Source organism: Suricata suricatta, chromosome 8 (assembly GCF_006229205.1).
Source record: "Suricata suricatta isolate VVHF042 chromosome 8, meerkat_22Aug2017_6uvM2_HiC, whole genome shotgun sequence".
In the NCBI taxonomy this organism is placed as follows: domain Eukaryota; kingdom Metazoa; phylum Chordata; class Mammalia; order Carnivora; family Herpestidae; genus Suricata; species Suricata suricatta.
The window spans coordinates 95519391-95577054 of NC_043707.1; the positions used below are offsets into that span (position 1 = coordinate 95519391).

The 57664-nt window shown below is 43.8% G+C and overlaps 1 long non-coding RNA gene across 1 annotated transcript; it reads right to left on the reverse strand.

Annotated features, from left to right (window-relative positions):
* Nucleotides 1–5983: 5983 nt before the first annotated feature.
* LOC115299829 lies at nt 5984–41089 on the reverse strand. The gene is made up of 6 exons (XR_003912357.1): nt 40962–41089; nt 27917–28026; nt 11828–11951; nt 11224–11370; nt 10103–10235; nt 5984–6174 (listed from the first exon to the last, which is right to left on the reverse strand). It is a non-coding gene; the product is annotated as an uncharacterized LOC115299829 (long non-coding RNA).
* Between the last annotated feature and the right edge of the window lie 16575 nt (nt 41090–57664).

The window sequence follows — 57664 nt, forward strand, 5'->3', positions numbered from 1 at the left end:
TTCTTCATGGCTTGGCGCACATAGCACCTCCTCTATGAAGCATTCCTTGCTAAGTCTATCTTCAGGTGGAACAAACATTCCTACTACGCATTCATAACATGTTATCAAAACTTCCATGATAGCACTTATCAAAGTATTATTATTGTGAACCTCTGTATCTCTTGGCTAGAGCTCTATCCAGCTCATCTGTGGACCCCAGACTCCTACTAGTATAGTGCCTGGTACTAGGCAACATTTATAAAACAAATGTGTGATGAGTGAACAAGCAATTGAACTTAAACCCTCCTCCAAAATAATTCCAGGTCTTAATTTCTTCTAGTGAAATCTACCTCATCCGTTTCCAGGTATGCAACTCCAGATGGATTAAAGACCCCCAGAAAATTGAAGCCCAGCCAATTTTCAATGAGTGTTCTAACGTCCAATTTTCAATGAGTGTTCTTAAAATAATTAAGCTGTTAGCACATTCTTACAACCATACGATGTTCCTTCTCCCCTCTGCTAATGCTAGTGGGCATCTTCATATATAAAATGGGTCAGCTTGAAACATTAGTCATGGGGGTGGAAATGGGCAAGAATACTATGTAATCATTAACCAGGCACAAAAAAAGTTCCAGATATGGCTTTATTAAAACAACTCCTTCATTGATGATGGCAGAGAGGACTTTCCGTTTGTAATGTTAATGTATCTCAGGAATCTAGAAGTTAGTACTCAGTATTGGCTGCAGAGAGATAAGAACCATGCTAAAGTACCTATTCCCCATGCCTTTTTATTGTTAGAGGAGATATGCATTGGTGGAACTAAGGAAAAAAGACAATGCCTTTTACTCTGGAATAAAATACAATGGAATTTTGCAGTGGAATGTGGTGCAAGATGGGAAAATGTTAGAATATGGGATAGCCCCAGGATGTGAAATTATTCCCTTCTAACTCTGGAATCTTGTCCCAGTTATTTGCCTATGGACTGATGACCTCCCAAAGGAGGGCATTCCCCCGGGCCTGGGTCTCATGGAGGCCCTGTGCTGAGCGTGGGGGTTCAGTGAGAGCAACACACACTCCCTGTTCTCCAGGAACTCACAGTCTGGTGGGGAGAAGCGTAGACATGAAGCACAAGGAGGTGCCAGATCTGGAGAGAAGGCCCCATTTTCGGGAGAGACTTCAGGGGAGATGTGACATCTGAGCTGAGCCAGTGGAACTCCTCAGAAAGGGAAGGTTGGAGGAAACGAGCGCAGGGGCACAGGAAAACATGGTGTGTTCGGGAAGCTGTAAGCTGCTTGGAGAGGCTGGAAATGAAGGTATGAGAAGAAAAATGAAGGGAGATTTGAAGCAGGAAAGTTTAGGTGTCAGGTTGTGAAGTAGTACCCATTCCATGCTGAGTTTCGCTGTTAATCCTCTAGATGACAGAGAAATGTAGAAGGAAGCAAAGCAGGGGAATGGACTTTCAGCTTGAGAAAGATTCTTGCTGGTACCAGTTTGGATGATGTACTGGGAGGGGAGAAGCTAGGTAAGGAGAGTAATACCAAGGACAGGCTTTAGTTTAATTTAGAATGCTTGTGGTCTTTAACACTGTGCTGGGGTTGGGGGAGAAATGGAGGGAGATGGCTGAGGCAGAGCTCCATTATCCACATTTCTTCCAACACAACTTCCCACCAAGCTAGGCCTGAGGAGGGATATCAGGAAGTTCATGCTTCACCTCTGCTACTTGTCCTGAACTTAAGTTTTCCTCTCCACTGGGTGGACTTGACATCTAAGAGAAAATCCTCTTATAAAATGGTCCAGAGTCCACCTGCTTAGTGTCCAGATGCTCAAATAAACAGATGCAAAAGAAAAAGGCTTGTGACCTCACCACTGCAGGACCCAAGCCTGATGTTATTTTGTCCCCCAGCATTAACTAAGCTCAGTGGGACTAAATGACCCAAACTATACAAATATTTTGACACAAATGAAGAGACCCGTGTTTTTACTAATGCTGGGAGGAATTGCAAGTTAAAACCTTACATTCATACAACACTCATTTTATTCATCAAGCAGCACTGAACTCCTATTTTATGCCAGGCACTAGGAATGCGATGGAGTTTTTATTCTATAAGAGACACAGGAAACAGAAAACACACCACTAAATGTATGATTCTACACCTTGAAAAGCACAGTTAAGAATCACTGGGCACTATGAAGGAGAAAAACCATCCAAACTGGCCAGGGGCTGGGGGGAAAGCCTTTCTACAGAAAAAACTGAATTGAGATTTCCTAGATGACTGGAGTTCGTTAGGTGAAGAACAGAAGAGAAGGGGCAGCAGGTGGAGGGCCAGCATGAGGGGAAGCTTGGGAAAGACTTCTGCTCACCCTGGGGGTCAAGAGATGGCCGGCTTTCCTGGAGTGGAGTGAGCAAAGGAACCATGATGGGCAATGCGATTTGTACCAGTTCACATTCCTATCATTTCCAAAGTGCTTTTATACCTTCTATCTCATTTCACTTTTACCACTGCCCTGGCTATGTCATTGCCAGGAGCTGTGTCTCACAGACACAGTGACTGAGGCTCCCAGTGAGTCTTAAGATTGTTTGTCAAGGTCTCTCATCCACTGGCTGGTAGGACCACAGTTAGGCTTCAAAACCATAGTCTACTCCTACATTGTTCCAGGAACCAGGTGCTGTGGTGGTCCTGGGGTCCTGCTTCCACATCAAGGACCCCGAGGAATTGAATTAGTCATCAGAAGGTTCTTTGATGTGCACACCATCTGAGCAAAGGTAATCAGATAGTCCCCTGGGAAATTTCATCCATGCCACAGCAATGAGTAGTGAACTCTCCTTGCCCTGCTGCAAACCCCTCCTCTTTGGAGGGGCCGGAACAGTTAGTGCTGAGAAGCCCTCACAGTTTCTTGCCATGCAAACTTCTTCCATGTACACCCACTGAAGAACAGTGCCTGATGGTTGCCTCATTATTGGATTACCAGATCATTAACTTATTGCCTTCTTAGGTTATTGCTTCTCCCTGGCTACCTGGACAGAATGAATGTATTTCCCAGATCTTCTCAAAACCATCAGTCCATCAGCAGAAGCTGATGCCTAATCTCTCCCAAAAAGTTGATTCATCCAGGTTCATGCTCAGAGGGAGGAATTTTCCCTGACATTATTGCAAGTTCTGGAAAAAGGTGGGCAGGAACCTGGGGTGTTATGTAACACACTAACAGTTAGGATGTTTACAGGGGCCAGTAACAGAAGACACAATTTAAACAAGAGGTCCAGACATGAACCAAGTCCAGGGCTCAATGAACTTGTTCATTGACATCTTCATGGACCTAGAGGCTTTCTGACTTCTCATGTCACCATTCTTGGTGTGTCAAGGAAGTTCCTTGTGTGGCCTCAAAATAGTTCTGGCAGTTACTGGCATCGTAGGTAAACACAATGAACACTAGCAATGCAAGGATGTTTACTTTAATCTTTCTCTTGGGACACCTGGGTGGCTCAGTTGGTTAAGCATCCAACTTCGGTTCAGGTCATGATCTCACAGTTCATGATTTTGAGATTTGCATCAGGTTCTGTGCTGACAGCTCAAAGCCTGGAATTGGCTTCAGATTCTGTGTCTCCCTCTCTCTCTCCCCCTCCCCCGCTATACTCTTTCTCTCTGTCTCAAAAATGAATAAACGTTAAAAAAATTTTAATCTTTCTCTTTTTTATTAGCAAGAGAAGCCCTTCCTAGAAACTCCCCACCTCCACCCCAGTAGTATTCCCCTCCCATCCCATTGGTCAGGAGCAGATCACATACATGTATCCTGCAAGGGAATGTGACTACCATAATTGGCCTACAGTCATGATTCGCCCCTTGGGATCATCTCTTTCTAAGCAAAGGAGAGAGTGAACACAGAAAGTTATTTTTAAAATAAATAAAAATTCAAGGCTCTGATAGCAAGAAAGAAGTGAGAGGGAGGATGGCTTTTGGGTTGGTGGATGGTCATTAATGCTCTACACAAAATATTTCCAGCTCTCCTCTTGGATACAATATAGGGTAATACTTCCCCATGTCCTATCTCTGTGAAGGTGGGTGAGAGGCCATGTGACTTGTGTCAGGCAATGAAATGTGAGCAGGGCTGATGTCTGTTACATCCAGGTAGAAGCCTTTAGAGCAAAGGAGAGATTCAACATGCTTCCATTTCCCAGCTTTGCCAACTATGGAAGCGCAGAGATGGAATGTTCTTTAACTTGGGTCTTTAAATAATGACAATGTAGATCAGAGTCCCTCCCCCTGCCCAGCATATCTACAATAGACATTTAACATGAGCAAGAACGAAACCTTTGTTGTTTTAGGACACAGAGATTTGAGAGTTGCTTGTTTCTGTAGCATTATTTAGCCTTTCCCAACTCCAATAGGAACCAGCAGTACCTTCCACAAGTATAATAAAAACACCTGTATAATATTCATAATAGATACCATTTACCACATTGCTACTATGTAGCAGATACTGTGCTGGGTCTCACAAGGTAAATGATAGGGCTGGATTTTATAGATGAGTTCATGTTCATGGAATAAGTGACTGGTGAAAGCAGGCTGAGTCCAGGTCTTTCTGGCCCTAAAGACCTTGCACTGTACATGTATGTCCTTACTCCTGAGTAGTAATGCCACATGAATTTATGTCTCAGTCAATCCTCACCACCTTCGTGCCACAGACACTCTTATTCCACACTTCACAGGGCTGGGAAGACTCCAGAGCCTCCCCCTTTCCACTCTTCCTCACTATCCCACAGACTACATGAAGAATCAAAGAATTACAAGTTAGAGGGGGCCATGAATTTTGGAGTCAAGGGTCTAGAGTTTAAATCTGGGCTCTGCAGTTGTACCTGGAGGAGCAGGGAGCAAGTACTTTAATATTGTCAAGGCTCAATCCCTTCCTTTGTGAAAATGAGGCCACCCATGGCTACCTCAGAAGGTTGTCAGGAGGATCATTTAATAAAAAGCCCCTGTATGGAGCAGACAAGCCAGAATTAGTCATTTTTCACTGTAGACTTGTTAATTTAAGAAGAAATAGCCAGGAGCCCCCCAACCCGTGCCCCAAGCGAGGGTGCACACGCACGTGCGCACACACACACACACGCACCACCCTAGCTGAAATGCAAACATTTCCCACTGAGATTCAACAAGGTCTCGGAGGGCTTTCTTCTTGGTCATATAAGGCAGGTCCTCTCTACGGGCTGGAGGAGAGTTTTGTTTCCCCAGCTGCACTCACAGGGGAATGCTCTACAGGCATGATACTGGGAACCTGTTTGGCTTGGCTCAGATGCCTGTCAGCACATTCAGGAAGTGAAGTCAGAGAAAGGCAGGATTTCAAACAGAGCCAGCTGCACACAAATGCCCAGGCAGTGAAATGCCTTATCTAGGCAGGGTGCCTATCAGCCTGGGTTGCCCTGGGTGCTGTCAAAGAAGCCGATGAGAATGGCTCTGGGCCAGAAAAGGAAGGAGCAATCTCTGGCACCCAGGGAAGGGCTGTGACTTCCATAGCAAAGCAGCCAGAAAGCCTACACAAGGTCCATCTCAGCCAGCCCCGTGTTCTGGGCAAGGGAATGACTAAGCCCAGGCTCCCAGAACCTGCTGGCTGGAGGGGCTTATGTTTATCTCCCTGGAGACTTGAACTCAAGTTTGGGGAGGGGAAGGGGGTGCTGGGGAGGGGAGCGAGAGCAATGGATGGTGCGTGACAGCACGTGGAACCTTGAGAAGGAACATGCTACCATTCTCCGGCTGTGTCCAAGAAACAGTACAGTGCCTAAGACCTGAACCGTAATCCCACCTGTACATTTCCAGCTGTGCATAGGAAGAGAGTTAATTTCCCTAAGCCTCGATTTCATTACCTATGAAATGGAGATGGTAATATCCACCCCCACAGGGTTGCTATAAGGATTAAACAAGCTGATATATGTAAAAGGGCTTAGCTCAGTGTTGGCGAATCACAAACGTATCAGTTAGAATTTTATGGTTGCAAGTAACAACAAATTCAGTTTAAATAAAAAGCAATTTTATTGGAATAAATAGTTGAAAAGCCATCAGTAGAAGTAGCTCTAGACCAGGCTATATACAGGGCTCAAATGGTATCATCAGGCTTTCATTTCCCTCTTTCACTCAGCTGGCCATGGGACAGGTTAGCTTCATGTTCAGGCTCCATGTGACAGTGTCCGGCAGACCCCACTCTCTGTCCATAGGAGTAAGTAAGATGGAGATAGCAGTTACTTGTCTCCTCCCAGGATGGTGTTTCATTGGCCTGATTGGGTCTCATATCCCTCCCTGAAGCAATCAGCATGGCTGAGGGATGCCAAGGGACATACTGAGTGGCTTTAGGTGTAGGTCAACCGTCAATACTAGGGTTTTGGAGTCCCATCAAACCACATAGCCAGAGAAGAAAGAGAAGGAAGAAGAGATCATCAAAGCAATGTCAGGACCTGCAAAGGAGTAGATGCTGGAGGTCGAACAGGGCCCAGATGGACTCTGGTTCATCTATTTTGTGATTATTCTTATTACTATCAACACATTTTACAGGCCAGGGTAGAGAGACAGCTAGTCCCCTTCGAAAGCTGGGTCAAAATTCAATATTCATTCTTGAATCTCTTATAACAAATTGCAGACTCCAGGTATAAATCATCAAAGCATATTTCTCTGGATGGAAAATGTTCAGTAGGACTACATTCAATAATAAATATGTAAAAATACTCTGTAAAAATAGTTACCTATTAATATTAGTTGCTGTTGTGATGTATATAACAAAAAATTAACTCATCTAGGCCAATTAGAATAGAGTCAAAGATATTCCAGGCAAGACTATGAAATGTCAGGAAGCCCACCCATCTATTCAGGTCTGTGCTTTTCTCTACTCTCCTACTCACTGAACTATGTCAGCATGAGTACCTACAACAGTATTTCCACAACTCAATTGTTGAAGTAGAAAAAGTAAGAACAAAAATGAAATAGACTGTCTTCATTACTGAATTCTGAGGAGAATCCAATGTAAAATGAAAAAATAGAAAAAATAGACTCCTCACAACAAATCAAAGAGCTTTACCTGAAAGACCTCTGAAAATTTCTAGAACTGGTTGTAAGCATCAGAAGTGAATGATGATGTATCCAGTGTTGCACATGTGCATTACCAAGAAAGGCTGATGAGTCTGCTATGTGGCTTAAGACATTTCTAGGAGGTAATATGCTGACCAATTCTTGATGTAAATGGTCAAAATCTGTCTTCTTTAAGATACTAACACGGGATTGAATGACCGTCACTCTCTCAGAAGGTAATGTTCCTGTGTTCACACTCACCCAAGGTTTAACAAATGCCTCCTCAGTGCCAGGCGCCCACTAAGCACTGGAAATGAGAAGCTATGTAAGGCATCAATCCTACTATCAAAAGCTAATGGTGTTCAATATATTAATTGCTGTGACAGAGGTAAAAACAATGTACCTTGGAAACAAGCACCCCACCTAAGGGTGTTGAGCAATGCCTTCACTGAGAAGCCGCCTTGGAATTGTATCCTAAAAGAGATGAGTGGGAGGTTGACAGAAAAATGTGGGGAGAGTGTCCCAGAGAGAGGGGGATGGATGTCCAGGACTAAGGTAAGCAGGACTCAGGGCCCATCAGCCAAGCATCAACTATTCATGGACAAAACGAACCGTGTTCCTGCCTACCTACTGTCAGATAGGGAAAAGAGACGTGTGACAGATCATTAAAAAGATCATCGCAATTGCTTATGAACCCCTGCACTTTGCAAAGTGCTGAAAGATGTGCAAGCAACATTACTACAGATACCCATGAAGGCACTTCCGGAGCGTTTAGTGGAAGGGCATGGAGGTGCTTGACTCAGTCTGGTCATTAGGGAAGGCCTCCCCAAGGAAGTGACCTTTAGACTGCGACCTGAAGGAATTAGTCAGGCATATGGGAGTGGGTGGGGACAGCATTCCTCTCTTGGGCAAAAGCATGTGTTAGAAGTAGCTGGAAGACCAGTGTGGTAAGAACTTCAGGTTCCCTCCAGGGGACTCAGGGCAGGGGATGGGAAGAGAAGATGGGGCAGTTGGGTTCTGATGGTGTGAGTTCTAATGCCGCATGTCCAAATACAGGACCTTGACCCTCAGGTCTCAACCAACCAGAGAGGTGAGATGACCATGAGCAAAGAGAACACAGGTTCTTCTGAAAGTCACACATTTCATGCTTCAGGCAGAAGATCTAGTTCCTGGCTGTAAGAGACTGACCATGACCTTAGCTGTTTATGAAGCTCTTAAAATGTGCCCAGGGGCACCTGGGTGGCTCAGTCAGTTAAGTGTCTGACTTTGTACAGGTCATAATTTGACGGTTCCTGGGTTTGAACCCCACATCAGGCTCTGTGCTGTCAGCGTGGAGCCTGGAGCCTGTTTCAGATTCTGTCTCTCTCTCTCTCTCTCTCTCTCTCTCTCTCTCTCTCTCTCTGTGTGTGTGTGTGTGTGTGTGTGTGTGTGTGTCTCTCTCTGCCCTCCCCCAATCATGCTCTGTCTCTCTCTCAAAAATAAACATTTTTTTAAAAAGTTGCATGTTTTTTCAAAAAGAAAAAAGAAAAAGAAAAAAAAAGGTGTGCCCAGACTGTTGGTAAATGCCTCTGTGTTACTTCCAACCTCACAAGCTAGCTCTCTCTGGCTTGCTCCCAGATCAGGGATCAGGGAGCTGGGCTCAGAGTGGTCCCAGAAAACAGCAATATCCTCATGACTGTAAGAATCAGGAGCAGGGTTTTGCTCTAAAGTTGAGCACTTGATCATTCTGCCTCGAAAGAAATCAAAATCTTTAGATATCTTTAACATTTCAAGGGTTCCGCAATATCACCTTCCCTCCCTGAGCGGTACTTCAGCAGACAGTAGGTTTACCAGAAATGCGAATTCCTTTTCCTTTAATGTGAAAGGTGAATGGGGAACTCCAGGGACCTTTTAATTTCTCTTCCATCCATAGCAGGGCTTTATGCCCCTGCTGTTTTGAATTCCATTTCAAATGAAAAAATAACGAAAAACCATTCTCCGCCAAGCCATTTGGATTTAAAACAGACTGGCAGAAACCTGGAAAGAGTCAAGATTCTCCTTAATATATCAAATAGAGCAGCCAGCGCCAATCTGAGAGGCTCTGCTCCATTTTGTAGAGAACAGGCAGTATTTTGAAAATGGATGAGTACAGTTCACTGTTGTGACTTGTTTCAAGGTCTGGAGGCCAGGCCTGGTTTTGATCTGGCAGGCTGGGGTCTCCAAACGTGGCTTATTCCCGTGCAAATGCTCAGAGAGGTGGCTGGCTCACCAGGCACAGACCTGGGGCAGTGTCCCTTTGAAGACTTCCTCAGTGGGTCTTAAGTGGGATTTGGTGCCTATTGTGGAATCACGGTAATGAGCTCAAAACTAATGTTTTTCATTACACCAGCAAATCAGTCAGCTCATGTTTGCTCAGGTGTGCAGCTGTGTGCCCCATGCCCTGATCTCTGTATAAGAACAAAATAAATATTTTTAAAAGGAAGAAAGAATTGAAGATGAAGGAATGTTACAACCGGTGAGGTAGGAAAGGCGAGAGAAAGGAGACTCTTGCCTCTTTAAGGTAAGATATATTTGCTCTCTACTCTCTTTACTAATTGGTCACCCTCTAGTCTGTGGGGGAAGAAAAAACCAATCTGCTAATGAAGTGGTAAGATTCATCCAATTAATTGGGGCTCCTTCGGAGTCTTGAGCAGTGCCGGTAGATGGAGCCAGAGGGCAGACACAGCGCTCTCCGTTTCTGGGGTGTAAAGGATGTGAAAAAGCCCAGCCAACAGGCTAGGACCTGGGACCAAAGCATGGGCATCGTCCGCCTTCAGAGAGGACCAAGTATAAACATTTTTTTTTACAGAGTAGGGAAGCATATGCACTGGAAATGCCCTTGCTCCACCAGCCGGAGGCCTGGAAGTCAGCGCGAGATACTGTTTACAGGGCAGCTCCTATTTCAGAATGAAGAATGAGGCTCAGCAGGTAGGGAGGCCTTGAGAAGGAGAACTGAATTTCCAAGAAGCTCGCGCTGAGAAGCAACTGCGGAAAGCTTGTTTCAGAAAACTCGCGGGATAAGTCAACGGAGGCTTGTGTTGTCAGAATAAACCCACCTGCCCCTGCAGAGGGACCAGCTTGGTACACTGGGGAAACCACGACGTGCTGGAGTTGGCCGGAACTGGGTTGAGATCCTGCATGTTTGACCTTGACCAATTCTCTTTCCTTCTGAGCAACAGTTGACTCATCCTTGAAAAAGATGCAATGGTTGTAAATGGGAGACAAAATTTGATTTATGGAAAATGCTTAGCACAACACTCCATATTCAGCCTTTTTTGAAAAACTCTTCCAGTTGTGGCACTAAAACCCCTTCCTATGGGAATTGGAACAATCAAAAAGGACAAGCTTCTCCTTTGTGTCACCACTGCATCTGATACACGCTGATTCTCTCTGGGTTTATCACACTATTTTGCATTTTATTTATTTATACAGGTCCTTAGACTGGGTGCTCCTTTAAAGTACGGGCTGTGTGGTAAAATTCTCCCAGCTGTCCCAGAATCTGGAGCATAGCATCTGTTGAATACATGAGTTTTTCTTGTGAGCAAGTTGTTCCAACCCACCAAGCTAAGTAATTCAGATACAGAATAAGGGTCACATCTCACTTTCTTTTTCTTCACTGTGTTCAGGAAAGAAAGCAGAAAATACTACAATGCCGGTGATGAAAATCAATTGTGAATGTTTTGTTTTAGCCAAAAACCAAATAGGACCCAGATGCTAAGCAGCCATTTTTAGTATTGGCCAACTCAACCAGCCAAGACTCAAAATAAATTCCAAGAAGAATTACACTATGAAATGTAATTCTATAATCTGAGCATCATAGGTTAAGATTTGGGCATGTGGCATTCTAGTCTATGCAGGTCAGAGGGAGAAATGCTAAAGGAAAGAAGAATGACCTGAATGTAGGCAAATGACAAGAAGCCAACAGAATCAGGAATGCCAGTGTGGCCAATGCTAAGGAGGGAATTGGAGACCACAGAGTTTGGCTATTGTGGTCAGATAGACTTGGTTACTGAGTAGCCCCTTTGATTGGGGCAAGTTACTTAACTGCTGAAAGACTCAATCTCTTGGTTTATAAAACAAGGCATATTTAGTCAGGATAGGTTAACCTATACTGCAGTAACATATAAACTCTGAACTCTCAGTGACTTAGCAAAACAGAAGTTAATTTCTCACTCACCCACAGTCTCACCCAAAGACACATTCGTGGAAGCTCTTCTACATCCAGTGGCTCAAAGATCCCATTTCTTTGTATCCTGTGATACTTCCTTCTTATCGTGTGGCATCCATACAATAGCATGGAAGAGAGAGCTGGAGAAGGCACACTCTAAAATACATTAGTGCAGAAGTGACATGTTATTTCTGCTCTGAGCCCATTGTTCAAAATTAGACACTGTCCCAACCTAACTGCAAGGGAAACTGAGAAATGTGGAGGGGCATAGAGATATTTGGGGAGCACTATAGATGTCTGCCTCACTATATATAGTAAACATTTCAATTGAAATCAGTTAAATGATCAGGGGTAGATTGTGTCACATACAATAGAACAACCAAATAGAAAGTTCGAGATTTATTTCCTCTGTTATAAAAGAAGCTTAAAGAGGTGGGGCAGCTCCACAGTCATCAGGAGCATAGGCTCCTTTCACCTTTCTGCTCCACCATTGTTTGTGTGTGGCTTCCGTCCTAAAGTCACTTCATGGTTACAAGGTAGCCTCCAGGTGCCATCACGACACTCTAGCCTAGAGGAAGGAGAAAAAAGATCAGGGCTATAAAAGTCACCCTACCTGCTTTAAAGAGCTTTCTCTGAAGCTCAGCCAGCAACTTCCATGTAGACTTGATTGGCCACTCCTAGTCACAAGGCAGTGTGTGATGTGTAGTCTTTAACACTTGTGTCTGGGAGCCTGAAGGCTGAGAAGGCAAAGAACAGTCTGTGCCTTAACAATGACACTCAGTTCATGGGGTTATGGGGAATACTTTATAAAAGTGAAAAAGCTTTGCCCAGGAGCTGACCATTATACGTGTCCAATAAATGCTAGATATTGTCATTACCATTTTTATTACCCATGTCGTCATTTAGGAAGCCTGATCTCGGTGGCGTCACCTTAAGGACCTGTCAAAAACAATGGAGAGAGTCTTGGATCTTAGTCAGGAAGACTTGGAAGAGCAAGGCAGGGCACAAAAGCCTCAGACCCTGCGTTGGGGATTAGGACAGGGGAAATCATGAGCACTCAAGAGGAGGGACCAAGGCCAGATGTCCTTCTGATGGGCTGGCCCAAACCATGTGGGAGCTGCAGGTGCAGGAGGGAAGAAGCTGAATGTGGTAGCAATAGGTTCTTCTGGGGCTGAATCTGGTTAAGAGATGTAATTGCCACAGAGAAGAACACAGGAAAATACTGTGGGAAACCAGAAAGCATCACATCGACAGCCTTGGTCAGCACCTTTAGAATCCAACACCCCCATACTCTCAACTCTGCGTATGTACTCCCTTGCTTGCTGACCTCTTTCCACCTCTGTGAGATGACCTCACCCTTTCACTTGGTTTCTGCCACCACAAATCTCAACCCTTCTCAGTGCTACTGCTTTTTCATCCTTTCCTTTAGCACATATTTACTGAGTACTTATCTTGGCCAGACATAGCTTTTAGCACGAGGGATAGAATGGGGAATAAGACAGGCAACATTCCTTGTTTTGTGAAATCTACATAGCATGTTGGCCTTTTCTTTCCTTGGATTGGCGGCTTCGAGGTAATTCCTCAGCCTGGCCCCTGGGACTTCCTCTTTTGGTGTCCTGCTTACCACCTTATTGGTCTTAGTCTTAACAGTCCTATTAATCGCTAAAACCCAGATATAAGAGGGACAGCTTAAATTTACATCCTAACTTCATATCCCATTTCAGTGTTGGCTTGGAAGCAGGGCAGGGCTAAGTGTGTGGCTGGAGGCATTTGTGACCTCAACAGGAGATTCTGGAGAAGAAAAAGCCGGAGTGACAACAGGCAGACCAGCCTATATGATCCCATATCTTAGGCAGAACAAATAAATGACGACGTGTGTCATTTAAGGTTCTTGGGTTGCAAGCAACAAAAACAGAATCTAATTAACTGAAGTAAAAGATTTACTGGAAGGATATGGGGCATGATGAACAAGATTTAAAGTACTAGCTAAAGAATCAGACTTCAGAAGAGACCGCATCCAAGACAGCTCAAGGCATCTGTCTGAAATCCATGCCTCTGTTAGAAAAAATGGCCCCTATATGTTTTCACTCACAGGTGGATCAGGAGAAACTTAACAGAGGACCATGGGGGAAGGGAAAGGGGGAAAATAGTTAAGGAGAGGGGGGAAGCAAACCATAAGAGACTCTTAAATACTGAGAACAAACGGAAGGTTGTTGCGGGGGAGGGAAGAGGGGAAAAGGGGTGATGGGCATGGAGGAGGGCACTTGTGGGGATGAGCACTGGGTGTTATGTGGAAACCAACTTGACAATAAACCATATTTAAGAAAAGAAAAGAAAAGGAAAAAATGGCCCCTCATCATATCTCTGTGCCTTTTCTCTCTACTCAAGGGACAAATTCCTGAGAAAGAGGGAAGCAGTTGTTCTGGCTTGAGTTACATTTCTACCCCTTCCCACCTGAAGCCCACCCAGTTAATAGTTTCTACCAAATCTATAAGGAATAGGAACTAGTAGTCTCCCAAAGCAGAACCAGGGTGTGACTGCCAGAATAGGTAATGGATGCTGGGTAGGCAAATACACAGAGGTCTACCTTCACAATCTGGGTAATTCTCCCTTCCCCAAAGCTATGGCTTTAGGGACATTTCACGAAGAGGCATAAGAAGGTGTCTACCTGGGAACACTCCAATTTGCAGGGAGCAAGACTGTGACCAAACTGTAATAAACTGGATGCTCATGTTGGCAATTTGGAGTGACATTGATAGAAATAACAATTAAAGGTGATTTAACAATCCAAAAAAATAAAAGATTATATTTTTGTTATCACTTGGGTTTCTAAAAGTCTCATCTACATTTTTGTAATTGTAATTTTATTGAGTTTTAAAATTAGTAATGTGTCCACATCATTCGTGTGCCTTCCCCCACCCTGCCACCTGGAACACGGACATCTCCATCTTGAACCTTCGGGCCTGCCCTTTTGGATTATGAGGATGAAAACATAGGAAAGGCAGGACAATGTGCTAGGAGGAATGTAGCTTTGCATTCTGGTGACTTTACATAACAGAGACATTACGTTAGCCCTGCTCTGTATTGCTCTCTCTCTTTTCTTTTTATTTGCAAGAGAGAAAGAGAGAATGCGAGCAGGGGAAAGGGGCAGAGGGAGAGAATCCTAAGCAGACTCCATTCATGCGGGGCTCAATACCAGGACCTTGAGATCATGACCTGAGCCAAAATCAAGAGTCAGACGCTCAGCTGACTGAGCCAACCAGGTGCCCCCGTACTGCTCTTTATTTTTATGTAATAGAGAAATAAGCTTTTACCTGTTAAAGCCACCCCTTGTTTGGGGTTTTTCTGTTACAGCCAAGCCTGATACCACCGATAAGTGATGGAGCCTGATTCTAACTCCGTGCCAGAGCCTGCACTAGATGAGGCAAGAGAAGTATCCTAGGTACAAAACAGAAGGAGGCACTCACTCTCAGGGCCCTGGGGGGCTGACCACGCCTCCTGAAAGTCTGCTGGCTGGGTGCTCCTCTAGCCTCACCCTGCTCACTTCATCAGCTTTCGGAACCAATGCTTTTTCACATAACACTCATAGGACAAGGCTCACGATTGAATCAACCGAGCAACACACCCTGACTAAGAGAAAGCACCTAGTCTTGGTCTGAGATTTAAGAAATACCTTCATTGATATTAACTATGAGATGTGAGGTTTTAAAACTTTCTGGCACCTCCATTCCACAGCCCCCCTGCTATTTCAAGAGCTAGCTTTTATCATGCGCCGGCATGGGAGTGAAAAGCCCTTCTGGAACACCTCACCCTCCCACCCTCCCGTCCGCTTCCCAAGCCGGCAGCCTTCTTTGTGTATCCTTTCTCCTGGATGAATCACTTGTAGCAAGAATACAGCTTCCACTTGTCCATGAGAAACCGTTCAAAACAATCCTTTCTATTCTGCATGAAACTTCAGGGGTTGAACAATAGATATTCAAAATAAGACTGCTACTTGTCAGCCTCTCAAAGTCAGGGAACAAATAAAAGTAACTGTGTGCCATCAAAAATCATTTCGAAAGAGAAAACAAAGCCTCCCTGTGACTGCTTATTTCTTTGAGCTCCCATCCTCCACTGTCTTTATATTATGCTTCCTGCAAAAGCCTTCCAGTTCCTTTTGCTTCTGGTTTCAAGGTGTTATTTTCACATGACGCTTCCTGAAATCCATGCAGAGTCATCATGGGGGGAAAGGAGAAGGCTGCCTTAGGGGCCAGGGTTCAATTGTCATTCGCATCTTAGGGCTCAGATGGGCTTAGGTTAGGGGGAAACAGAGTCATTTCTCAATAGTGTGTTTATTGGCTATGCGGAATTTATGTAGTGCTGCACAAAGACCTACTAAAGAAATATCTTTTCTGTAGGTCCCTGCCAAACTCTCGGGGACAAAGAAACAGTAGGTGAAGAAACGGAAGCGGAGAATGGAATCTGAATCATGGCTTGTGAAGGCACTACCCTAGAGTCTTCACATTAATTCTCACAGCTCCCCCTTAAGGAGAGTGTTTTCATCTCCATCTTCCAGGTAGGAAACAAAGTTCAGAGAGATTAACTAACTTTCCCAAGATCACACAGCAAAGAAATGGCAAGTGGGGATCCAAATCCAGGTTAACCTGACTCAATACCTATGCTTTTTCAGGTATCCTTTGCTGCCTGCAAAAGCTCAGTCTATTTCTTATTAGAGGGAAGACCAGCAAGATGTGGGAAGTCAGGAACCCGAGGATCTAGTCCCAGCCTGGGGACATGGGAAAAAGCCTTCCTCCGGGCCTCTGTGTTCTTACCTCTGGAACAAGAAAGTAGAACTGGGTGGTTCTTCAGCTGTTTCTGCTCCCTGACAATCTAGGTTTCCATATCTACTCCCAACAAAGGCATCCAACAAAAGCATAAAAATAACAGGAAGGGTGAGCCACAGGCATGATCCCTCCCTGTGGGTCAGGAGTCCAGGAAAGGCCAGAGACAGCCACTGCAGGATAAATAAACTGAACTTGGTGTTCCTTGCACTCTCCCATTTTTTCATCATCCTTTCCAGCCCCTGCCTCCACCATCCGGGTCCTCTGCTCCTGGCCTTAGCACCTCCAGTCCGCCCCAACTTGTAGCACCCCATCCCAGCTTGCCTGGATTCCTGTGGTGCTGCATTAAAGAACCTAAATTTTTTTTTATCTAGCCAACTGGATGGTTCCTTTTTGCAAATTATAAGAAGGTGCTTCTCCAATTTGGATGGGCAGAGCCCTGAATCAGGGTGTGTGGCTTGACAAGCAGAGCACAGGCTGATTTTTAGCTTCTGCCTTCCCCTCACAGCCAGATGCCCTGTGCAGTGCACAATTCACACAACTGTACATGGCAGCCCTGGGATAAGGCCAATTATTGATACATTTCAGGGAACAGTACTCCATTCACTCAATTACACATGGCAGAGAGGAACCTAGGCAGAATCTTTACCCTTTTCTCACCTTCCTCTCCCATGTTCTACTCACCATACTACTGATTTCACTCCTATTTATCCCTCAGATTTTCCAGTGCTCACCATCACCACCACCACCTTGATCAAAAGAGCATCTTTTTCTGCACTACAACACTAGCACCCTAACTGGCGTCCCTCCGTCTATTCTGTCCTGCCTTGTGTTTATTCCCATTGTTGCAACCAGAAGGTACACAAACTCAATTAGGTTTTTTTTTTAATTTTTTAAATGTTTATTTGAGAGAGAGAGAGAGAGACAAAATGTGAAGCAGGCTCCAGGCTCTGAGGTGTCAGCACAGATCCTGATGCAGGGCTCCAATTCACAAACTGCGCAATCATGACTTGAGCCAAAGTTCGGACACTTAACCAACTGAATCACCCAGGCGCCCCCAAACTCAATTAGTTTAATACTGAGAGCTAGCAGATTGGAGAGTTTTTTCAAAATATAAATATGGGGGGCGCCTGGGTGGCTCAGTTGGTTAAGCAGCCGACTTCACCTCGGGTCATGATCTCATGATTCATGGGTTTGAGCCCTGCGTCAGGCTCTGTGCTGACAGCTCAGAGCCTGGGGCCTGCTTCTGATTCTGTGTCTCCCCCACACTCTGTGTCTGTCTCTCTCAAAAATAAATAAACAGTAAAAAAAAAACAAAATATAAGTATGGCCATCCATTTTTCTTGCTTGAACTTCTCAGTGGCTTCTCATGACTTTTAGACTAAAGACAAAGCTCTTGACTGGGTCTCTGGTACCATCGGTCCCCTCCCTGCCTCCCTATGCTTCCAGATTCATCTCACACTGTCTTCCTTTCAGCTCTTTCTCCCTCCACAGTTGTTGCGGAAAGTAGCACGGGAGCGCACTCCTCTCTCTACTTGGAGCACTAGTCCTTCCACTTTGCCTATTAACTCCTACTCACACTTGAAGTGTGTCCAAGGTCAAGCATTGTACCTGAGCAAGGCCTTCCCCTATCCCCCTGAGAGGTCAGCTGCCCGGGTAAGTCCCTCAGAGACAAGGGACTTCTTTCCTTTGTGGCACTCGACAGAGTGACCCTTGCATATGTATCTGTGAGATCGTCTGACAGTTTCTCTCCCTCCATCTGGCCGAGTGGGGAAGGCAGGAGCTAAAAATCAGTCTGTGCTCTGCTTGTCAAGCCATACATCCTGATTCAGGGCTCTGCCCACCCAGGTTGGAGAAGCACCAGGCGTCACATGGAGCCTGCGCTCATCACCGTATTCTGGCTCCTCAGCATAGTGTCAGGCAAATAGTATCTACCAGGTAAATATATGTTCAGTGAACGCAGGTCTGTCTGGTTTAGAGAAGCCAACCTTTAGCAATGATCACTTTTGATGGTCCCCAAGTGACCTACTAGTTTACTGTCCCCAAACTGGATCCATAAAAGAAAGAAGAGCAAATCGTAGAAAATAACAATTGGCAAACCACTCCTTCATAACTGGCCAATGCTGAATGCATTTTCTAAGAGGTATTGTGCTTTACTGGTTCCTGGCAAATATTTGTTGAATCAGTGAATAAAATCCCATCATTCAAGGCAAAGGTTCAATGCGACACCTGCTAGAAAGACTCAGAAATAATCCTTCTGTTCAGTACAGATTCAAAGCATTTCATTGTTCCTACTTTGATGATAGTGTTTATCTTGTGTTAAGAGTTATTTGGGAATAGGTCTCATCTCATTGAGCACATTGTAATTGCCCAGTTGAATCCTATTCTGATCTTCCATCCCCCAACACCTAGCACAGTATCTGTCTATAGTAGTGTTTAAATCAGGCTGAGCAAAGGAATAAATGCAGAAATGGATGATAAAGCATGCCTGCTTAGTTCTCTCTCTCTCTCTCTCTCTCTCTCTCTCTCTCTCTCTCTCTCCCTCTCTCTCTCAAGGGTACAGACTGTTAGTTTGGGTGTATTTCTGACATTCCTGATACTATATTCTCTTCCAAAAAGCTGAGGGAAATGATTGCTTAGAATTCTTTCAACTACTTTATATTAATTGTTTATCATTTATTAAGGCTCCATTGTGGGAAGCCAGTTTTTGTATCTCTCTGCCCAGTTAAGCATTTTCAGTCTGGATGATGTTGACAGCTTTCCAATTCAAATCAGAGAACTTCCAGTACCGGATATGTGCCCCAAGCATGCCAGAGGTTCAAAATCCAGTTTGGGAGAGCTCAGTACCCACCTTAAAATCATCTAGGAATATGCCCTCATGCTACTTAGCAACTGCCAACACTTGCCTTGAGTTTCTTGTTTGTGTCAATCGAAAACATGCATTAATACATAGAAAATCTACCCTTCCCCTTAGGTCTCCGATTGAAAGACAGTTTAGGTAATGTGGTAGGATGGTGGGAGTCTCAACTCTTCTTTTCCCATGAGCTATCATTAGGATTCAAATATGTGTACTGAAATACACCTAACAGTTGCTGAGTTTTAGGGCAGAGAGAGACCTCAGAGGTTATTTGACCCAAATGCCCATTTTACAGATGGTGAAACCTATGTCATAGGAGCGGAAGGGAGCAGCCAAATAGGCCAAGGAGCTGAGATGCACATTCAGCATTGGAGGTCTTCAGAATTGAAATACTTATCATATCTCCTGGGATGGGAAAGGCTTTTTAAATACTTTATCCCTGGTTATCTCCAGTAACACCTCAGGAAAAGTGTGTTGTCCACATTTCACAGGCAAGGAAACTGAGCTCCAAAAGTTGAAATAATTTGTTTCAATGTCTCCTGTCTACTACATCTTCCAGATAACAAAGCCTGGGTTGAAACCCATATCTGTCTAAATCTGAAGCTGGAGATTCTCCCAGCACACCAGGATGGTAAAGGTCACTGGGGCTTTGTGAAGAGCACACTGCTACTGAGCGATGGGTTTGAAACCAAGAGAATGCAAATTCCAGACCAGAGAATTCAAGAGCAGAGATGTCATGTGCCCCTAGGCCCCCATGCCTCCCGCACAACCACTGCTAGCATCCTGAGTAGTAGACCAATACCTTTGCAAAGGTATTTACTGTGCCTACAAATAACCTGGAAATCTTGAAAAGTGCAGATCTGATTGACCAAGTCTTGGGAGGGCCTGAAATTCTGCAGATTCTCAGGTAATATAAATGGTCCTAGCTCTGGACAACACTTCACGTAGCAAGGCTGCTGGAGATATAACTGTCTTCAGCAGCTCCATCCCCAGACTGTCGCACAGCAAAATTCATAAGGACAAGGGAGGGTAGCTGTGGGCAAATAGTGGGAGGAGGTATCATTCATTGAATGTCTTACTATGTGCTGGCATAACACTAAGCACTTTATTGTACACTCACATTTAATCCCCACTCTCATGCTCCTAGTAGCTATCAGTGCCCACATTCTACAGATGAGGAAACAGACTTAGAATTTAGGCAACTTCTCCAAGTTCATATGGTTCTGTCTGATTCCAAAACTCATGCTCTTAACCACAATGCCAACTTCCTCCACAATGAGTGTCTCCTTTGTGCTCAGTGATTCTGAATGGCACTTTCAAGGGGAAAGGAGTCTTTAAGTAGATATTGATTAGCTGATAAGGACATCCCAAACTTAACACCAAAATTCTAGTGAATGTCTTAGACCAGATGTTGATCAACTTGCCAGAGGAATGTGTAAAGGATTCATTCATACCAAGACAGAAATAAGCATAAATCACTTGAGTGAAAAATTAGAAATAATTTGCAGGCTCCACATGAGCCAAGGTTAAATAAAACATAATATATTAGGCAATGGGCATATTAATTAAGCAGTGGGTATACTGCTAGAATAGCACAACCTGAATTGTGTTAGAAAAGACGTGTGTGTGTGTGTGTGTGTGTGTGTGCGTGTCTGTGTGTGTGTTCACATATAGGAAGAGATTGGAATGAGGTATCCCAAGAAATTAATATCAGTAGCCTTTGGATGGCATTATTATTCATGTTTTCTTTTCTTTTTATATTTCTGTACTTCTCATTTTTCTATAACAAGGGTGAATCATTTGTACAACTTTTTAAAAAATATATATGCAAGAGAAGCCAGGGAAAAGCTTTTTGAAAAGGGGCAATGAAAGTAGACATGAACTACCAGATATTAAAATACATTATAAAGCTGTAAATAGTATAACAATTTATAATTGGGAAATACTAGACTGACAAATTAGTGGAAGAGAATAAAGTAAACTATTCATAAGATTTGGATGCATAAAAAATTGACTTTTTCTCTTTATGTGAGAAAGCTTTTTGAAAAGTAATACAAAACTATTGCATGGTTCCCTAAAATAATATATATGCAGCCAATTGACAATTGACAAAGTGGGGGAGAATGTTTCAAATACATATTACAAATAAACAGGACTCATTTTCTTAAAATATAAAGAGCTCTTATAACTCAGTAGAAAAGCTGGCAAAGAACATAAACAACTATTCAAAAAAGGGGAGGGTGTGATGAGCAAGAGAATGAATCCTAGCTACAGTAGCATTTAGAAAGGAGGCACTGTTTTTTTTTTTTTTACCATGGTCCATGCCAGTCATCAGAGTCTTTATGTAACTATCAAGGTAGAAATTCAAATCAAACTAGAACAGGAACAATTTCATGAGTCACACCAGACCACTAAGAGGTTCATCAGTGCTTTAGCGAGAGAGGGATCAGAAATTCATATCAGTATCCTATTGCAAAGAATTTACAGGGTTTTCTCTGCATGTAATTAGGCTTAAGCTAACTGCAGAATAAAGCAAAGAAGGAACAGAAGTGCATTGGCATCAGGAATGAAAAGGCATAACTAAAGGGGCTTAAATGCCAGCTTTTCCTCTGGCTGTGTGTGTCCTTGGACACCTTACTAAACCTTCCTTTCCTCATCTGTAAAATAGACTCAAGAAATCCTATTCAAAGGTTTCTCTTTGGGAAAAATAAGATTGCCTATGTAAAGCACTTCTTACCCTCAGTGAGTACTCAATAAATAGTAGCTATTATTACATCTCCAGAATCATTATTACCACCCATGTAAGGGCAGAAACAGGGCCAGGTGCTGTGCCTCCCCCCTCCTCACCCCAGTACTGAGCCTATAGAGCAGAAGCCTCTGATTACTGGGCTCGGGAAGACAGCACAGCATTGTGGCCGCATAGATAAAGCATGACTTTATTTCATATCCAGAGCCCTACACCAGCACTGACACCCATGCGAGGAACCTCTCAGGACCTCTGATTCCTCATGCAGGATGCATGCTGTAGGGATCAAACTAAAGAAGTTGTTTGGGGAAACACTCCAAAGCTGGGAGCCTCAGCCCTGCCTTCCCTAGTTCACAGATCTCAGTCTTTGAAACAAGCCTGTCTAGCAAAGTTTACCTCTAAGTCACCTCACTCAACTCGCCAGCCCATCCGGCAGGGCTTAGAAGATGTTTCCAGACAAGGAATCTGCTAACTTAGCTGGGACCTAGCAGCTCCCAGTCTTGTGCAGGACACCAAGATCCAGCTTATTAGAAAACTATGGGAAAGCATAGAGTACCCCCTAAACTGCCATCATTGCCCAAACACATGCCACATAGTCCTGTTTCCTAGACCTTCATGGTCAGCCAGACCAGGACCTGACATCCCATAATAGCTGACATTTATGGGGGGCTGTCTGTGTTTGAGACTAATACTAAGTTTTTTTTTCACCTGCATTATTTCAATGAATCTTTGCAGATCTATGAGGTTAAGTACTCTCACATCTTACCTACAGATGGGGAAACTGAGGACTAGGGATGGTTTAAGTACAGAAGTTAAGTTACTTATGGTTATAGGCCAGGGCCTTGAACTCAAGTCTGTCTGACTATGATCTTGGTCATTATGCCTCTTCTCTAGGAATTATTTTGGAGATGTCCCCAAGAAATGAAATGACCTACCCGAGAACATACACTAGTAGGTACCAAAGCTGGGATTCAAATCTATAGCTCTCCAAGTCCAAAGTCAGGCACTCCCCATGACACCATGCTGTGTTTCCCAGTCACATAAGCCTAGCCTCTTAGAGTCCCTTCCCTGAGTCTACAGCCTCCTGTTTGTCCCAGCCCATTGATTGATGGCCTGGAATCATGCCCTGACTCTTCTCTGCTCCTTCCCCTGGTGGCTGGTTCTGGAGTCTATTCCTGCCTGTGGGACAGATCTTCCCCAAAGATGACAAATCCCAGCTTGGTTCTGGAGAATGCAAACAGGAGTTCCCACTGTAGGCACATCTACCCTTGAGACAGAGAAGCAAACTAACCCAGACTCTCGTCTACCTTTGAGAATGAGGAGCAAACTTACCCAGCCTCTCAGTTGCTACATTGGGTCTTTGAAACTGCCTTGCTCCTAAGCTGACTTGGAAGGGGCCAAGAGGGGTCAGTCCCCCATCCCACCTCCTCCACTTTTGTCCTACCACTCAGGCGGTATGTTAGGGACCCACAATGCCTTGTGCTCAAGCCTGACACATGGCAACTGTATGCTGTTATATATTTTTTTACGACATGTATTCATTTCCAACTGTAAAAGCAACATGCTCACTGTGGTATCTCCCACTGCTCTGACAAGCCTGCCCTCACCACAGCAATGCTTCAGAAGCATTAAAGGGAGCTGGAGTGGCAGATGAAGTTTCATAACTGGCATACGTACAAATTGAAATTCCCTCCAAGGTGTTCGAAGGATGCCACAAGGGAATCGATTTGCACATAAAAGTGCCCATTCAAACTGAGGGATTCAATAGAGGAAAAGCAGACTAAGAAATAGAATATTTAAACACTTCAAATCATTTCCTCAGAAAGGCTTTCCGCATCTTGTTGGAAGAGCGAGTCATCTTCCTGTGTGAAGTGTTCAAACTCACTTCCGGTGAGTAATGAGAGGGGCATTCAGGTCTGGACTCAGCCACCGTACACGTGGCGGAGCCCACAGCACAACAGCTTCCTCTTCAGAGAACAGAGGTGCTGCCTCTAGGGCCCCATCCCTCCTGGCTTTCCTCCAGGCCGCCAAACAACCAGCTTCTGAGGGGCATCTGCTGACAGCATCTGCCAGCTCTCTCTCCAGCGGATCCGCGTTGTCTGTGACTCACAGCGAGCGCACACCGGAAGCCGTTTCCCTGTGGAGGCTCTGTTGGCTGAGATTCTTGCCAGCCCCGGGAAAGGTCTGTGGTGCTGGTAGGCAGAAATCTTGCCCTGGAAAGCGGTAAGGACCAGCCTTCCCTTGGGCTGCAGCGCGAAGAGCAAGAATACAAGCCGCACAGACTGCCTGGTGCGGTGAATGGGCTTGTCTGTGTGGTGGGCCTGAAAGCACAGGCCGCGGGCAAGGTGGAGAATGAGAGCACATACGGTGTGTCAGCTAGGTCAAAAATGGCATCTCGAAAGAGAAAAGGAAGGAAAAGAACCCACTGCTCTGAAAGCAAATCAAGAAGGACAATGAGAGACTTGGTGTGTCAGAAACTCCCATCCTACCTCTCATTGGGGTTAATCATAATGCCTTCAAATGATCCCCGTAGAAGTAACCTGCAAGGGGGGTGTTGGTGGTGCCATCTCTTTTACTTTGCACAAACTGAACTTCACAGAGGTTAAGTTGCCACAGATCACACCAGTAGTTGGTGGTCCAGTGGCCTATGGACCCACATCTGTCAGACTTCCACACTCTCACCTACTTTACAATTCATTTCCTTGGGGCACCTGGGTGGCTTTGTCAGTTAAGCATCTGACTTTGGCTCAGGTCATGATCTCGTGGTAATTTTGAGCCCGGCATTGGGCCCTGTGCTGACAGCTCAAAGTCAGAACCCTGCTTTGGATTCTGTGTCTCCCTCTAGCTCTGCCCTTCCTCCCCCTCAAAATGATAAATAAACATTACATTTTTTTAATTCATTTCTTTCTGATGGATTTTTATTGAAAACCACCTGTGTGCAATGCCATGGCTTGGAGCCAGAGGCCCTAATGAGGTGTTGAATGGAAGAAAAAAAGAAGAAAGAAGGTAGGAGTGCTAGATGTGTTGCTTTATAACTACGTGACCTTGAGCAAGTCCCCAATAACCTCCATCACCGTAATGTTTAACTCCATGATGGCTCTAAGAAGTTGTTCACGAGAGGCTCTTTGGTGTCCATTTCCCTTATTGACCCTAAGAAATATAGTTTCCTCATTTATTCGTTTGTTATTTATTTACTTCTTCACTCTGTAAACATATACTGACCACTCAGTAATAAGCATGGGGGCAGAGGGATAAATAAGAGCCAGTCCCTGCCATCAAAGTTGTCATGATCTGGTGGAGAAGAAAGGTCCCCAAAGGTAGTCACACTGTAGTGAGACTGATGGGTGTCATGGGGAGAAAAGTTACAGCAGTAGGAACACAGAAACAAGAACAACTAATTGCACCCAAATGACTGGGGAAAATTAGAGAGAAGGTGACAGCTGAGCCAGACTTTGAAGAAGGGTTAGCTAAGACAAGTGTGCTTCATGACCCTCTTATTTAGGCACAGTCTTTGCCTTGACCTCAGGAAATGCTGGTGCCGCCATCTTGGATAAATGGGCAAATGGGTAGAAGAGTGGTGAGGGAGTAACAACACAGGCTTAGGAGTCAGGCAGTCCTGGGTTTTAACCGGAGCCCTGTCGCAAACTGGCTATACCCTAAGTCTAAGTCGCTATCATGGCAACTTTTTGAAGTGCTTCTCCCTTTTGGCAGCTTTCTGTGACATTCCTTTCTGAACCTGCCTTTTCTCAGTCAAAGGCCCTTCTACAGATATATGAAATGCCTACCACTGCCAGGTGGTTGCTGGGTACTGGGGGGAGAGGCAGAGATGAGAGGGACACAATCCTTGCCCCGCCCCCCAAAGCACAAACATTTTGGGAGGAATGGACACTGATGGCCATCCATTAGGCACAGGGGAATGTACCCCATGCTGGTACCCTCCTGCAGGACTATGGCAGACGAGGGGTGTTTAACACTCAAGGCTCCATCCTCAAACCATGGCTTCTTTCTGAGGTTATTTCTAGGATCTCTCAAGCCTACATGTCACTGTTGGGTGATTTACTATAAGACTTGCAACTAGAGCAGAATTTCGAGATCATTTTACAGGTGGAAAAACTGAGGCCCAGAGAAGTAAAAGGCCCGCGTCAGAAGGGACAGAGACTGGTTCTGGACCCAGAACTCTGGACTTCTGTGTCTTGCTAACTTCCAGCCCTGAGGAGATGCCCAAATCCTCCCCTTGTTTTTTCCTGCCACCTGCAGTCACTCTCTGTAGTCTCATTCAGCTAGGTGTAATACTACAGGACAGGGACTCTGAATAAACATAAGGTTTCTCAGTGGGACATTTGAAGTTAGAGAAATCATTTTTTTGGACTCCTTTCCATAAATTTCTCTGGTGAGGACCTTTATTTATCTCGCTGAAGTACCAAGTCTCAGCTCAGATTAAAATCTGCTACAGATGAATCTCTTTTGTGAAACACGGTGGTTGGAAAACATCCTGGTGTGGGATTTAGGAGGCCTGGATCCTAAGATCAGCTTTGCCGATGGGTTGCCTTGGGGCCTCAGATGGATCACTGCCCTCCCTGGACCTCTGGCGTCCCCTCAGCTGTAGAGCCCGCTGACCTCGGGGCACCTGGGTGGCTTAGTCAGTTAAGCGTCTGACTTCTGCTCAAGTCATGATCTGGCAGTTTGCGAGTTCCAGCCCCGCATTGGGCTCTGTGCTGACCACTCAGAGCTTTGAGCCTGCTTTGGATTTTGTGTCTCCCTCTGACTTTCTCCCTGGCTCTCACTCTGTCTCTCTTTCTCTCTCACTCTCTCTCTCAAAAATAAATAAACATTAAAAAAAAGATGGCTGACCTCAATAGAAGTTCCATGAGATCTGGGACTTTGTCCCCTGTGTTCCTTGTAGGGCCTGCAGCCACACATGGCACACAGTAGGGGTTCAACACATGCTTCTTTTACAAGCGAAATATCTTCAAAGTCACCAGCATTCAGTGACTAAAAGTCTGTAAAATCATTTCCAAAATCTAAAGTCCATCTCTGTTCATTTTTTCCCCCCTCTCTCATTAGGAGGCATAATTACCCCCCCCACCTCCCTGTCTCTTAGCAACAACATGGAAGGGTTGACTGTTCTGAAGCACTTCTCAAGTTGTGTGACCTGGCAGCTGTGAATTATTCTGTGTACTCTAATATTATCGTTTCAGCACTGCTCCCCCTCCGCTGTCACTCCCCGGGCCTCCTGCTCAAAACCACCCGCTCAGCACCTCGCCTCACTTGTTGCTGAAAACACACCCTGATTCCGCCCACCTTCACCAAACTTGTTTGTGCAATTGTTCAGGACACCAGAAAACCGGACAGAGCGGCGCATTTTAACAGGAGCCCCAGAGTGCAGTGAGATAAGGAAAATACTTTGCAATACCTGCAAATCCCAAATCTGACCCCTGTAAGTGTTTTCTAGGGTCTTCCATTTGTCACTTTATTGTACAATGGATTAGGCAAAAAGAAAAATTTTTTAACAAATAATAATGACTGTCATTTATTGAACACCTACTATGTGTCATGCAACTTCATGCACTCTTCCCTGCTTTATCTTCTCAACAATCCAGGGAGCACCCACTATTACAGATGAGAGAATTGAGGCTCAGAAATGTCAACAAGCTTCTCAGGATCACGCAGCCTGTAATGCTGCTGCCCATGCCAGATCTGGGTCTGCTATCTGATTTTCAAATCTAGGGCTTTAAAGTTGAGCATTACCTGCAAAACGGCTCTAAAAGGCCCAGGAGAACAGCCTGGGGTAAAGGGAATAGAATAGCAGCTATAGTCCATCCTTTCTTCACCCACTTGATTTCCACTCCTAAAACTGAAATAACTTGTTTTCTGTTGCTCCAATATAGTGAGCTGACTAAAAGCTGGGCCTGCTGAGGAGATGCCTGGCAATTATGAGGCCAACGAAAGTTCAATGTGGAATGCACCTTCCAGCCCGTTCAATCTAGCCCTGATATTCTACAGACAATAAACAGGAGCCCAGAGAGTTTAAGGTCACTCAAGTTCGCCCGTCTTAGAAGGAGCAGAGCCGGCCTTCTCTCTACCAAATTCGATGCTTTTCAACCGTGAGCAGCATCATAACACCTGTGTATGCAGCTGTGTCTCTGAGGACTAAATGAGGTAGTAAGCTCAAAGCGCTCAGTCGGGCCAGGCCTTGCAAACCATAGCTGCTGCCACTCACCCGATCCTCTTTGAACCTCAGTCTCCTTATCTGTAAATAGGGTTGGCAAGGGCCCTTACCTCTTAGCTTTGATGAGAAATTCCACTGAGCTCTGGCACGGTGAAGAGCCTTGTCGCATCCGCTTCACAAGCACAAGCTGGATGATTCCACACATTCTTGTCTGATTTCCCTGTGGGGCCATATTAGAATAAGGTCGGAGGCGTCTGCCCCTGGCCTCTCATGATTATGGATGATTACAAAACGAGAGAAAGAAAAAACACAGGGAAAATATTGGAATTTGCCTTCATTTATACATTTCGCTTTCTCAACCTCCTTCTCTTCTTGGAACTGCTTAGACTTCACTGAGTCGTAGGCAAGGAAGGCGGTCAGCTGAAAGGTGACAGAGAAAGCAGCACTGGGTGGGCCAGGCTTGTTTAGAAGTCAGGGGCTGCCAGGTAAAGGGCACATAATGTGGGAGGCAGCTGAGCCCTGTGTGTCATGAGCTGGAGGGCTGTGGGCTCCCCCAACACGCCTGAGCCTGGATTGCACGTGAGGTGGTGAGGGCCAGTGGGGGCTAGGGCAATTCCATTTTCCGTTGACAGGGCTTCTGTCACCTCCTCTTCCCTCTCTACCCAATCTCTAGGTACCCTTTTCAGGATAGAAACAAGTCCCTTGTGTCTTTGGCCTTGCTTCCTCTAGACTCTAGCTTGTCACCCTGCTTGTTAAAGGCTGTGCCAACGGGAGGAGTGAGTGGGGGTTGAGGAAGTAGAGACAGGTTGTGCAAACAAACACTGCAAGGAGTTTGCTGGGGGAAGATGGAAAGAGAAGGAAAGACACTGTGGGAGGCGGGGTGGCACAGGGAGAGCTGGGACTTAAGTGGATTGTGTACGTATGTATGTGTGTGTGTGTGTGTGTGTGTGTGTGTGTGTGTGTAGTCAAGTTTGTTCTAAGAAAGAGACTAAAGCCCATTTAACTGCTTCTGGGGAGAAGCCAATAGAAAGAAAATGCTAAATGGATAGGGATCAGGGGCACCCGGGTGGCTCAGTTGGTTAAGCAACTCTTGGTTTTGGCTCAGGTCATGATCTCATGGTTCATGAGTTCGAGCTGCGCTGCCAACTGCCAAGCCTGCTTTCAATTCTCTCTCTCCCTCTCTCTCTGCCCGTGCCTCTCTCACACTGTCTCTGTCTCTTTCAAAATAAATAAATAAATAGACTTAAAAAAACACAAAGGGACAGGATCCTAATTATAGCAGAAGGTGTCTGAGAAGGTGAGAGGGGAGGGGGGCCCTGGAACTCAGGGGCAGCAGCTGGCCTCACCCGGGAGGAGGGACATCTCTGTTGTGATAGGAAGGGAGGAGGGTGACAGGAGCAAAGGTAAGAGCACCGGTGCACCCAATCACTCGTAGACATACTGGCTCCCAGATCTCAGTACTATCTTTCTTCCCTCCAGGCACAGCTGAGGGCTCATGCCAGGTGCTGTCTCCCTTGCTCCACATACATGAACTGCCATCCTCACCACAACCTGCAAGCCCGACCCTTCTCAAACCCCCATTTTACAGATGAGCACACCAAATCTCAGAAAGTGTGTGACATTGCCTAAGGTTGCACAACCAGTACTATTAACAACAACAACAAAAAGTGCTGACACTAATACAGTGCTAAGTCGGTGTCAGTCTTTATTCCAAGTACTTTCTATTCATTAACCAATTGAACCCTATAAGGTAGGTGCTCTTACTATCCTGACCTCACAGATGAAGAAACCAGATAATTAGATTATTTGCCCAATGACAAACACCTTTGAAAAGCACTGGAACCCAGGCTGTCTGCTCCCAGGTCAGTATTCAGAACCATACTGTCCTGCTGGTTGTGGGAAACAGAGTAACGGAGATCAAACTCATTTTGTCTGATTTCAAAGACCATACTCGGCTCATCGTGTCAAGGGATGAGGCTGCGTAAAGGGCAAGTCCACTTTTAGATAAAAGTTGAATACGCTATACCAAGATCTAAGAACAACAACAAGAATCCCCCAAAGACTTCTTCCAATTTCTCTTTGGCTAAAACTGAGTGACTGGGTTCTCCTAAATTCCCTAACGGCTGCGGTGTCTCTATGGTGGACACAGGCAAGTGCAGAAGGTTAAACAAGGTATAAATGTAACCAATCAACAGAGTCAGTCACACCCAAGCGAAGCAGTAAGTGCTGGACTGACGTCTTGATGTGTTCAGTAAATCGCGTTTGGCCCCCTGGTTCTGGCGGGCCCTGTGCCAGCACTGGCATCCAGGAGTGAGAGCCCCTGGGTCTTGCTCTTTAAGGAGCTCGCAGACCAGTACTTGCAACAAACATGGGAGCAGACGAGTCCCTCGCAGTGAGTGACAGCATACTACGGCGGGGTGTCTGCAGAGGATGATGGAAACAGAGTGGGGTGCCGTGTCCGTCTAGGGGAGGAACTGAGGCACAGGCTTCACAGAGGGACTGTCATTTTTATTTTTTTTAATAGTTTATTGCCAAATTGGTTTCCATATAACACCCAGTGCTTCTCCCCACAAGTGCCCCCCTCCATGACCATCTCCTCCTCCCTCCCTCCTCCTCCCCCTTCAGTCCATGGTTCGTTTTCAGTATTCATTAGTCTCCCATGATCTGTGTCCCTCACTCTCCCCCACTCTCTTTCCCCCTTCCTCTCCCTGCCAGGTCTCTCCTGTTAGACCTATGAATGCAAACATATGGTATCTGTCCTTCTCTGCCTGACTTATTTCGCTTAGCATGACACCCTCAAGGTCCATCCACTTTCCTACAAATGGCCAGATTTCATTCTTCCTCATTGCCATATAGTACATACACATCTTCTTGATCCATTCATCAGCTGATGGACATTTAGGCTCTTTCCATGATTTGGCTATCGTAGAAAGCGCTGCTATGAACATTGGGGTACATGTGCCCCTGTGCATCAGCACTTCTGTATCCCCTGGGTAAATCCCTAGCAGTGCTATTGCTGGGTCATAGGGGAGTTCTATCGATAGTTTTTTGAGGAGTCTCCACACTGTTTTCCAGAGCGGCTGCACCAGTTTACATTGCCACCAACAGTGTCACTTTTAAGGAAAGAACTCTGCCAGATGAACAAGGGAAGTGAGGGCATGTGACTCACGCAGGCAGGACCCACGTGCAAAGTCAGAGAAAGCGTGGCAAAATGTGGCAGGTTCTGGGGAGCTGTTGTTTAGTTCAGCATGGCTGCAGTAGAGATGGCAGCTTTGGGGGGTGGGAGATGTGGCTGGAGAGGTAGGCAGGGGCCAGATCAGGTCGCGATGGAAGCTATACTCCATGTGCAGGAATGTAACCCCCAATCCTTACTACCACCCCAATCAGTTACTACGGTTTCCCAGCTCCTAGTGCTCACAGATGCTTTCAAAGCTCCGGCGGCTTGACGCTGAGGTGCCCAGGGTATTTAGGAGGAAGGAACCTGACGGTGCCACTGGCCGTTCAAGGTGCACGCTGCAAAACGGCACTGAATGCTATTTTGCGTTTTGCTTTTATTCCCGGAAGCGAAAAGTTCCTCTTCTGGTGCGCAAAACCAAGTACTCTTGTAGGTCTTTCATGGGAGCAAAGTGGCCCAACACGAACTTTGGAAAAGCAGGGGTACTGTATTCCTAATTCACAGATTAGAAAATGGAGGCTCAGAAGCATTAACTTGCACTCTATCCAGAGCTGATAAGAAGCGGACCCGAGGTTTGAACCCAGGCTGGCCCAAAGCCAAAGCCTAAGCTCTCTCCACTCCGCCATGATGACTGCCTCTGCCAGGCCTCTAAAGCTATCACTCCCCATTATGTAACCAAAAAAATAAAAAGCCTTTCTTTCTCTGGTGGCAGTGGCGATGTCATTCCAGAAACTAAGATTTGTTCCCTTTATAAATGAGGGGTCAGTGCATTTTTCCCCCTGCTCATTATAAAGGCCTGCTTCCTACCAGAATGAGTAATGAGGCTGTAGCTGTCTGCATTCAGCCATAGGAAGACGCGTAATTGTATTTCTTCCATGATGGAAGAACCAGCTGTGGCACTAATAAAAATGACTGCTTTTCAATTCTTTCAACAGAGTAAATAAAACTCCCTTGTGATTAACAGCAAATTGGTTTCCTACAGAGTTGTCAAATCCGAAGGGGTGCGGTGAGGGGGTGGAGGAGAAGATGGGAGTGAAAGCTGGTTAATGGGTCTACTCCAGCAGTGTGCTTTCTCAAAGGATGCCTTCCTAAGGTGCTCTGGGTAGGAGAGATATTTTTAACTCCTTTCAGGAAATTCCCAAGTCTGGAAAAATAACACTCCAGCATCCTGGCGTGGGGACAAAAGAGAAAAGGGGTCTCACTAATTAACAACTGCGCTCCCTGAGGCTTTCAAATTTGGGGTTCCAATTCTTTTCCAATTCATGTACTCTACGAATATTTATTAAGTGCTTACTAGTGGTTTATTCATTAGTGGACTATTTACTGAGTTTCTACTCTATTCTGACAGCTGTGCCTTGGGGAAGGAGCTCTAGAGAGAGACACATAGTTTGTTACAGTTTCTGTGATAATATCTGTATACTGGAATTAAAAGTTGTGAATTTCCATAGCTTTTTCGTTCTCTCAAAAAATAGGATGGAAAAGCTGTTTTGTCCCCAGCTTTAAGCCAAAAGAGTTACAAACCAAGGCCAATAAAAGATCAATCACAAATAAAGATAATGTAGTCTCAAATGATAACAGAAGGAAATGCGATTCTGAAATTTGCAAAATACCAGTGGGTCAGACAGAGTTCCCAAAGGAAACAGGTAGGATGCCCAAATTAGGAGATTTCGAGGAGAGTTTATTTACAAAGGAATCCTTTGTGTACAAGGATGTGCAAAGGATATAGGGGACTCACAGGGGCTGTGCAGGATCCCAGAACTGGCAGGAGTGGTCCTGCTAGCACCCCAGGTCCGAAGGAATAGGGGAGAAGATAGGCTAAAGACACCTGGCTGAGAAGAGTGCTATGGGGAAGATCATCCTGAAAGTGACGGACAGCTGAAGCTCATAGCCAGGGTGACCATACAGAGAAGGTGCCAGAGAAATAAATACCTAATCTCACTTCCTTCCGCCCCAAGATTTTTTCCGTCTTGGGGGTCAGGAAAGGCTCTCTGTAGTGGAGACGGTATCTGACTTAGATCTTGACAAATGAATGGGAGTTAGGTGGTGAAGGGAGGGGGGAAGTCTTCGGGTAGAAAAAAATAGAGCAAAAGTAAAAAGGTGGGAGGTGGATTGAAAACAGATCCTGAGGGGCCTTTTCGATATGGATAGAAGTTTGGCTTTTGTAGCCCGGACATTAGGGAGCCATTGAATGATTTTTAGGCAGGTGAGCAGTGTGATTATATGCGCATTCATGAAAATCCCGTTGGTGAAGCCTGGGAGATGAGTCAGAGAGGGGTGTGGCTTGGAGAAGAAGAGACCGGCAGGCACAGAAGTTCCAGATACAGGGGGAAAGCCTGGACAGTAGTGGTGGAGAGGGAGAGAAGGGAGGGTTTTGAAAGAGTTGAAAGAAGTCGAAATGATGGCTGATGGAATGGGGAAAGGGCGGGCAGGAGAGGCGCCAAGGCTGATTCTCAGCGCTCCCGCTAGAGTGTCTGTGGACCGCACTCTTTGCTGGGACTTAGAAAGGAACGTGGCACAATAGGTTTGGGGGACAAAACCAGAAGGCTTTATTCTGAAGCATACTGAGCTCCACCTGCCTGTAGGACATTTAGGTGGAGATGCCCCCTGTGACCTGGGTATGACTCTCAAGCTCAGGAGAGGGAGCCGGCCTGAGAGAGGGGCACAGGACACTTGAGCACACACGAGATTAGGCCACGTTAGCACACAGGAAAAGCGTTGACAGAGAGGGCTCCCCGCCTGGGCGACCTGCGCGCCCTCATCTGCAGGATGGAGATGTGGGTGCCTCCTTCGCGGGGGTGTTGTGAGCGTTCAGAGAAGAGATCCATGTGAAAGTGCCTGGTACATAGCAGATACTAAAAATACTTGCAGAAGCAGAGAAAAGACACAAATGCTAAGAAAGTTGATTTTACACTGTATTCAGAAAAGAAAACAGCAGCTGCTCTACACTTAATGAACACCACGGTATTATCTCTGCGCCTGTTTCCTTATGCATCTGTCTCTTCTTGCTCCTTGGGCTGAAAGGGGATGGGAACTGCGGCCCACAGTTGTTTGTGCTTCCCATTCCCCTATGTACTCATCAAACAGTTAGTTCCTAATAGGTATCCACTAAATATATAAATATGGCTGATTGATTGTCTGGTGGAAGGAAAACATGAGAAGGACTCGTAGCTGGAGATAGTCCCAATTACCCTAGCACTGCTCTAAAACTGACGAACTGCTCACTCTCTGGTCCCGCCCCTCCCCCACCCCCCACGGGAGAGACGTGATTAATGTCCTTTCTCTGTTGGAGAGTGGTGGTCCAAAGATTAATGAAGTCAGAATCCCTTGGAGATACTTGAGTAAGAAATGGGCCGTATTGTTGTCTCATTTTAATTAATTTGAAAATTATCCTATATTGTTCAAATGGCAACTGACTCATCAAAAGTGGGTGTTTGGAAGTGATAAATGGAAAGTCTGAGGATTTTCTCATTAATTAATTTGGCTGTGAAAATAAGCATGGCCCACATTCCCAGTGAAATGAAAACAGACCAAAAGGTAACCAAGAAGCCGGGCTAGTGTGGAATGGCATAAATTCTGCCCTCAGGCGTAGACTCACACTTTCGGCAGCCAAGTAATAATTTTATATAGGCAATATGTAATATGTGATTTTCTGTATTTTCCCAGTTTTCTACAATGGGCACATGTTGCCTTACAATAAAAACTTAACTTAAAAAAAAATTAAAAGAGGCGCTTGGGTGGCTCAGTCAGTTAAACATCCTACTCTTGATTTCGGCTCAGGTCATGATCTCGCTGTTCATGGGTTCAAAGCCAGTGGGGCTCTGCGCTGGCAGCGTGGAGCCTACTTGGGATTCTTTCTCTCTCTCTCCCTGTTTCTGCCCCTCCCCTGCTCATGTTCTCTCTCACCTCTGTCTCAAAATAAATAAACATAAAAAAATAGATTTTAAAAATTAAAAGAAAAAATATTTGTCATACATATATATTATATATAATAAATACAGCATGTACAAAAATATAATAATATAGAGTAAAGTAAATACTATTTTTATTTTTCTCTTTATCTGTTTTGAGACTTTTTAATTAATAGTCCCTAATATTATTTGTCCCCTTATCTCTTTGCCACGCAAACCAGGGGTCTTTACTTGTAAGCAACAGAAACTGCATCTGGTTAACACATACCAGAAAGGAGGTTTTTTTGGCAAATACAAGGGAATTCGAAATTTCAAAAGGAAAGTGGGGAAATGGGCTTAGAAAGACAGGAAGAGGAAGTGAGCTTCTCCAGGGGTTTTGCAGGAACTATGCCTCGGCTTGTCCAAGAGCCCCTGTGACAACCAGGGGCTCAAACCACTCACATGCTCAATCAGGAAGGGAAGTTCTGGTCAGCCCAATGAGGGCCATGTTTCCGCCATGGCCAGAGAGGAGTAGGGCTCCAAGCCAACTGTCCTTGCCAGACTGTGTCCAAAGGACTTTGACCATCCACCCAACTGAACTTTATTTTTTCAATGTTTACTTATTTGAGGGGAGGAGGGACAAAGAGAGAGGGAGACAGAGAATCTCAACCAGGCTCCACAATAGGTGAGGAGACCAATGCGGGGCTCTATCCAAAACCATGAGATCATGCTCTGATCCGAAATCGAGTCTGATGCTCAAGCAACTCAGCCACCCATACGCCCCTTCACCCAAGTGAATTTTAATCCTGGTCCCATAGGAGATAGTATGGATGCTGGACAAACAAAAATAGATGCCCACCACATGAGGTAATTGTTTCCTGCTCACCCAATGTTTTTTAGATGTAATTTACATAATGTTGCAAATAAACAACTATCCATTGCTAAACAGCTCTGAGTGTTTGAAAATGATTCCCTGAGTACTGATTCCACTTCTGTCTCCTTATATCAAAAGAGGGGTCCTGATGGTGGTGGGACTGGAAACAACTGGAACTGTTAGAGGATCAGTTGAGAAAGCTGGGGGAGGGGGGAGGCACTTGGAGGTGAGGAGAAGACTCAGGTGAATGAGCAGTCATCACCATGTTTCCTAAGGGCTGTTTGCCATTGTAGCAAAAGAATGAGAATTTTAAAACAATGGATGGAAGTTCAAGGGAGGCGAATGTTGTCTCAACAAATGGTAGAACTTTTTAAGAATTAAAACTGCCCTGCTCTGGAAAGTAGGAAGCCCCCATTTCAAGGGGTGATCAACTAGGAATCATAACACTGGATGGGGTTGGGTTATTTGATCTCTAAAGGAGTCTTTGAACCCTGATTAGTCCCTGGTTCTATGATCCTTTATTTGCAAACCTAGTAAGTGTCCGGCTGAAGGGCTCCTCGCCTTTCACAGCTCTTCAGTCACATCCATGCCTCAGGCTCAGCTTCTCCTTTTCACCTGGTTTGCTGGCAAACCTGTGTTTGTGGAAGAATTCCCCAGGCACTACTCTCTGTGGGAGAACGATGGGATTTCTGGAATTTCGTCAAGCAGCTTGGCAGGCAGAGAGGAGAGGAAGGGCACAAGCAACAGATCAGGAGTAAGAATTCTTGGATTTTAACCTCAGCTTTGCCACTTACATGATGTGGATTCTTAGGCAAGTCAATGGGCTTTGTGGCTCTCATTTTATTCATATGTAAAGAGTAGATGAAGGGAACAGCAATAATAGTAATAATCTTCTTTACAGAGTTTATCTTTTTAATGTAAAACCTGGTTTTTGTGGAGTCTTAATGGTGTGCTAGATTATTTGCATGCATTATTTTGTTTACTTAATTCATCTATTTAATCCTTCCAATGATCCCATTATAAATAGATTCTATAATTCCCATTTCACTGATAAGAAAATTAAGGTTTAGGGAGTTTAAATCATTTGCCTTAAAGACGGAGCTAAAATTAAAATCAATAGATCTAACTCTATAGACTGAGTACTTTATCATGCCAGACTGCAGCTGGCATCCATGAGTGAGCATATATCATACTACACTTAACAGACAATCTGGAATATGATAGGGACTCAGTAACTATTAGTTTTCAACTCACCATTCTTGTGACTTAATCTTCTAAAAACTCCGGCTAAAATTCATCTTTTTCTTAAAAATTTTTAATGTTTGTTTATTTTTGAGAGGGGGGGAAGGGGCAGAGAGAGAGGGAGACACAGCATCCGAAGCAGGCTCCAAGCTCTGAGCTGTCAGCACAGAGCCTGACGTGGGGCTCGAACTCATGCATGATCCACGAGATCCAAAGTCTGCTCACAGACTCACTGACTGGGCTACCCAGGTGCCCCTTGAGCTAAAATTCACCTTCATATGTGGTGGCCCTGTGCTGCCTCAGCACTCTGGCCGGTCACAAGAAGAGCAACAGCTTCAAGCACCGAATTAAGATAACACAAGCCACCTTTCTTGTTCTTTTCAAGAGCAAGAAAAACACTTCCTAGAAGCCTCCTGTCACATCTTACCTAACAGGTGTGGGTCCACAGTCTCATCTCTAAACCCTTTTCATTGGAAAAGGAGGAAGACTGAAAACCCCTTAGGCCAACCAGGCCTACCCCTGGAGCTGGTCAGCTTCCAAAATCATCAGCCTTCTTCTTGGAGAGGAAAAGGAGGTCACGGATGCTGGTAACTTTCTCCTCTAGACCCCTATTATTCTGATGAGGAAAAGAAGGTTCGGAGGGGTTTAATTAATCTACCTAGTGTCCAAGGGCAGGGCAGGGCTGGAGATAGGAAAGTGTTTACCTAGGGTGGTTCTTAGGTAAGGAAGACGATTGGAGCTGTGGCAAGGTACAGAGAGGACCGAGGGCAGTGGTCCTCACCTGTGCTGCACATTGGAGTGACACCAGTCACTTTACGTAGCACTAATGACTAGATCCCACCTCTAGAGATTCTGACTCACTTGGTCTGGGAGGCAGCCTGGGCCTCAAAACCACCCCAAGAAATTTTAATGTGCAGCCAAGGCTGCACCACTGGTTGAGGAAGAAAGCTAATGGAATGTGGAGGGCTTGAGGTCAAAGGCATAGAGTCTGCACTGAGTAACAGTGATCCTATCTCTTCTGCTTCTCCTCAGTAATTGCTGCTAGTTACCAAGGACTCCCCACATTCCAGGCATGGCTGTGCCCTTAGCACTTCTGTCTAGTAGGCAGTCAATAATTGAAGGGATCACAGATGCTTTACTCATAGAATGAATAATTTTCATGCAACCTCCACAAAGTAATAGCGCTTCCATTTTAAGATGAAGAAACAAAGACCCAGACATTTGGAGGAACTAAGTCTTTTTGATTCTGTGTTCTCCAAGTCCTGTTCCATCCACAGAAGAAATCAGAAGTCTAAGAAACAAAACTAGGCATCTCTTCTCTCTTTTTGCTCTCCAAAACCTCACCTTGCTTCTAATACTGCCTGGAAACTTCCTTTGGTCCCACCTACCTACTGGGGAGCGCCAGCCTTTTGAGCGAGGAGGAAAGGGTTGAAGCTTTCTGTCAAAGGCATGGGCAACAATCAAGACCAATCTTCATTTTTGAGGCCTGGTATCTAGCCTGGTCTTCGCACCTCCTTGTGGTATGAACTTGAGCAAGGCCCTTCCTGTTTCTGGGCTTTGCTCTCCCCATCTGTAACATGAAGAAGTTGGACCAGAATCTGCAGGTTGCAAACTCAAGTACTTTGGGGTCTAGGTAGATGATGTACATCCATGAGACAGGCTGGATAGGGACCACAGGGAAGGAGCAAAAATATGCCCTGTCCAAAAGGGTGGGATTTATTGAACTCCAGCCAACTGTCATCATGGTGGCCTATGGGCTCAGGGTTATGAGAGCTTCTGATTCATTTTCAAAGAAATGCTAAGAAATTTTTATTTTATATTCAATTTCCTGCTTAAACTCATGGTAGTCTAATAATAATAATAATAATAATAATAATAATATAATGTAGGGGAAAAAAACATGAATGTAGACTGAATTTAGCCCACATGCTATTTCTTTGTGACCTATGGGCTAAATGGTCTCTAAGAATTAATAACATTCTGCAATTTCTTTTTTTTACACATTTTATGTTTATTTATTTTTGAGACTGAGAGCGAGAAAGAGTATGAGCAGGGGAGGAACAGAGAGAGAGGGTGACACAGAATCTGAAGCAGGCTCCAGAATCTGAGCTGTCAGCACAATGCCTGTCACAGGGCTCAAACTCATGAACTGTGAGATCATGACCTGAGCTGAAGTCAGACCCTTCTCCCACTGAGCCACCCAGGCGCCCCATCATTCAGTGATTTCTGAATGAGGGGAACTGACCAGATATTATGAAACACAAACATTGGCATTTCTGCACTAACTAAAACTGCTCTTTGGGAAATAGAATCAAATGTCATCTTTCCTATTTTTCATTCCTAGTACTTTGCTGTGCTTTTATTTCTGGGGTCTCAGGGAAATTATAGCCCCCTGCAAAATCTGATGATCTTGGTTTGAAAGAAGACGATTTGCTTTATAGAGAAACAGTGCCCTCTGCTGGAAGAGTAATGCAGAAAGATGCCTTTGGGTCTGAGATCATTTAACACTTGGGAAGAGTGGATTTGTTTGTTTTCACTTGAAATAGATGTAATGAAGAATAATAAATAAAATATAAATGCATATTTATGGATGGCTTGATGTATGTTAGGCATAAATTGGGCTTTCATGTATCCATTTGGGAGTAATTACTCTTAATCTACAAAAAGGCCAGGATTCGAGAAAGGAAGAAAACATTTGTTACATCAACTGACAGCAATCTGGAATGCACAGACAAGGAGAGGAAATTGGAGTCTAGGTCTCAAGACCGTGTGCTGGAAAATCAGAGCCCTAATAATAATGTGTTGTAAATCTGTATGTTTTAGTAGTTACTTTCACTGCATCCTCTTAGTAAATCCTTCCAATAATGCTCCAAGGCAGGTGTTATTATTTTCATTTGACAGATAAGGCAAAATGGAGCACAGACTCTGAGTGACCAGCTCGAGATTTCTTGGCAATTAAATGATGGAGACAACCTAAGCAAGTTGCTTAGCCTCCCTAAGCCTCAAGTCCCCTATTGCATGAATTGCAAATACATGTGTGAGGCACTTAACACAATGCTTAGCCCAGAGGGAGCCTGGCACCTAATATTAGTTAGAACCCCTGTAATGTTCAGAGTCCAGGTCTTTTAGCCACTGGTCCTGTGTTTTTTACATTGCACAGTATCTTGAATGTTCAATATAGAGACCACAGTGCTGCTGGATTTATAACCGTGGCTTTAAACCCAAAAAATATTGCCTAGAAAATTTTAAAGATAAGCGGTTTTGTCAATAGCTATTAAGATCTTGAGCTGCATCATAAAGATAGAATATTCTAAATGAGGAAAGTTACAGCTCCTGTGACTTATGCACCACTCAAACCATCCTAGGTCTATTGTGTGGATTGCTGAGCTCTACATTTGAATAGAGCATTGCCATGTTGGATGGTATCCAAAAGAAAGTGGAGAAGGGTCCAGGAACCACACCAGAGAAGACCTGTTGAAGGAACTGGGGATATTGGCCTGGAGAAGACAAGACTCTCGGACCATATTCATTCATTCATTCATTCATTCATGCATTTGTTCATTCATTCTATGTTAACTGAGTACTTGCTCTGTGTCACATGCTCATGCAGATACAGCCAGCAGCCAGACAGACATAATTTCTGGTCTCATGAATCCAAATCTAGAGGATTTGCATGGAGTAATAGAGGGCATCATATGAGGAATACACTTTATTCTGGGTGAACCAGGACCATGGCCAGAAGAGGAAATCTTTAATTGGCTGCAGTCAAGGGAGCAGAGAAGGCTGGCTCAAACGTATGACCTCCTTACTGCTGGGAGAATTTTAAGTCTAAAAGACTACTAGGAGGTTTTAGAGAAGATTCAGTTTGGGGCAGGGTTTAGTGGCTTTAGTCCCCGACAAGCCTGTGCACCACAGTTATATCAACATTGCCCATTGCCCGGGCTGCTCTGGGAAGGCCCTCAGGAGCTGCCACTTACCTTATGGAGGAGAAAGCCAAGGACTTAAAGTTCCTTGGTCTTTGACTTCCTATCTTGAGCCTCCATGTTCTTAATGCTTCAGGGATACCGTGGCCCTTTCTTTCCCCGTCACAGAGAATTCTTCTGAGCAGTGTCCCTCAGCAGAACATAAGAGGATTAGCAGCAAACTTCTTTAGTAGAGGATGCAGATTTTTCAAAAGCGCATTATTTAAAAAAAAATTCATTTCCATTGTATCTAATTCTGAAGCAAAATATAAGCAACAAGATTAAGGGGGGGAAATCACCCAAAGATAACCATGGCTAAGAGTATTTCCTTATATATTTTTCCTTCTGTTTAGGATTTTATTTTATTTTTTAAGCACATATGATCCCACCAAATCCTGCCTTTTCTTTTAGGATTATTCAAAACAGATGTCTTTAAATTATAAGCCTCATTACAATCATATATTGACTTCAATAATTATATAATTTTATAATGTTATTATATCATAATATTATATCGAGTAAATACGCCATAGCTTACTTATTTATTCTCCCATCACTGGTCATTTCCAATCTTTGAGACTATTTGGTGCAATGTACAAGTCCATACATGATACCAGTGTGGGGGAATAAGGAGGAAATGGGTGTTCTGTGGGCAGAAAGGAGGGTGGCATTGGGTGGGGGTAAGGTCGCTGATAAAAAAGAAATAGAGGAAGTGACAGAGACTTAAGGACCCACAGATGTCCCCTGGGTGGACCAGTGAGGAAAACACACTTGCAGCCAGGCCACACAGCGACCAAGAGATCTTCTCCAGAAGTCAGCCCCAGACTCCCGCAACCAGAGGCCAGCAGTACTGTGTCTGTGTCCTGATCTCTTCTTATAAAAGGACACCAGTCATATTGGATTAAGTTACACTCATGAGATCTCATTTTACATTCATCACCTCTTTCAAGGCCCTATTTCCAAATACAGACACTTTCTGAGGCACTGGGTGTTAAGCCCTCTTGCAAATAGGAGGGGGTGTTACAGTTCCTCTTGAAAATCACCCACTTTGCTGCAATTTTTGTATATCTTGCTTCCCTGAACACTGGCAGTAGTTTTCCTAACCTTTTTCTCCAGAATCTTCTAACAGCTTCGCAAACACCTAATTTCCTATGTAAAATTCATTCCTGTTTGAGATGCCTACCATGGTTTCTTATTCGGATTGCATCCTGAAGGCTACTGCAGCTGTTGTTTTAAATGGTGGGCAATGGGTGGTGAGTAGAGTTTCAAGTTTAAACAGAACAGAGTGGCAAACCACAAATGAATAGATCCTGGAGAAATCAAGGATAGCATACTTGGAATTTATCCTAGGGTCTAGGACGTTATAAACTTTTCCCATTAAAACACCTCTAATGGCAGAAAAGGATAAACTGGACCCCCATGGGTCCTGACAACAGCTGCTACAAGAAAAATCCTTTGGAATATTTTAAACTCACCCAAATTTTTCATCTTTATCAATAATATATTAATCTATAATATATTATTTTCATGTAAAATATTATGTAATTATTAGCCATCAAATAAAATGAACATTCTAGAGCAATGATGTTTATGCTATGGTTTTGAGTACTGTCTGGACACAGTCACAAACCACAATTTGAGAAGCAGAGCCCAAGACAGTATGGAAACATTGAATGTTTTTGAGGAACAAAGTAAAATAAGGCAATTGCTTTTCTGAATGGTCTCTGTGCCGCTGTGTGGAGGCTGGAAAGAAACGAACATGTAGGCAGGGGAATCTGTTAGAAGACTATTGGAATACAGAGTGTCTGGGTGGCTCAGTCAATCAAGGGCCCGACTCTTGATTTCGTCTCAGGTCATGATCTCACAGTTAGTGGGATCGGGCCTGTGTTGGGCTCCATGCTGAGAACATAGAACCTGCTGGGAATTCTCTCTCTCTCTCTCTCTCTCTCTCTCTCTCTCTCTCTCTCTGCCTCTGCCCCTCCCCACTCATGTCTCTCTCTCCTCCTCTCCTCCTCTCCTTCTCTCTTTCTGTCTCTGTCTCTCAAAATAAATAAACATAAAAAAAGAAGGCTAATGGAATAATCCAGGTAAAAATTGATGCGACATAGGGGCGCTTGGGTGGCTCAGTTGGTTAAGCATCCAACTCTTGATTTCAGCTCTGGTAATGATCTCCTAGTTCTTCATGAGTTTGAACCCCATATCAGGCTCTGCTGACAGTGTGGAGCCTGCTAGGGATTTTCTCTCTCTCTCTGCCCCTCCCTTGCTCACTTTCTTAAAATAAATCAATAAACTTAAAAATAAATTGATGAGACATTGAAGTAAGACCCTTGGCAGTGAGAATGGAGCCAATAGAGGTGACTAAGAGACCTTGAGTGATCACTTTCACCTCTGAGCTTCAGCAGAATAAACAAGTTGAACTATCCAACAACCAAGATCCTTTTCAGCCCAAAGGTATTGTGATTTCTTTCTGCTTATCTTTATGTGCTTGCCTTTAATCGTTTATAAATATCTGTGGTTTACTACACTCAAATACCAGCTTCATTCAAAGACTTTTGCTGCCAGTTTGTCAATGAGACAAAATTTTATAGACTTCTTTGTTTGGAATGAGAAGTTCTACATCTAAGAAGTAGTGATATTTTGACAAAGGTTTCTAGTAATTTCCAATTCTAATTCCATTCTAATTCTATTTTACCTGGCATATAGGAAGCACTGAATACACATTTGTTGAATTACCAAATGAATGAATTAATGGCAAGTAACACATTTTAATGGATTCAAACACTTCTTTTTTTTTAATGTTTTTATTTATTTTTGAGAGAGAGAAAGGGGGAGGGCAGGGAGAGAGAGGGACAGAGGATCTGAAGCAGGCTCTCCACTGACAGCAAGAGCCTGATGCGGGGCTCATACTCACAAACCATGAGATAGTGACCTGAGCAGAAGTCAGTCACTTAACCAACTCAACCACCCAGGTGCTTCTCAAACCCTTCTGATAGCAAGTCCTCCCTTATACTATCTGTGTAACCTTACATCATCTTAGCACTTCAGCCCATACTTCAGGGCCTTGTTCATATATATTCCGTGCCCTTGGTTTACAAGGCCCTTTGCCTCTTTATCCATCTGGGAAAATGTCTTATCATGTGTAACAACTAAGCTTAAATACCACATTGGCAGAGAAGAGTCTAGCTATGTAAGACAAACACAGACATTTAGAGTCACACAGGCCTGGGTTCAAATCCAGACTCACACATATAGTGGGAGGGTTTCCCAAGAGTCTCCTCATAAACTTTTGATCTATTAGATGATAAGTAAAACAGGAAAGAAAAATTATTTCATCAAATCTGGGCATCATTTTCCACAGGTGGGAAGCGTATTGCTGGAGATAATTCAACCTGCTAACAGCACCTCATGTTTAACCTCACTGAATGTCTCAAACTACTGTCCATGTGGCAACATGTCATAGGCTGGAGGGCAAATATATTTGATGGCACAAAATCTCAGCAATAACGGATATGCTGGCACTTTAACTCCGTCCAACTTCTGGGTTTTGCCTGGGTCAAACATGTTCACCAAGCTTGTACCACAGTGCTGGAGGGATCCAGACTTAGGGATGATCAAAACTGGGCAGTGAGACTCAGATCACTTGCAAACTCTCATTATTCACATTCTGTTATCCAGAGATCAGTGAGGATTTTTACCAAGGCTGGTGAACCAATTGAAAAGGGTGGAACTCATCATTCTGCCAGACCCACACCTTCTCCTTGTGCCTGAGTCGGTCTGGCTGATGCACCAAATGTGGCTCATGATGAATTTCACCTATTATCAATCTCTCATAGATGTGTTCAGCCACCACCTTTGCTCTCAAGCCTGTTTTCCAGAAGAAACCCAGAAATACTTGAATTTTATTTTCACCCTGACACATCTGGAGGACTAAATAACATAAAATGTGCTCAAAGGGCAGACCACTATGGGCACCTTGAAACAAACTTCAAAATGATGCTAAACCTGCTTATATACCATCTGACTTCCACACGGCAAACTCAGCACCAATAAGATCAACTTTCACTACAAAATAGTTCTTGAGAAACACTAGATATCAGTCCTTAGGCAAGCCTCCTAATCTTCCTTAGCTTCAGTTTCCTCACTATAAATTTTGAGTGATAATTTCCATTGCAAGACCTCATTGGAGTGGCATATAGTAGATACCCAGTAAACAACATCTATAATTATGCATCCCAGAGTTCTACCTTTCACAGAGTATGCCTTCTTCTTTGGTACCATTTCACAGAGTGTCCTTACCTATTGAGTGGGCAAAATAAAACCAAATTCACAGGATTTTTAGGGCTAAATTAGATAGAACACATAAAATTATAAGCTCATCACAATTCCCATTTGCATTATCCTAAAATGTAACATGCTTCCATTAGGGCTCTAATAACTCTGTGTTTACTATGTGTCTATATTGTTTATATAGCTATATTTTCTTTGAGTTTCTCGTGTGTGTCTTGGGAGAGGATGGGTGAGTAATATGTGTTGAGTATCTACCATGAACCAAGCCTGTAATGGGTGTTTTTAATATACTATCTTCTTGGCCCTTCCCTCAGCCTCTGTAAGGAGGATGATGAATCCCATCACAAGGTGGGCATACTGATGCTATGAAGTCAAAGTCTTCAAGACCAGTGTGATGCTATGCTCTTTGAATCACTCTGTAGCTTAAGTGAGGCAAAAGCAGGCATTCAATAAGTGTGGAAGAATTCTCCTGTGGATGGTGAGGCCCCTTTGCCAACACTGAATGTTTGCTAAGGCTCAGTCCTTAAGAGCAACCACTCTGGAGCAAAATTTCCATGGTTCTTCCACTTTTCCAGCTCTCTGACTTTTGATATGCCTCAGCTTACACTAATTGCAAAGTGGAAATCCTCATAGCATCTACCTCATATTATTGTTTCTTTTGAGGATAAAACAGTATATGTTGATGATTTTGTACAGTGCCTTGTATATAGTAAGCGCTCAATAAATGTCTCTCTTAATCAGTCTCAGAGCTTCTGAATGGCACCACCAGAGAGATTCAGGAAGCTGACCCTTGGACTGTGGTGGGCCTGGGCCTCAGGAGCCTACAGAAACATGGATGCTGGTGCCAATGGGAAATGAGGCCCATTTCCAGCTGTAATGGCTTCCCGGCTGACAAAGGGACAGGGTTCATTTCCTTCAAAAGTTGCTTTGCTCTCTTTCCGAGGCTTTGGGGCAACTTCTGCTTCACTAGGAAGCTCTCTGAAGTAGTGAGTCAATAGACACTCATCCCAGGAGGTGACTCACATACCAGAGTGTGTGGTCCACAAATGGTGTGGGGGTGGTACCTCTTGGGAGAGACTGGCGTGCCCCTAAATGAGTTGTTTGTGATTGCAGGCTGCTCACAGAGCAGACATGGAAACAGATGCGCTAATTAAGTACGTGTCCTGTCCCCTCCGCACTCCTTCAGGAGGGGTGCAAATGGTCCTCAAAATGATGCTGAACTTGGGGGTAAGAAGTATCATTGCTCACATCCCCCCAGGCCTCTTCAAAATGAGGGCTGGTTAAGAGTCTGAATAAGGAACTGGAGGTTTGAATGGTTTCCAGACTTGTGCTGTGCAGGCGGAGGTAAAATGAGAGAATTCCAGAAAAGCTGTCCGGAGAGGGATTTTGGAGCAGAGGGCAATTTCATTAGGGTGAGAGTCTTGTCCTTACATTTTTACTCAATAATAAAAATTTTATCAAGATAAGAAAATAATTAACCTATTATTTATCTGTTTCTTCCAATGGACAGTGCATGTTCTAGGGGTACCATAAATCTTACTCTGTATCCATCACAGCAAAGAGGGGTTGCATTGACAGTGCCAAAATGCAGGGATCTGAATCAGAGCACTTGGAAATTTCTAAACCTCTCAGTGCCTCAGTTTCCTGACCTATAAGATGGGGGCTGTGAATAATACCTACTGATAGGGTTGTGAACATTAACTGATCTAATACAGTGCTACTCCAAATGGGATCCACCCACCAGAGCTCATTGATAAAATTACCTGTCCTCTGTCAGTTATGTACAAAAAGTAACAGTAACTTGGGTGCCTGGGTGGCTCAGTCAGTTAAGCGTCTGACTCTTGTTTTTGGTTCAGGTCACGATCTCACAGTTCATGAGATAGAGCCCCACATAGGCTCTGCACTTGGAATTCTTGGTCTCCCTCTCTCTGCCCCTCCCCTGTATGCACGCTCTCCCTTTCTCTCTCTCAAAAATAAACATAAAAAAGTAAGAGTAACCTTTTGGGAAACTTTATTCCAATCGTTCATCACAGCAACCATTTTACTATATTTTACGAAACGATCAGTTTGAAGTAGATAAAACATTAAAAAAAAAACAGTGGACTTTCATCATAGTTTGAGAACCACTGATAGTGTACATCTTAAAATGTAGATGTGTTGCAGTATCTATTTTTTATTTTTTTAATGTTTATTTATTTTTGAGAGAGAGAGACAGAGCACGAGCAGGGAAGGGACAGAGAGGGGGAGACACAGAATCTGAAGCAGGCTCCAGGCTCTGAGCTATCAGCACAGAGCCTGATGCAGAGCTCCAACTCATGTGCCGTGAGATTATGTCCTGAGCCAAAGAGGGATGCCTAACCAACTGAGCCACCCAGGCATCCTATAGTATCTACTTTTTCAAGTCCATATCATTTTGTTATAAATATCCTCCTTTTATTTCTCCTCTATGCTTATCTTTGAGTTTCATGGGTTGGTAGTATGATTTCCATTTCAAGATTTTTAAAAAGATATTTAAAACATTTATTATTAAACATGGGTGCTGTATTGTTAAGAACCACTGATGTAGAATTAGTAACATAAGGACTTTGGGTTTGATTCCAAGAGCATGAGAAAGACTTAGGGTTCAAAGCGGGAACATTGGGGACATGGCAAGGGAATGTCTTCTATGAAATCTCACCCTCCAGCAATGTGGTACCATGGTGGGCTTTCCTCCTTGGTTCTGCTATTGGAAAAGCCCTCTTGATGAGCTCAGAGTTGGAAGTAGTCTTCCTCACCTTATAGCACATTTCATAAGGTAGAGTATGGGCTTTGCTTAATATCAAATCAATCTTGGACAAGAGCAAATACTGGGCCAGTGAAACTGTCATAAAAGTGACCATTGCAAAATCTACTGGTTCACAGGCATTTAAGGTACCCTGTTTTCTCTTCCATTAAGTGAGAGAATAAAAAAATGTAAGTATGATAGTGTAGTATAGCAGAAGGAAACCAAAACTTTGGAATCAGGATAACTGCCTTTGGTCTTTCACTCTGCTGCTTACTGCTTGTGAGTCACTTACTCTCTGGGCCTCAGCTTCCTCACTAGTAAAATGAGAATAGTAACACTTTGTTGGGTCTTTGTGAGAATGAGCCGTGATACTTGCAGTGTGCCCCTGACATATATAGAGTATTTCAATAACTGTTAGTTGCCATCTCCCTGCCCTCATGTTACCATGAAGGAACTTCAGAGAAGTAAAAATTAAAGATGGTCACAAATGTTTTGCTCTTCTCCTCACTGACAGGTAGAATCTAGATCCCCTCCCCTTGAATCTGAGCTGGACTTAATCACTTGTTTGAACATAGAATGTAGCAAAAGTCATGTTCTAAGACTTACAAAGCTAGGTCATAGGAAACCTTGCAGTCTTCACCTGGGCTTCTTAGAGAACTTGCAATGGGGGAAGCCAACTGCCATGTAAGTATCTGATTACTCTGTTCCCCATGCTTTGAGGAAGCCCAAGCTAGAGAAGGTAGTGAAGGAGAGACACTCAGCAGGTTCCCAGATGGCCAGACATGAATGAAGAAGTCTTCAGATGACTCCAATGCCAGCCATTATCTCTGACAATAGCTATGTAAAAGACTAAGCAAGAACCTCCCAGTTAAGACTGTCAACAGGCAGAAATATAAGAAAAAAAATACAATATTGTTGCTTTAGCCACTGCATGTCTAAGCAGCAGTAGATAGCCAAAATATTCTGCTGGAGGAAAATTTCTGGTCTTTTTACCCATCACTAACTTATGAGTGGTTGGTGGTTTGCAAATAGTTTAGACTCCATTCATCCACAATCTTGTACAGGTCAGGAGTAAGGTTTTCAAAGTTGCTGTTCTCACATGCCCTTGTTTCCCGTTCTGTGATCTATGAGCATTCTCTTCCTTCTCCTCTGTGATTTGAATGCCTGTTCTGGGAAGTGGGGGTGGGGAGGAGGCTGCTTGTCTCACTGATCTCACCTGTCTATGACTGGATAGGTAAGGGAGTGGAAGCCAATTAGGCTTCATGCTGAGGTTACTTTCTCCAGTCTAGATCTGGTATTTTGAGCTCTACCTCTTGGACTCAACTGGTTCAGAACCAATAATGGGGAGCATTGGGACTGCCCCCTCACAGAGACCCCAACGTCCATTACAGCTCTGACATTCTGTAGAGCAAATAGTTAGGTATGGAGCAGGTTCCTAATTTTCCCTGTACCCTCGTTGACATGGAACTCTTTCCTACATTGCTAGTAGTGTGTTTAATTTCCTCAAACGTGCAAACAAGCTGAAGCAATTATAATCATGGTTAGTAAGTTTCTGGTTTTCTCTTGATGCTTTTGATGGTTTGCTTATATTAATTTTCACAAAGATCATGACAAAAACTTTCTACCAAAGCCAAGCTGATAAACAGAGCCCTGGAGACTGCCATCATATCCTGTACATGACTCAAATATGACTTCTAATTTCCTCAGCCCCTGGGAAGATTACAATGTGCATCTGCTTTATTAAATTCTGTTGGGCCTTCATTATTTATTTATTTATTTTTAGTGATTGTTGTATTGCTTCCAATCATTCTTGCTGCTCAGGACATTGAGGGAGAATGGAAATTCTGTTAAGGTGGCAAATATGGTATAATAATCCATCCATCCATCCCTCTAGTCATTCATTCAGCATGTCTTTATTGGGAGACCCCTCGGAACCAAGATATGTGCAGAGTTCTGGACATATAATTTTAAGTGAGATACTTGTAAGCCCTTTCACTGAAGGGAGTGCATTTAGTGATGGAACAACTGAGCAGAAAGAGGCAATGCTGTATAATGCGTATTCCAACAAGGAAATACATAAACAGTCCATCCACATTCTTCTGAAAGATGAAAGCAGAGGTGCTGAGGACACCATCCTCTGATAGCCATCTCCTTGGAATATTCAAGTTTAAGCACAAAATTTGAATGTTTTTTGTGACTCAGTTCACGGGCACATTTTACCATTGCATTTTGTATCCTTCACACAACTTATTTACAAGATCTTAAGTAACACAATTGCTGGAGTTGGAAAATAAGTTTCTAATAAAATGTATTAACATAGTGATTTCAATCTACATTACCTTAGTTAAGCCACACCATAGCCCTTGAGGTGGCCTACTATAGAAGCCTCTATAGGTTAAGTTACTTACCTATCACACAGCCAGTGAATGGCAGAAACAAGATATGAAATCAGGTCTGTGTGAGTCCAATTTCAACCTCTCTCTGTCATATTGCACAACAGGAAAGTATTTACAGAAAGAGAAATGCTGGGCCTCCTGGGTGGCTCCGTCGGTTGAGCGTCCAACTTCAGCTCAGGTCATGATCTCACAGTTTGTGGGTTTAAGCCCCACGTCGGGCTCTGTGCTGACAGCTAGCCCTCTCTCTCTGCCCCTCCCCTGCTCATGATCTCTCTCTGTCTCTCAAAAATAAAGGTTAAGAAAATTAAAAAAAAAGAGAGAGAGAGAAGAAAGAGCAATTCCACCCCTAACATTTAAAAATAATTAAATAATTTAAAAATAATAAAACCATTACTGGGGAAAAAATAATAAAAGACAAGAGGAAAAATGCTAATCGTCTAATAATATGAGACCAAAAAAAATCCCAAAAAACACTGAGTGTTATGGGCCGTTTGTGTCCCCCTCCAAAAATTCATAGATTGAAGTCCTAGTCCCCAATATGTTGGATGGTATTTGAGGTGGAGGCTTTAGATGGTGATTAGATTTATATGAATTCAAAAGGGTGGGACCCTTATGATGGGATTGGTGCCTTTGTGAAAAAAGGAAAAGAGAGAGATGGATTTCTCTCTCTACCTCCAGGAGTATGCACCAAGGAAAAGCCACATGAGGACACACGGAGAGGGTGGCCTTCTGCAAGCCAGGAAGTGTCTCTCCCAGGCACCAAATCTGCCAGCACCTTGATCTTGGACTTCCCAGCTTCTAGAACTGTAAGAAATAAATGTCTGTTGTTCAGGTCACTCAGTCTACGGTATTTTGTTATAACAGGCTAAGAAGACCATGACAGCAGAGTACAAAATTCAACATAGGCATAAGAATATAATACAAATTGTACAAAACAAAACAAAACAAAAAAATAGAAAAAAAGCCTTAAAATATTAGTTCTGTGCAAAGTGACAAAAATACTTTTTTCAAACTTTTCTATATTTTCTAAAATGTTTATAGAACACCTCATATGAGCTCCAACTGCTCAGAGGCTAATGTTTATTGAGCACCTAAGCCCATTCCAGGATCCATAATTTCAGTTGGTCGTCACAACAATCATATGGGATGAGAACTACAGATTCCTCTATTTTACATAACAGAAAAGTGAGGCCATGAGAAGTTAAATCATTTGTTAAAGATCACACATCTGGGAAATGACAGAGTAGGCATTCAAACTTCACTCTGTATGGCTCTGCAACTAACTTGCTTATTCCAAAAACAATAAACTTTATGCTCTTCTTTGGCTTCATTCTAAATTTAGACTCCAAAAATGTTATGTTGCTACAAAATTTTAACCTTCATTTGTATATTTATATTTTGATACTGGGATGACAATAAGCCTACAGAGGTGGTTCAAAAGTCCAGATTATGCGGAGGGAGTAAATTCCTTAGTGCGAGGACATGAGTTAATTCTTAAAGACATTTAGTAACTTGTTTAATCCCAGGGGGACCTCCTTTATCCTTTCCAGCTTGTCCTTTCTGTTACCCTTCTCATTCACTGACCTATTGAATCACAGAACCCTGAGGTTGGAAGGACCACAGAGAGTCAAATTCCCCAGGGGATGCTGAAAGCCTCCTTTAACCTGCCTCGCAAGGGGTACTCTAACTTATAAGTCAAGGTATACCTTGACTACATCTCCAGGGCAACTGCTGCCTTTAATACCACGATCCCAGCATCACCCAACTCTTAACTGGGACCGTGTTCTAGCTTTGAGGGAATTTATAACAACCATATTATCTGCAGAGAAAAACGAAGTAAATATAGTGCTGTCCTTACTTTTCCCTCATGGAAAAGGAATTTTAATGTGCTGCAGTAAATTGCTTGTCCAGCATATTCAAAACATTATAAGTGCTTAACTACGGCAGAAATCGTTGCCCATACTCAGCCAAGAGGTGTCTTGCATCAGGCCAGGCTGCCTCTGACCACAGGCTTCTTCTTCAGGCTGCTCCTGCTCCAGTCTTCCCCATCTCAGTAAACGACACCTACATCCTAGCGCTGCTCAAGTCAGAAACCTAGGAGTTATTCCTGTTGCCTCCTTCTTCCTCACCCCCACAGACAATCTGTCACCAAATCCTGTTGATTATACCCCTAAAATATAACTCAATTTCATCTACTTCTATCATCTACTCATGTCCAAATAACTATCATTTCCCATCTGGACCTCTGGGCTCCCCTACTTTTGCAATACTCCCCCCCCCAACACACACACACATGCACACACCACAATCCATTAACCATCCAATACCCAAAGTGATCTTTTAGAAAAATATGCTAGATCATATCACTTTTCTGCTTAAAATCCAAAAATGGCTTTCCATTGCCTTCACAATGTCATTAAAAATACTCCCTGATACTTCCAAGATCCCTATGATGGCCTCAGCTACCTTTTAGCTTCATCTTAACAGATAGCTTTTAATTCCTGTCTGCCTCGCGGCTCTCATCTCCCACTGTCCTGAAATATTCCTCCTGTACTGCCTGTCTCCTTCCCTGACTTTTGTTTGGGAAGTTCATTCCTCAAATGTCAGCTTAAATGTCACTTCCTCAGAGATGTCTTCCATGATTTCCCAGTCTATATTAGCTCCCTGTGGAGGCCAGGGCTCTTCTCTTGCAAATAACAAAAACTCTAACTGATTTAATTAAATAAGCAGTTTTTCTTGGAAAAATTAACATTTTGGCTGATGGAACTAAGAAGTCTAGAATTGGTCTTGCTTCAGACACAGCAGATCCAGCACTCAAATGATGTCATCAGAATGGGGTTCAACTCCATCTTTTCATTAAATATTTGAATAATATTTATTGAGTATCTAGTAGATACCAGGGACAGTTCTAGGTGCTAGGATATATCAGTTATGAAAATTACCTTCATGGAGCCATTATGCTAGCAAAAAAGATACACAATGAATGGTAAAGATAGTAAACAAGGAGAGCATACTGTATATTAGAAAATGTAGAACAAGATAAGGCAGATTGGTAGTCAGAGAAAGGGAACGGGGCTTGCAATTTTAAATAGGGTAGTCATAGTAGACTTCTATGAGAAGGTGCCATTCGACCAAAGATTTGGAGGTGAGTAAGCAAGCCGTGTAAGTATCTTAGTTGGCGGGCTTTCCATGCTGAGGGAATGGCTAGTGAAAATGACCCACACAAGAGTGTGTCTGCCATCTTCAGGACCAGCAAGGGAGCAAGAGTGACTGGAATAGGTGAGGGAAAAGAGCAGGAGGTCATAGGTCCCATCCTGGAGAGCCTCATGAGCCATTGGAGGGTTTTCAAGTAGAGGAGTTAAAAACCTGAATGATTCTGAAAGAATCCTTCTGTGTTTAGTGCAGATTTCAGGAGAGGGCAAGAGGAGAACTGGGGTACCAGTTAGGCCCCACCACAGTCTTCCAAAGGAGAGTAATGGGGACTTGGACCATGGTGAAAGCAGAGAAATGGTGAGAGGGGGCTGGACTCCGGACCCATTTGACAGATTGGATGTGGGGTGTGCCAGATGCCCAGGATACAGACTTCATTTTCCAGCCTCTCCTGCAGGTAAGTGGAGTCACCAAATTCTAAGTTTGGGCTCATGGGACATAAGCAGAAGGAGGTGGGCAATTTCCCCTCCACTTTGCCTCTTACCTCAGCCTGTTGGCTGACTTTAAGCTGTTAACACTGATAGCTGTCTTGTATGTTGCCATCTTGGATCCCTCCAAGGGAGCCACAGAGTGACCCAGGGAGGAGCTGTCATAGCAGCCCTGGTCTGCCAATGCATGGCCTGTTGCTACATGATAAAGGAAGACACCTCCATGTATGTGAGCCCTTTTACTTTAAAGCTCTGCACAAGAAGGCAAATGTCTACCATATCTAAGACAATGGCCATGTTATCTTCATCTCACATGTGCCAACAGGACTTTATCCTGATGTGAAAGTCTAGGGCCAACCCAAGGGAAATATTTTGATGGCAGAAATTAAACCTTTTAGAAGTTACTAAAAGGAAGCAACATATGTTCATACTTTACTTCCCCAGTGAATTATTTCATTCACAAAATACTTTTTCAATTGAATTATAGTTGATGTACAATGATATATATATTCATTTCAGGTTCACAACATAGTGCTTTGACAACACTATACATTCACAAAATACTTTTAACTACATTATTTCCTTTAATTCTTGAAACAACATTGTGAGTAGAGTATTATTCTCCACTCTATTGGGATTATCCTGTGCATAGGAGCTGTGTTTTAATAATCTTTGTAACCACATCCCCTGTATCTTCATCCAAACGTGTTTAGTAGATATCTGATTAATAAATGGATTTGCAAATGCCTGGATGCACGAAAAATATGGCTCCCTCAGTTTTAAGATATTCAAAAGAATACCAAGATGGTAAGTGACTTCCTCTGGAGGTCACACAGTTTGTAATAAAGGAAGGGAGAAGGTGGGGTACAAGTAGGGACCCTGCCTGTTGACTGGGACATACTGCCTGAAGGGAAGGAAACAAATGCACTAGGGATTTCCTCACGTGGAGTCCTGGGGTGGAGCATGACGACATGGTAAAGGCACATCAAAAGGTAGCCTCTTTCAGGAGGGAACCACGGCTCAGATCAGGCTTGGCGCTCTCTGCTGTCTGAACTCCAGAGCTGCTCTGAGTCACTTTCCTGTTGGCAGATTCCAGACACAGATACTCTCTCTGGGTAATGGATCCTTCTGTAATAAAGATCGTTTAAGAAAACCAGACCAGTAAAGCACAAGCTGCTTGTGTTTGCCGGGAACAGAAACAAGTGTGTCTTTTCCTTTAAATCATGCTCATGTGATTGTAAACCTTCCTACTTGCACAACCTGAAAGGGAATTATTAGACCCAGATTTTTTTTTAATCATTCTGCAGTTTTAAAGTGTGTCTGGCTTACTCACTTAGTGGGGAGAATGTGGGCAGGGTCGCGTGATATAAAGTAAGCGACTAGGCCATGATACTCATCTCAGGCCACAACTGATAGCACAGAGCCACAATGACTAGAATTCACAAAGCCCTCCTCCCTGGGCAGGCAGCAAGGCCAGTAGCTGGTGGTCTTAGCCACACCTTGCAGCCAGGCTAGTGCCCATTTCAAGGAGGAGCTGTTTTGAGCACAGACCTATAGCAGGCGTTAGGATCAAAACCAGTCCAGTGTGTATGGAGCGCAGCAACAACCTGGATGGGCTGTAGCCCAAGGCAGCGACGTTTGTTTAGTACCTATCATGCACCAGACTCTGGGCTGGGCTGTTCCATTTCCATTATCTTTATTTCATTTTGTTTCATATCATTTCATCCTTCCAGCAGCCCCCTGAGGTAGGGATGCTGATCCACCATTACAGATGGTCGAACTGGGACTCAGGAACAAGAACCTTTCAAATGCACCCTGCTAATAAATGCAAAGCCAGAATTCCCTCCTGTTCACTTTGCACCCCACCATTGGTTGTCTACCCCAGCAAGCATCACCTTTGCCATTCGGGAATCTACCTAAACTCCTCTGGGAGCAGACAAAGGAGAAATAAAGACGAAATCTCTGCAGCAGGAGAGGCATAGGGTTCATGTGCGCCTGTCTGCACTCCCCAGGGAAGCAGCTCAGTGACTCTGTGCTGCCTTCCCGAGGCCCCACAGCCAGAATCAGAAGATGTAAACCACAGGGGAAAGGGGGGAAGGCAGCCTCTGCTCTGGGGCTAATGAGGTGTAACCACTGCACCCCAGGCACCAGAGCCCTCCAAGGTCTCTGGAACCTTTTACAGCAGGTCCACTAAGACTGCAAATCCGAGTGGCCATAGTGTATTTTCAAAGGCTTAGCCAGCTCAATAAGAAGAATGCGCTGGAATCTTCACTAATTCCATGAGGTCTGTTTCCAAGACATGGGGCTTAGAGTCCAAGAATCTTACTGAATATCATCTGGGCTGCTTAATCACAGCAAGTTCAAGGTGTCAGTGACTATGATGGAAATGGGCTCCAGTGAGCATGAAATTAAATCAAATAAAAGCATGGAAAACCTTGAAAAACCCCTTCCTGTCTTAAATGAAAACCACAGAAAATGTATGTGAATAATTCCTTGATGTCCAGTTTTTTTCTATCCAAGCAAATCCTTTCAAAGGGTTAGAAGAGTTAGGGACAGCATGTGGCCATGCAAACACACCCTCACATGTAAATAATTAACACAGTATCTCTACTTTCAAAATGATTTTTACTACCACATTTACCTAATCCATTTTTTAAGGAAGTCCTTGGTTTTCTTACGAATGTGATAGAATATAATCCATGGTATTGAAACAAATATACATAAAACACATTGTGGATAATCACACACATTCAATCTTGACTCAACATGAACAAAGAGATGGTAATATGATATTTTTGTTGATGCTGACTCACAATGGGTCTATTTCATGACACTCTGCAGATTTCTGAGGTGGATGATGAAATTTTTTTAAAGATTTTTTTTAAGTAACCTCGACCTCTGACACAAAGTTCGAACTCACAACCCCGAGATCAAGAGTCACAACGCTCCACTGACTGAGCCAGACAAGCTCCCCTGGATGATGAAATTTTAATCCCATTAACTCTCTTATGCCAAGGAGGGTAAGGATACATAGAAATATGTTCTCTTTCATCGAAAAAACATTTGCTGAACACATATCAACCATACCTGTACCAGGGACTGTATCAAGTATTAGAAAGAATCAAAGTTGAAGAAGTCAAATCTCTGTTTACCACCCTGGTATTAACAATTGGGAGGGTAGGGGTGGAGTGAAACTGCAGGCATCAATTTTAAGTGATACATTTTCTCAAATCTCTGAAATTAGGATGCAGCTTACAATCCACAATATGTCAAAATGTTGAAAAGCAGCACTTTTCTTTCTTAATGACATGTAAAATCAGGGAATAACCTACTATCCATGATAATGAAGTTTAGAGTTGATGAAATATGGTAATTATTGCACAAGATAGAACATAGTGCTAAAACAAAGAGGTCCAAAATTTCCTGTTCGAGCCAAAATGTATAGTCTGTCCCTAGAAGAGTAGTTGTGGTTTAAGAACTTAAGTCCAAACGGGTAATTAAGGGTAAGTAAGGTAGGTATACTTATAAACTGTTTTGTTCATAATAATAAAACAATGAATATGTACTGCTATTTTATATGACTTTAATTAATAGTAATAATAATAGATGTTATATAATTCATTTCTATTTACT